Genomic DNA, 72,089 nt, shown 5'->3' with positions numbered 1-72,089 from the left:
TATGCAAAAAAAATCTTTTCCGATACTTTTTATGAAAACCATGTTTGGTGGGCACCGCGGACTCTGAAGGCTGCACCGATGTAAATACGGCCCATTATTAAAAACCCACCCCTGCTCTGAGGTGGGCTTTCGACGGATCCATGTGGAGCAAGAACTACTGACTCCCCTCTCAGCCCCTTCCAACGTCACGCCCCACATTTTACCATATATGCCCTTCTTCAATAATTTTAGCTATTATAAGGTAGAACAGTGGAACACCACTCAATCAACTCAAGGTTAGGCTTGAGATAGACTGAAGGCTAAATGAGCACTGTCGCCCTTCTCAAAGCCTTGCCTCACCCACGACGCTGACCGACCTTCGAACACCGGACACATTGCAATGCAATGTGGACCGGCTGATCATCAGCCATCAGGGCGGCTCTTTTTAACCGCTTTCCCTTACGAACTGTGGCAAATATGACTGATGCATAATTTATATAAATATATATATATATATATATATATATATATATATATATATATATATATATATATTTAGAAAGGGGAGAGGTACGCGTGATGTCATTGCAGTAATGAGATTATTAATCGAGAGACATAGAATACAACCAAGAAGTATTTGCCTGTTTCGTGGATTTCGAAAAAGCGTTTGATAGAGTGAATTGGGAAAACCTAACGAGTATATTGCAGAAAATATGAATAGATTGGAGGGATAGGAGGCTAATCCGCAACCTTTACATGTCTCAGACTGCTCAGGTGCGAGTGGGGAACGGGGAGTCCGGATGGGCAGTGTTAGGAAGAGGTGTAAAGCAGGGTTGCCCATTATCACCGTTGCTGTTCAACCTGTATGTAGAGGAAATGATTAAAGAGGCATGGGAGGAACTGGAAGTAGGAATGAAAGTGCGCGGGGAATTCGTAAAATCAGTAAGGTTCGCTGATGACCAAGCTTTAGTTTGTCAGTCAGCCAAGGGGTTGCAAGCACTGCTTAGTGAATTGGAAATTCAGTGTGACAGATATGGAATGAGAATCAATATTAATAAAACAAAGGTTATGAGATTTTATTGAAAGAAATAGGCTAAGCTAAACATTAAAATAGGAGGGCAAAAACTAGAGTAGGTAAAACAGTTGACGTATCTCGGTAGTGTTTTGGACCAACACGGTCAAAGTAGTAGGGACGTGAGGAGAAGAATTGCGCTAGGAAAAGAGGCTTTCACAAGGAGGAGGGAGTTGATGACGGGGACTCTGAGTAAGGATGTTAAGAAAAGACTCGTAAAAACTTTGATATGGAGCGTAGCTATGTACGGCGCGGAAACGTGGTCATTGAAGCAGGAGGATAGACGTAGACTGGAGGCTTTTGAGATGTAGGTGTGGAGAAGAATACAGAAGGCGAAATGGACAGAGAAGAAAAAAAACGAGGAAGTACTTGTTATGGTGGGCGAAGAGAGGTGTTTGCTGGGAGCAATCCCCATGGTTTCCTATCCTTTCGTTCCTTAGCTTAGCCTTTTCATCTCTAGAAAATCGAATAACCTTTGTTTTATTAATATTGATTCTCATCCCATACCTTTCGCACTGAATTTCCAATTCACTCAGCAATGCTTGCAGCCCCTTGGCTATCTGACAAACTAAATCGTGGTCATCAGCAAACCTAACTGATTTTACGAATTCCCCGCCCACCTTCATTCCTACCTCCAGTTCTTCCCATGCCTCTTTAATCATTTCCTCTGCATACAGCTTGAACAGCAACGGTGATAATGGGCAACCCTGCCTTACACCTCTTCCTAACACTGCCCAACCGGACTCCCCGTTCCCCATCCGCACCTGCGCAGTCTGAGACATGTACAGGTTGCAAATTAGCCTCCTTTCCCTCCAATCTATTCCTATTTTCTGCCATATACTCATTAGTTTTTCCCAATTCACTCTATCAAACGCTTTTTCGAAATCTACGAAACAGGCAAATACCTCCTGGTTCTGTTCTATATTCCTCTCGATTAATAATCTCATTACTCCAATGGCATCACGCGTACCTCCCCCCTTCCTAAACCCAAACTGATCATGCCCTAAGTAATCATTTGCCCTACTCTCTATCCTTTTGTTTATGATCCTGAGAACAACTTTAGCTGCGTGGGACATCAAACTTATCGTCCTTTAGTCCTCACATGATGTAGCCTTTACCTTTTTCGGAATAGGAACTAAAACTGATCTCGCAAAGTCTTCCGGCCAGATTCCTTCCTCATAAATACTACGGATCAGCCCATATAGCCTCTTCCTCCCACATTTTCCTAAGCATTTTTAAAGTTCCGCGGGAATGTTATCCACCCCCACGGCCTTATTTAGTTTCATCTCCCTTAATGCCCTTTCTATCTCATTGTCTAGTATGCCGGGACCTAAGCTATCTTCCTCTGTGTCAAGTTCCTTTTCTATGTCTAACTTTGTTGGTCTAAGCTCTTTACTATACAGTTCTTCTATATATTCCTTCCGTCTCTCTTGGATATTTCCTGCGTCAACTATTGCCTTACCCGTCTTGTCTCTAACTGCTTTCGTTGATCTCCCTTTCTTACTTCCCGATAAAGATTTAACTTTTCTGTACAGCGCACCGATTTCACCCTTCCCCTGCAAACTTTCCATATCCTCGCACTGCGTCTTCCACCATGCTTCTTTTGCTTTATTTGTTGCCCACCTCAATTTATTGTTTAATTCTTTGTACTTCATTTTGCCAAATTCTGTATTTACATTCTTCCATTTTCGCCGCTCATCCATCTTTGAAATCATCTCATCCGTGATCCATGGTTTCCTAGTCCTTTTAGCGTTAACGTTTCCAATAGTATCCTTTGCGGCATTAGACAACCCTTTCTTGATCCTTTCCCATTTTCCTTCGATGGTACTTAGCTCTTTACCATGCTCCATGAGTTCCTCTACCGCCTATTTGTATTCCTTCCTTTTCAAACCATTTAATGCTTCTACATTCCATTTTCTAACTCGCCGTCCCTGCCTTATCTTTTTGAAACGGACTCTATATTTCATAGCAACTAAATTGTGGTCAGATTCCGCATCCGCTCCAGGGAAGCTGTGGGAATTTATCACACTGTTCTTAAACCTGTGGATAACCAGGATATAATCTAGCTGATATCTTCCTGAGTCACCTGGCATTTTCCATGTATACCTGCGTCTTTTGTGGTGTCTAAACCAAGTGTTGGTGATGACTAACCCCTGTCTCCTGCAGAACTCAACTGCTTTCTCCCGGCGGTCATTCCTTGTGCCTAAACCGTATTCCCCCACCTCATCACCATCTCTTCCTTCGCCTACCGTCTCGTTCCAATCCCCCATCACTATCAAATATTTCCCTGCAGGAACACACGCGATTATGCCTCTAACTGATCGTATATCCTATCGACCTCTTCTTCCTTGTGGTTGCTCGGTGGCATGTAAACCTGAATAATAACCAAGCTCGTCGGTTCTGCTTTTATCTCTACTAGTAGTATTCTATCCGTTACCTGCTATATGTTGACTACGTTTCTTCCTACCTCTTCATTTAATACTGTGGCAACCCCTCGTTGGCTCTCGTCCCCGCCGCTGTATATTATTCTATACTTATCACTCCAGTTATCCCCGCTTTCTGTCCATCTCACCTCACATAGACCTAAAATATCTATAGTATATTTCCCCTTTCCATCTCTCGCTTAATATTCTCCTAATACCCTGTCCTCAACATTATTCTAACGTTCCAAGTTCCTTTTCAAACTAATTTAGTCTTCTTCTTCTGCGTCTTCTTTCCTGCTGCCGCTGGTTTCGTGGGATAACGACCGCGGAAGCCTTGCCTCCCCCGCTGCCGGGCACGACACACGGCCGATTGGGCCGAGCCCCGTGGTTGCCAGGACTCAAAATATCTATATTGTCCATCACATTTTCTTGGGAATGATAATTGAGGTGGGTCCCCGTTGCCTTCCTCAATAGTGTTTTTAACGTGACACCATCACTTACTGGCCGCCCCACTGGGGTCAGACGCCATTGCAGCCGCCTCACTGAGGAACAGACGCTGCGTGGACTACCTTTCGTCTGGCTCCTAACCTTCGACCTACCTGGCATGAGTAACCCTACCAGGAGCAATTATTATTACTCCCGCCAGCACAGCTCTAGGGGTCATCGGAACGCACAAGCCCTTCCACCACGTCAAGGTTGTAGTCCAGGGAGGGTATGTATATATATGTATGTATGGTTATTTGTGTATGTTTGTATATGTGTATATATGTGTATATATACATATATGTATGTGTGTGTATATAATATATACTTTTTTCTTTTCGATGTGCAAATCTGTGCTAAATGAATTTATGTATGTCTATATGTACATATGAATGTAACTATAATTTTAATTCCTAATATAATATGTATTCGACGATGGGTTAAATGGAAGAAGGGGCCATTTGGTCTCAATTTCGCCCAAATAAAGACCTCTATCTATCCATCTCATTAATGGCAATTCTCCGGTTAATGCGCGCCATCTCGTCAATTGGAGCCACGGTTGATTCCGGCAAACTCGTCCGCCCCGACCGCTGTTCATCGTGGACCTTTTCCCGGCCATCAAAAAACCCCCTGCACCACTTCCGCACGTTTTTGATGTCCATACACTTCTCACCGTACACTTCCACTAAATGGCGATGAATTTACATCGGAGAAGCAGTCTTCAGTTGGCTTCGCGACGCAGCGGGAGAAAGGTACGACGCCGGTATTAAAAAGCTGCTAACAAGGATGCAAAAAGATATTGATCGTCAAGGCAACTATGATAGAGAATAGCTAAATCCCCAAGCTTTCCAACGATACACGCAAAGTTGAGAATAAATTTGATTTTTCATGAAAAAATAGAGGACCTTGGTTTTCGAATCACCCTCTGATAATAGGCACGTCCTCTCGACCACATCCTGTCGTGTATATCTCGGTCCCTCCCTTCCTCTCTTTCTCTCTCCAACCATTCGCTCTGCGAGTTCTCTCGTGCATGGATACATAACCAATGAAAACTTACCTATTTATTATCCGTAATTATTGTATTTACATCTTTTTTCTTTAGAGTCCCCCTTTGTATTCATCTCAATCCCATCGCGCCACTGAGTTTAACGTATCGATGTTTTACGAATCTAGCTCCTTTACGCCACAAGCGATCCAATTCGGCAATCAATCCGGAGAGGCGAGGATCCAATATACTTGCAGCATATTGAATAACTGATCGTAGCAGCACTTTTCAACTTGATATCTAGGGGAAAAGTGCTGCGATCGGTCATTCATTACGTTCGACTTCCGCCACATGACGCCTGCATTAAACCCAACCAGCGACATTTAACATTTCTCTTTGAATTTTTCATCACATTTACATGATACTTTTCTGATAAATCCCAATTTTTTAGCTTGTCCACACATTCCCCGCGTATGATTCGCCCGCGAGAGGTCGTGAGGGAGGGTAATAACGCCCAAGTATATTTAATCGAGTAAACACTTTCTATTTCGGAATTTTATATACACTCTTGTTGGTATAACCGTTTCCAAAACGATGCGCTCATATTCTTATTTCCATGCCATCACCAAGGTCAAAAATTAATTAAAGATTTTGACTCACGAAGTCTAACGACTCTTCCATTTTAAGAGCTCTTTCCACTTAAATTCCAAAAGAGAACAGATCATCCCAAAATCTGAGTAGTAAGATCCGACCTATCAAATAACGCTATGGAGAAAATTTTTATGAGAATGAAAAAACACAGGATCCATCCATCCATCCATCGTCATCAGTATTTCAATCCTAGGATTGGTTTACTGTAGCCCTCCATTCTACTCTATTTAATGTCAATGCCCTCAATCCTTGATACCTTCTCTGTTTTACGTCCTCCTTAATTTGTCCTATGTACATGTCTTTTGGTCTTCCTTGTGGAATCTTCCCTTCCATTTTTCCTTCTTTTATATTCCTAATCAATCCATTGTGCCTCAATGTGTGTCCAATCCAATTATTTCTTCTTTGCCGTAGAGTTCTCCATACGGTCTGATCCTCTTCTGCTCTTCTACATATATACTTCCTCGTTCCTCACTTCGTCTGCCCATTTAATATTCATCATTTTCTTCCAGCACCATGTTTCTATTCTTCGTTGGTCCACTTTTCCAATGCTCCAAGTCTGGGAACCATAGAGCGCCATGCTCCACACGAAAGTCGAGACGCATTGCTTCCTTGTTTCCAGCCTCAGATTCTTTGCCTCTTCTTCATGAATGCATTCTCAGCTTGGGATATTCTTCGATTCTTTGATGTCTGTCTAACTTCTTCCATCCCATGTCCAGGTAAATGGAGGATTCCACTTGCTCTATTTTCACCCCCCGAGTTGTTATATCTGCATTAGGCTTCTCTCTTCAACAAACAAGGATTTTAGTTTTCTTCTTGTTGATGCTCATATTATATACCCCCAGTTCTTGATCCATAGCACTTAGAGTTGCTTGCAGGTCCTCTCGCGTCTCTTCTAATACATATTGCGATGTCCATTGCAAACAGGAGCATTTTGATTTCTTCCCCATTCACCTTGACTCCTTTGATACACAATTCTTGTGCTTCTTTTATTGCCTCTTCCAGGTATACGTTGAATATTGCTGGCGAGAGGTTGCATCCTTGTCTTACGCCTTTGTTTATTTTGGCTTCTATTTTCTTCCATTTTTCGTTTGCATTGTTGTAACTTGGTTCTTGTAGAGGTTATGGATAACTCTTCTGTCGTTGTAGTCCAATCCCAAGCGCTTCTAGTATCTTGAACATCTTGTTCCATTCGAAGTTCCATTCGAAGGCCTTCTCCAAGTCCGCGAATGCCACATACAATGGCTTATTTACGTGTCTCATTTTTCGGCCTGAACTCTCAAGCTGGGAGTTGCTCTCTCTTTCCCCTCGGTTTTCCCTGAATCCGATTTGGTTTTCTGAGAAGTGTTCGTCTATCCTTTCTTCTATTCTTTGGCTAATTATCCGATTGGGGATTTTCGATGCTTGAGTCACCAGACTCAATTTTCTGTGCTCTTCGCATTTATCTGTTTTCGGTTTCTTCGGTATTGCAATTATTATACTTTTCTCGAAGTTTTCTGTTTTCTTTCCGCTGTCGTAGCTATCTCTGATTACTCGATAGAGGGCATCCTTCGCTTTGACCCCGAGTGCCCTGATTATTTCTCCGTTTATTTCGTCAACTCCTGGTGCCTTGCTGTTTCTCAGGTCTGCCTCGGCTCTCTCAAATTCGTTTCTTTATATCTGCCGACCCCGATCGTCTTCAACTACCATGCTTTTCATTTTTAATTAAGCCATCTTGTAGTAGTTTGGGAGCTTGATAGAGTACTTCTATGTTTTCCTTCCATCTGTACCCAATGCCGTCATCATCTATTAGTAATTTTCCATTAGCGGCTCGGATGTTTTGCGATTTTGTTTATCTTTCTCCGAATTGTCTCTTCACTAGTTTATAAGCCATCTCGCTATTTCCCTTTTTCATGTTGTCATTGATTTCATCGCTGCAGATTTCTCTCCATTCTTCCTTTGCCTTCTTGCACTCTCGTATGACCTGGTTCCGCAACTGTTTGCAGAGGTCTTCTTCACTCTCATTCCTTGGATTCTTGTGTGTTCTTCTTTTGTCTACGAGACCTCTTTATTTGAGCTGTTATCCATGGCTCCTTAGATATTTCCGCCTCACTCACAAAGAGCTTATCTGCCGCTTTGGTAATTATATTCTTCATTTCTTCCCATCGACCTCAGAGCTGGTATTTTCATAATCTCTATATTACCTGTATTATACATATTGACTTCAATTCACTTGAAACATACGCACTCCTTTTTGATAGTACGAGAATGTGGTCTCACGGTTACTATTTCTTTTCCACGACACCATTTTTTCAACTTACTCTGTATTTCCTAGATACTTGTATACTTTTGCTCAAGTAACGAAGTTATCACATTTCACATCCAATTTTAAAATATTTGCGTTCTTCCGAAACGTTTATTAGTTTTAATGTTTTGAGATTCCAAGCTCACTCTTTCAACAATCGGCTGCCAAGAACGTAATTTATGTAAAACGTATGTATTGACACTCTTCCTCGATTTTTCGCATTCGGGAAGTCATTTGTTGGAGTTTCTTCCTGCTTGAAATTCCACACTTTTCACAGAATCAATTTCTCAAATCAATGAAGACACACGGGTCGACTCGAAATTGAAACACCAAAATACACGAGCCATCGCTGACGTTGAACCAGACTTGCAGAATAATAAATTGACGAATGTCGAGAGCCAGCATGCAAACTCTAGTTCCAAACTAGGTTTTGTTTAGAAATTATAAAACCATGCAACTCATAATCGTCTCTATTAATCTCTAATCTCCCTCAAAAATATCGTGATTTTTATTTACCGTCATAAGAAAACGTCCACCGTAGCATTACTTCCCAAATGGACATTTTAGTGCGGTGCAGTTCCATATTGCCCCCGGTGTTGAATTACTCTCAGAAGGAGTTTTCACTATTTTTTACTTTCGTTTTATCAACTTCTCGTTGGAGGCAACATCCCCCTTATCAACGACTAAATCTACGGATCTTTAAACTTCGTGTCAATGGCTATTATTATGCTGAGTGCTGCAACTTTGGCGTGAAACAAATGCATGGAGTCGGCAACTCTTTCGCACCTCAACATCCCGAGGAGATGAAGCAAAGCTGGGATCAATTTTCGTTTTCCGCGTGAGTAAGACGTGGAGATACAATGGCGAAGTGCATTCGTCTGACCCTTATTGTTACGAGTAAATCGGAGTGCGATTGTGAGTGTTGGATAGCATGAGAACAGGTCGAAGGCAATTAGGTTGACCACAAATAGGTCGGAAACCTCAGATCGATGCTGAGAGGTGGACCTGCAGTAAGGTCGACAGTAAATAGGTCAGCATGTAGAAAGGTCGATATTAAATAGGTCACCTTGCGAAAAAGATCGGCAGTAATTACGCCGTCGCATGAAAGGGTCGGTAGTAGGTCGGAGGGTATAATGTTCATGTTTCACCATAGCTATTTATTTATTTTAGTACCCTGCAAGCCACCACCAGGGTGTGTGGCAGGGGGTGAATACACATTAGAATAATTTTACCCGAACGTGACCCTACCGCGGTCGAACAATGTTATTATGATCTCCTGTCATTCGTGGAAAAAATGTCATCTTAAATCAATCTGTTCCACACTTAATCTCTCTAATTTTATTAGCATCATCTCTCCGACCGTAGTACGATTGAGGTAATAATACATTTTCAGCATCATCACCGCTAAAGAGACCTCCTTCCAATTTGTGCAAGAGCTTCAATCTATAATTTAACCTTCGTTCATTGAGTGATTCCCAACCTAGCTGCTTTAATATTTTGGATATGCCATTAAGTTTATCATAAGAGCGTTTTACAAATCCAGCTCCTCTACGCTGCACGCGATCCCATTCGGCAATCAATCCAACTTCGAGAGGATCCCATTAATACTAGAAGCATATTCTAAATGAGGCCTAACCATCGACACATGACATTTCTCTTTGACTTTTTCATCACATTTATCAAGTACTCTTCTAATGAATCCTTATTTTTTGTTACCTTGTCCACATATTCCCCGTATTTATTTCACCCAGGAGATATCGTGAGTGAGAGTAACGCCTAGATATTTAATTGAGCCAACACATTCTATTACGGTGTTCTCAATGATATAGGCGTTCGGTTGGGAATTGCTCTTTTTCCAACAATTCATCACGATGCACTTTTTCAAGTTTAATTCTAATTGCCAAGTGTCGCACTAGCATTTTATATCATTGAGGTCATCTGATAAAGCAGCCGTGTCATCAGGATCACGGATATCACGGCAACCCACTGCATCGTCGACAAATCGCACCCCTCATCCTCTCTCCATCTCTCGCATTCTTTCTTCCATTCGATCCTCTCATCTCCATAACCCCACAACCGCAAACCCACACATTCACTGTTCTACCTATTCGACGTACCCACACTCATCCTGGCATTCCGTGAAGTTTCACGTCCATCACAATGAATGATTCTGGAAATATTGTACTTCTCTTATAAACGCTGCCAGGTTTCCTGCCTTAGGGAAACATGCATTTTGTAGAACACCACATACCCCCCGTCATCCTCCACCGCTATTTTACCAGGGCACTTACGGTCATTCAATGTTTCCACATATCGCCGATCACTTTCGCCTTTCTGCCCATTTCCCTTATCAAGCGTGTCCGTGTTTCGTTTCGGCCGCATTGCCCCATTACTCGTGGCTGCGATGGTGGGGGAAATGGCATCAGACCATGACCGGCCGACCCCGATCGCCTAATTTACATCCAGAGCGCGGATCTTGCAGTTGCAGTAGAGCGAATTACGTACATTGGAGGGCGCATGGAGAGAGGTCAGCTCGCGTCTTCTTCTACCAGAGCAGTCGGCGAGAGATCGTTCCAACTGCAAGGCATATTCTTGAGCGATAAGAAAGGCATCATGACATTTCTAGGGAATGACCTGTCAAAATCACACCCTCACGCCATACGCATTTTATATCTCGTGAACCACTCAATATAAACAAACGAAAAAAATAAGACCATTTTAGTAAAGCTTTAAACATGCCTAAATCACGCAGCAATAAAATTGGTCAAAACATGATTTATTCTTATTTTTTATTAAATATTCTCTTAACTTGTGTCTGACATTTCCTGAACTGTAAACTGACTTACAGGGTCGCTGATACTTGTACAGGCACGCTTCAATACTAGGCGTGCAACATCAAAAATAATTATTTTCTTCATATTGACCATCCTCGATACCAAGACGCCCTGCCGCACGAAACGAGCGAAAAACTGGGAGTAAAGGCACAGCAGAGTTGCCCTCAGAGACCGGAGGAAAACTTGGAAAAACCGGAAGAGAGGAGAGAGGGAGGGAGAAAGAGATGACCGTTCAACCAACTAGTCCGCCCGTGACGTTTTCCGTGAAACTCGTGATTGAGTGGCGCCCCACATCCCGCCTTTCACTCTCTCCCTTTTCCTCACGGGTCGACTGCTTCGTTCCTTTCGCTGCTGCGCTCACGCCCCCGAGAAGAAAGACTCTCTCTCCACCCGGGGCGCCCCCGAGCGCTCTTACGCCGACGCAACCTTGCCCCCCCCCCCCCCTGCGGGTACCCGCTCGCGTCATCGGATGACATTTGAGTGTCTTGCCTTTCATTCCTCGAGTCGTCACGCACCTACGCGCCTTACGTTGCATGGGGGACTGCCGAGGAAGAAGGGCCCCGATCTCCGCTCCCGGAGGAATTGACTCTCGCCGGAAGAAATCTTGCTCTCTCTGCTACTAATTCCTCCCGCGTACTCACTCAATGGCGCCTCTGCAGTCGGAATGCTATAATGGCGCCCTCCCCCTCCCCTCGCAAATTATCTTCTAATACGGTTTCAATTCTACGCACCAACCAACAATATTAGAATAGTCCCGTGTTATTGTCCAGAAAACTATCAATTATTGATTTTTAATAAAAAATTAAATATTGTGTTCAAACAAAATTAAAATTATTAATGTTGCTACCCAAGTTAATATATGTTTTTGGATGCGGATTATTAAATATTTATAATCAATGTCACAATGATTTGGACATTTTTTTTAATTTTAGCAACGAGCAAAACTCTAAGTATTCATTTTTCTCGAAGTTGTTAAATCTTTCGGGATGTCTTGGAAGTTTACCTTTTGCATCGTAACACAGAAGAGGGCCGGCCCGGTTAGAATGAGGATTTAGTAACACATACTACAGGGGGTAGTATACTGCAGGGGGAAGAGAGCCGGCGAGGGGTGTCAATGACGTTGAACAATAGATAGATAGTGGTCTTTATTTGGGCGAAATTGAGACCAAATGGTCCCTTCTTCCATTTAACCCATCCTCGTACACATATTACATTAGCCATCAAACTTATAGTTACATTAATATGTACACATAAATACATATAGACAGACATCAATTCATTAACACAGATTTGCACATCGAAAAGAAAACAGTATATACATATATATAGACACACACATACACATACATACACATACACACACATACATACCTATATTCATACACATACCTACACATATACATACATATCCACACACACATACACATACACACATAAACATACATACATGCATTCATACACATACATAAATACAAACATAAGTACGCACATACAACAATAGAGTAGGAAGAAGCGTTGTGGACGTGGAAGGAATAAGTGATAGAATATTATTAGCATAGGTTTTATAAAGAGCTGGTTAACCGGTAAGGAACAATGTTTGATCGCGGGGAGAAAGCAACAGTGTTCTGGCGGCCACAGATTGGTTTAGTCACCGCCAAAAGTGTTGGCATGCATGAAAAATTCCTGGGGAATCAGGAAGATGTTAAGATTAGAAGATTATTGGGGAAATGTGACGAGAAGATCAAAGAGCAATGCTATCTTTCGCTGGTTAGGACTCATTCAGAATATGTTGGCAGTATATGGGATCATCATGAAGCCGGATTTGATGACGAAATAGATCGCGTGCAGCGCTGAGGAGCCAGATTTGTAAAACGATGTTATGATAAACTGAGAAGCGTGTACTTGCAGGGTACCATGCACGTACAGTGTATGTAACATTATTTAGAGATGTAAGTGAGACCATGCTATCGTTAGGCATAGAGAACGGCGTAATTAATTCGCACAGTTTCTCGGGAGCGGATGAGTGGGTGTTAACGACGTGTAACGTCAAATGCAAAGAGGATAGAACAGTGAAGACCGATGAGGAAATGAAATTGATAATATTTAACTGGGGATGAAAAGATAGGAGTACCATGAGGCAGTCGAAAAGAATTATAGGCACCTCAGATGTATTCTTCTTTATTCCATTTCCTAATCCGTCTCCCCAGTGTTATAATCTTGAATCTGACGTTACGCTGAATAATAATTAATAAATCATCGTAGCATTCACAAGGGTAAGGTGAAATTTTCTCGGCCTGACACAGACATAGCGTCCCAATCATCGAAAATTTATAATTCCTGCCTGGGTGCACGTGTCATTAGTACATAAGACAAATTACAACTTGTTCCCTCAAGTAGTTTGTTTACACGTATTGCTCAAGAGACAAACGTCTTTCGTCTTTTTCGTTACAATGGAAAAACTTGAATTTTGTGCGGTCATAAAATTCTTCATGATGAGGGTAAAAGAGAAACTTTACATTTCCACAATAAATATTTAATATTTCACGATTTTTATTTTAAGATTTAAATAGTTAAACCTGAAACTGTTATTTTTGTAAAATTCTTCGTTTTGAATGGATTAAACTCTAAATAAAATGCATCCGAAGTTGAAAAAAGTGTAATGGGGGCTCTGCTCCTTCAATTTTAACCGTTAAAAAGTGAGTAGCGGAATTTAAAAGTGGTCGCACGTCCCTCGAAACCGTCGAAAAGGTGCACGATGTCATGTTGGACGATAGTCGAGTGAAGGTGAGTGATTTAGCTGAGGCCGTGTGGGGGATAATAATAATAATAATAATAATAAGGAAAGGTGGTGAAGGAGTTTCCTCAATCACAACTTTCCTTTTTTTATTGCGGAAGCAAATACAAAAAAAATAGCATACAGAAAAATAGCATGATATGTTGAGGGGGTTCCTGCTCTCGCTTAATCCCCCTTTTGTGTTCTGATATAATTAACATCAATTACACAATATGAGAAAAATAAATATCAAACAAGATGACACAGTAGCATTAAATTACAGAAGTAATGTACAACCCAAATTTAGTACAATTAGAGATAATAATTATTACAAGAAATAAATATATTATTCTATGATAACACTTCAGTTTACAGAGTCATACAAGTTTTTTTTCCTTTGATCGTACACGAGGGAAAATAGTACACATTAACTATCGGGAGAAAGGATGCGAAACATCTTGCACAAAGAATTAGGGATGCGAAATCTATGCGCGAAGTGGGTGCCGCCGCATTTGCTGAATGCCGATCGAAAGCAAATGTGCAGACGATTTTCGCAGAAATGTTTGGACGGATTCAAGAAGGAATGGACCAATTTTGTGCGGCAATTTGTCACCATGGATGAGACATGGGTCCACCACCACACGCCAGAAACGAGACAGCAGTCGAAGGAGCAGTGGGTGGGAGCCACAGTCACGGTCTTTCATTGCTTGGTTGAGAACTTTCCACCTTGCCCTCGTGGGATATAGCTCTGATATATGCGGTAACTGCTGCTCAGTGATTCGATTTCCAACCACTCGAAATTGACGATACCAGCGAAGCGCTACCCCATTATTTTATTCTCTTGTCAATGACCACTGTGCAGCCAGTTGACATTCTTCCATCTGACCCACACCTTGTTCCGTATTCAACCTATATCATTTTATTGTATTTAAAATTGCATAGTTCCCGGCAAGCGACCGCTGAGGTGTGTGGCAGGGTGAACACGCACCAAACCATTTCCATCCTCAAGCCACCACATAGATGGACACACTCTTCACGACATAAAGCCACCCACTGCTGACTTCTATGATCCTCAAATCGTATAGCTCTGCTCCCGCATGCGGACGCCAACATATGCGGGAAGGAGTACACTTTCATACACTGTATGCATGGCCAGTTTTGCTGCCGTAGGCAAACAGTCAAGTTTTGATAATTCCTCACGCGCTGCAACGAAAAACATATCCGCCAACATTCGCACTCCCTTTGCTCTCTTCCTCGACCTGATCATATTTCACTCATATTCTGCCAAGATCTCTGCCATCCAAATTATCTACATCTACATCAATACCCTGCAAGCCACCAAAAAGGTGTGTGGCAGGGGGTGCAGCACCAGGAGGAAAGGGTAAGGGATGAGGGGATTAGGGTTTTTCAAATGGATGGGGAAAGGTAAGGGGAACCTGCAAAAAATATATATATATATATATATATATATATATATATATATATATATATAAAATATAAATATAAGCGTATAACCCTGCGCAGTCGCTACCTTGTAGGTTAATACTTATTATGTCGAGCCGGATCATGGGCGATTTCGATTAAAAGAATTCTGGTCTCTTATTGTTCTCGGAAAAAATGACCATTTAAATCTGTCTGTCCTGCAGTCAATCTCTCTAATCTTACATTCGTGATCCCTCCGCCCGTAATACGTTGGGGTTCGTATTATGTTCTTGATGTCATCGGAAAAGGACCCATCTTTAAATGTTTTTAATAAGTTTAATCTATATTGTAAACGCCGCTGTGTAAGGGAATCCCAGCCTAAATTTTCTAGCAAAGTAGTTACGCTACTGCGTTGGTCATAGCAATTTTTGACAAATCTAGCCCCCCTCCGCTGAACTCGTTCCAATTCCGAAATTAAATTATCTCTTGCGGATCCCATATACTGGCAGCATACTCTTGGTGGGGCCTGACTAGGGCAATAAAACATCGCTCCTTCACTTTTTCGTCACATTTACCCAGCACTCTTTTTACAAATCCCAATTTTTTATTAGCGCGACCGCATATTTCCCGTATGTGCTTTCCCCAGGACAGATCGTGAGTAATTGTTACACCCAAGTATTTAAAGGAATCTACCCTCGCGATTTCTGTTTGCTTCACTTTGTAACTAAATGGTGGGGTGTTACTCTTTTCCCAAAAATGTATTACTACGCATTTCTTCAAATTTAATTCCAATTGCCATGTATCGCACCAAGTCTGGATTGCATTTAGGTCGTTAGCTAACGTGACTCTGTCATCGCGACTTCGAATGTCCCCATAAATCACCGCATCGTCAGCAAAAAGACGGAGCCTGCTATTAACCACGGTGCTGAGGTCATTTATGTAAATAAGAAAAAAGAGGGGGCCTATTACACGTCCTTGTGGTACACACGACGTGACCTTGGCAGTATCGGATGATACACCGTCCAGGACGACTGTTTGAACACGATTTTTTAAAAATTGTCTTATCCAGCATATAACACTCCCGTGTATTCCATAACTTTCCAACTTAGCGAGTAACTTGCAATGAGGGACTTTATCAAAAGCTTTTTTAAAATCTAGAAATATTGCATCAACTGGAATATTACTTTCACCGGAATGCATTATATCATGAACAAAGAGTGCGAGTTGAGTTTCGCAGGATCTACCTTTACGGAACCCGTGTTGGTTATTTATCAATAAATCTTGGCTATCGAGGTACCTCATTATGGAACTAACAATGATGTGCTCAAAAATCTTACAGGAGATGGAGGTGAGCGATATTGGCCTATAATTACTGGGGTCCTCCCGGTCTCCATTTTTAAAAATGGGCGTCACAGAAGCTATCTTCCAGCCACTTGGCACGCTTTCTTCTGCTAATGATTTCTTAAATATTATATTAAGATAAGGAGCAATTTCAGACGATAGTTCTTTATACACGCGAGCCGGTATCTCATCAGGTCCCGGAGATTTGTTGGGGTCGATATTTTTAAGGAGTAACTCTATTCCGCGGGTGGAAAAGTCGATTGCATGTATTGGTTGTAGAAATGCTTTCGGGAGGTTCTCTGGTGTATCCGGGGAGCATTTGTTGAAAACACTGTGGAAGAATGAGTTTAATATGTTGGCTTTGTCTAAACTACTTGTTACTTTATCCCCTTTTTCGTTGTTCAATGAGTTTACGGTGGACTTTTTTCCCTGCACTTCCCTGACGTAGGACCAAAACATCTTTGGGTTATCGTTTAAATGTTCACCTAATTTTTTCCTTTTGAATTCCGCTAGCGCCTTCCGGAATGCCTTCTTGGCAGTGGACCTAGATGCTTTGTAATTCTGTATGGTTTCGTTGATTTTATCAGGGGAGGAATCTTTAACCGCGTTTTTCATTCTGGCATGGCACGCCCTTTGCCGTCTTAGTGATTTCCGAACTTCAGAGTTGTACCAACGGGGTTCCTTATTCTCTCTTATATATTTACTAGGTATGAATCTCTGTATTGCTGAACGTGTTATTGCAAGAAAATTATTCCAGGTATCCTCGACACTCCTAGTTTTGCTTAATTCGTCAAATCTAAGAAAGGAACAGTTTAACTCACGTTTTAGGCCATCATGGTCAGCTTTATTGAATAAATAAATTTTTCTCTTAGGTTTGTTAACTTTTTCTACGCTTAGGGAAAATTTAGCGTTTACAGCCCTGTGATCACTGATTCCATCAATAACTCCTACATTTAAGACTCTTTCGGGTATATTAGTAGCTAATAGATCGAGAATGTTCTTTCCCCCTGTTGGTGAAGTGGCTAATTGATGTGGGGCATCTGAGGTGAACGTCAAAATGAGGGACTCGCATAAATCCTTGTCTTTACCTCCATTTATAAAACTGTACGAATCCCAATCTACTGTGGGAACATTAAAATCGCCACCGATAATTAGTCTATGCTCATTGCTGTGGAATGTACAGCTTTTTATCTGCATTTCTAGATCTAGTATTGAGTTAACGCCAGCATTGGGTGGTCTATAATACGCACAGACAAATATTCTTTTCGCACTGGGTATTTTTACTGAGCACCAGACACTTTCTATACAGTTATCAGGAAATAACTCAGCTCTACTGATGGTAGAGTTTTTAACCGCGATAAACACTCATGCACCAACACTCAAACATTATCATGTTGATTACTCATCCCCTTCTACACGATGCTCACAAAACGACTTTAATATATCCACAATATCATTTAAAACACACTATATTTTGCAATACTTGGCGTTATTCTCAATTGGTCACTTTTAAAATTGACTATGCCCCGCCAGATGACGCCTGACGACGTTTCATTTGGGCATCGCTGGTCATCATTCTCCCTTTGCATTATTTGGCGCAGCCCTCCGGTCAATTCTCATCCTGTCGGCTGGTCTCCGCGTCTTTTCTCTTTCCCACTCCTCCGCTCTTATTTGCTCCTGCTATGTGCTCCAGCTTACGTCTCCCTCCGCAGTTTCTCCCCTTTACTCTTTTTTTACGACCTTCAAAGCACCCTCGTGAAATCCACCCGATAATAAGTTGCCCAACCCCTTCTTAATTATACTTCTTTCTTTTCATACCATCCGTGGAGGCTGGTCGTTGGTAATTCGATCCTTCCAAATGATCTTCTTAATATGATATAATGATTTTTACACTCTGAAATTGTTGCATCCAATGTACGTGGAAAGAGATACCATTGTACGATTTGAAATATTCTACCACTTACAAGTCTATTTAGACATTATCGACTGCATGTTCACTCTATGCGTATGTATTCTGTTGTGCATTAAATACTAAATTATATATGCTATAATATATTTTTATTTCCTTTAGCTAGTTAGCTGCCAAAGAGTAGCAGTCATCGCTTACGGATTCAATGTGATTGGTATGGGATGAAAATTAATAATCGAATAACGAAGGTAATCAGGTTTGCAGGAAATATGAAGGCTAAGATAAACATTATAGTTCGGGGGCATACCAAAGTACCCACTTGTCCCTGATGGTCTCAGCAAATGACCTCAGCCGTCATGGTCATCCTTCGTGCTACTACTCTTGGGTATTTTCCTCCGCAGCCGCATTGAGATGAGTGTTGGTGTTCCGGCCGATGTGGTTTACCCCCCCCCTCCCTCATGAAGCAGGGCCGTCCCCTCCCTCCCTGTGGGTCATCCATAGGCGGCAGCCGCTCACCAAGCGACCGCACTCTCCGACGGGATTCTCAGTGCGTCAAGGTCTGGGGTCAGGCGAAAGCACAAAGATGGGCGGACAAAGATGGAGAGAGAGGAAGTGCATGGTGGAAGAGATTACTCAAGGTGAAATTCGTGGGATGCAGGAAAAGTGGATGGAGCGGAGATATTACTGAAGTGGAAAAGGTGAATGTTGACGAATTTGATATATATATATACATATACATATATTTATATATGAATACATATATTTATATATATATTTGATATATATACAGGGTTCGTCCGGAAAATAAGTGTACTGACTCCTGGGCTGGGCGCGCCGCTCCAGGCGCGCCCAGCACCGCTCTGACGGGCTGCGATTGGAGGGGGGTATGTTGACAAGCGACGCTGAAAAAGGCAGTCGGCTCTGAGCTGTGGTGTAGTGAGGAGCTCTTTTAACGCGAACCTCCACGCTCGACCCACGTCACGGAACGCGATGCCGAAGCAGCGTTATTCCATCAAATTTGCGGTAAAGCTTGGGAAATCGTCTACCGAAACTGTCGGTATGATTAACCAGGCTTACGGGGAGTCAGCCATGTCCAGAAACATGATCTTTCGGTGGCACAAGATGTTCGTGGAGGGCAGAGAAGAGGTCGACGACGAGTCTTCGAGAGGTTCCCGATGATGCCTTCGCGGGAGCGTTCCAGGAATGGGAACGCCGCTGGAACAAGTGTATCGACTCACAAGGGTCCTATTTTGAGGAATATTAGCTTAAGATATGTAAAAGTGTAATAAATTTTTTTCCTGAGCTCAGTACACTTATTTTCCGGACGAACCCTGTATATATATATATATATATATATATATATATATATATATATATATATATATATATATATATATATATATACATATATATATATATATATATATATATATATATATACTCATATATACAGAAATAGATATAAGGAAAAGGGATACGAACACACATATATATATATATATATTTTTTTTTAGGTAATCTACCGGTCAAGGTAGGTTTTTCGATGGACACAACTACCAAACAAATATTTTATTACTCCTAACAAAACACAAAATCCATCATCCTACTCTATATCAGGTCCCTCTTCATTTCTGAGTACTTTCTTCCTCCCTTCATCCCGTCCAACATCCCTATCCTGTTCCTTCCCTTTCCTCTTTTGCCCAACATTCTACCCTCTATCACAGTCTTCAACATCCCACTGCCGGTCAACACCCCCTTCATCCACTTTTCCTGCCTCCATAGGATTGCTCCCAACAAACCCCTCTCTTCGCCCACCATACCAAGTACTTCCTCATTTGTTTTCTTCTCTGTCCATTTCACCTTCTCCATTCTTCTCCACACCCACATTTCAAAAGCCTCCAGTCTTATATATATATATATATATATATATATATATATATATATATATATATATATATATGTGGTTAGGGAGGAACGTTTGATCAGGTTTAAGGAAATTGGGGAAAATTCTTTTCATACACATACGAATGTATTTCCAATTTTTGTGTGTTGACAACTATTTATTTTTTTGATTGCCTCAAAGATTGGAGCTGGATCGACTACCGTCGATTGAGTTTGGATTCATTGCCGAGTGTAGCGCGGAGGAGGTAGATTAGTAAAACGTTGCTATGATGAACTTCGTGGCGTATCCAAAATATAAGAGGAGCTAGGGTGGGAATTACTCACGGAGAGAAGGTTAAATTACAAATTTAATCTGTTGCATAAATTGGGAGGAGGGTTCTTTAGCAGTGATGTTGAAAATGTATTATTTTCCCCGTCGTACAACGGTAGGAGAGATAAAGTCAATTAAACTCAGAGTGCATAGCAGATAGATTTAAAGGTTTTCTTTTCTCCCACGAACGATCAAGGATCACGAAGATGCTTTTAGACGCAGTGATAACAATCCGACCAAAGTCTACAGAAAACGAAAGACATTTTCCAGCACCAAGTTGATTTGTTACAGAGCAAAGATCATGATTGCCTGATCGGACAATTAATGCCCTTATGCTTTTTGAAATTTAATTTTTAAAATGGCAAATAAAAATTATTTGAAGTACCTTCAAAAATTTCAAGCGAATAATATTTGTCTTTGTTTTCCAGTTACGCTTAAGTTAATAAATAAATGATTTAAATGGGTTTGGGAATAGAGATCCATTGAGTGATATACGTAAAACACACTGTATACTGAAAGGATTGATCAAATAATGTTTGTATCATTTAAATTGTTTATATTTTACGAATCCTAACCAAAATGATACTACAGTGACCTCTGTTTGCTCTGGGCAAAACATACACTGGTTATGAAATTCCGGTCGATGTTCATTTCCGAAATTTTATCTACTCAATTTTTCCGTTTACTGATTGCAAATAGGGGTGTTGACGGATCCATTCTGCTTCCGGGTAATTCCCGGAAGCAGCATGTATCCTTCATCAGATAGGCGTCGCCGAAGCCTCAGGATATAGGACTGTTTACAAACCTCTGATAGACTGCGCCGGGGGCCAGGAACCCGGTTGCCCCACCTTCTCTACGGCTGTTCTGTTTATTAGCATTCAATGTCACAGCCATTATTACAGATGATTAAACGAAAATTAAATAGAAAAGATAATTTCGGGAATTCTCGGGAGTTACGTTTTCCCGTTCTCGATTCCCGAAGGTTAGAAAATGATGTGGATTTGGAAATCCTAAATATGTAGGTGTATAAAATAATCCGTTCAGAGTTGCATTAAAAATAGCGGTTAAAATAGAACGTTTATAGCATTACTACGCTAGCTTGACGGATGGTAACATGTGGCAATCTCCTTGCGACAAATGGTTGAACATTTTCAACCTTAGTGTGAATTGTTTCGGGCAAAGTGTCCAGATCTATTTTTTGCGAGGCATTCTCCCGTTCTAAACATAATTTTTGTCCTGTTCAATGCAGCATGACATCTCCCCTATTTTCCTCCCCTGGGCCAAATGGGTTTCGCCCAATCCGTTAGCAGGCGCCGATACATTGGGACACCCACGGAGGAAGCAGAGCAGTAGCCCTTCCTCTTTCGATAATGCATAACGAAACGCGCACTCCAGTATAATGACAAACTCAGAATCCCGGAAAGATATCGACCGGAAGGGAAAAGACTGCGGCCGGCGGAGACTTATGGGAGTTGGATGAGCATCGTGGCGGACGAAAGACGAACTCCGCGAGAGTGAAGAGAGAGGAGCCTTTGCGAGGCAGGAGGCGATATTCGTAAGAAATTCAGAATAGGTGCGCCTTGAACTATTCGCACCTTTGTATTTCAGAGTGGGAACCACCGTGGCCTTGGCGCCATGTCAACATGTAAGCAACATCAGCGGTCGAAATCCCAAAAACATCGCAACCAACGTAGGACAATCGATATCTGGGAAGAATTTGAAGATATTAAGCGAATGATTCCATAAAAATCAATGAGTTATTAATTATATTGATGAAAAAAAAATAATTTTCTCGTTCTAGCAACAGTGTAGATGGCTTTCATTGCCACAAAACGAGGGGCAACATTGTTAGGATATTTTCAGTATAAGAATTTTTGGATCTCATGATTCATCGACATATCTACCTCGTTAGCTATGATTTTTTTATCATATATATCCACTGTAAGCCACCGCTAGAGCGTGTGGCAGGGGATGAATACACACTAGACTAATGTTTGCCCGAACATGACCCTAACGCGGTCGGACAATGTTCTCGTAATTACGATCCCCTATCGTTCGTGGAAAAATGACATCTTAAACCTATCTGTTCTACTTTTAATCTCTCTAATTTACAAGCATGATCTCTCCTGCCTTAGTACGATGGGGCTAATAATACATTTTCAACATCACTGCTAAAGAGACATCCTTCTAATATTAGGTTCCTGGTGCAGTAGGCGTTCGGGAGGGATTCTCTTTTTTTCCAAAAATGTATTACAACACACTTTTTTAATTTTAATTCTGATTGCCAAGTTTCACACCAGCGTTGCATAGCATTTAGGTCATCTTACAATGCTGCTCTGTCTTCAGGATCAAGGATATCACGGTAAACCAATGCATCGTCGGCAAACAGACGCATCTTACCCGTAACTACGGAGTTCATGTTATTAACGTAAAGTAGGAATAAAAGAGCTCCGATAACGCTTCCCTGGGGAACACCTGAAGTAACTTCTACTGCATTTGAGATAACTCCATCTATCACTACTCTTTCAATCCGACTGTTCAAAAAGTCTTTGATCCAACCCCGCATATTTTTATCTATGCCATATGCTTCTAGCTTTGCGAGTACTTTACTATGAGATACTTTGTCGAAGGCTTTCTTAAAATCTAGAAAAATCGCGTTCACTGGAACATTGCTCTCTCTCTAAATAAGAATCGTAAAATCACAAAAAGCGCAAGTTGTGTTTCGCAGGATCTACCTTTTTCGGAAACCGTGCTGATTTTTATTGATAACACCTGGTTACCGAGGAGTCTCACGATCGAACTAGCAACTATACGAGTCGTACAACTCGTACGTTCCATACCCATTCAAGAAAAGGATGTGAGGGGAATAGGTCTGTAATTACTCGGTTCCTCCCTGCCTCCGTTTTTAAATATTGGTGTTACGTTAGCCGTTTTCCAATCTCTGGGAACCTTTTGATCTACCAACGACTTCTTAAATATTATTGATAGATAAGGCACAATTTTCGAAGCTAGGTCCTTATATATACGAGCGCGTATTTTATCGGGCTCGGAGGAATAATTAGGCTAAATATTTTTCAGCAAATGTTCTATTCAATCATATAATATTTCAATTTTGGGCATTGGTTGACTGGCACGATTTGGTAAGCTATCGGAGGTATTCGGTGAAATATTGATGAAAACGCTTTGAAAGCAAATAGATTTTGTAGCACGCACTTTAGGCCATTATAGCCCCCTTAATTCCTTTTATAGCCTCTATATTTAAGACTTTTACGGGATCATTCGTTGCTTACAAGTCAAGAATATTATCGGCTATCGGCCCTATGTGGGGAAGTGGCAAGTTGATTCAATTAGGTCAACGTAAAAGAATTGGTTAGCGATTCGCAGATAGCTTTGTTTTTACACCCCGTTTTAAAACTATATGTGCTCCAGTCAATAGATGAGACATTGAAATCTCATAGTCTCATGGTGACATTGTGTTGGGATAAGAAACCTTTCATTTGCTTATACAATTCTAGTATTGAATTATCTTTGCCATCCGCCGGCCTGTAAAATGCGCCTACATAAATTCTTTTGAATTGAGGACTTTTAATTGAGCACCAAACGCTTTCCAAACCATTACACGGGATTACCTCAGCCTCGCTGACACAGGGGTTTTTAACTGCAATAGAGACACCGCCCCCGATTCTATTTGTTCTGTCGTTTCTCTGAATGAAAAAGGATTTTGGGAAAATTTCACCATCGGTAATGACAATGGATAACCACCTTTCTGTCCCAAAATTTATATCTGCGTCTGTGCTTTGAATAAGGAGATGATATTCCGCGACTTTGTTTTTTAAACTTTGGCAATTTGCTACCAATACAGATAATGTTCCCTTGGCATTACGGTTTTTTGAATTTTTGAGGAAAATCGTCTTCTTATTAATATTGAATTCCCTACAAAATGTTTCGTCCGATTCTTTTTTGTTTGAAGTTAAATGAACTATTGCTAGCACTGAACCTCACTTCGTTTAAATCTACATAATTTGGCAAAGAAGACTGCAGAGACCCACTAATTGACCTACACGCTGACCTACCCTTTAATCTGAAAAAGCCCTGCAGTACTCGAATATCCCACCCGCTACACACCTGGTGGCCTCAGCAGACGAGTAGTGAGCAGCAGAACGGTATAACATCGAACGAAGTATATATGCATTTGATTGTGAGCTCTTGATATTGGTGAATGTGTTAAGACAGACATTAAGCACAGCATACAAAGAGTTATGTGAATCACAGAATATGATATTTAATTATTCTTGGCCACAGTGTGCCGGTCAAGGATGCCATTGATGGACCCAGGGGGACCAAACAGTGCTTCGCTTCTCTAAAGCCCGCCTAACAAACGACACGAAAAAAAACCCTAACGCACCCAACGGATTACAAAAACCATTCAGCCACTCCACCTAATGTACACTCTCTTCTGCCTCCTTCTGCTATCCCATTGCCACTACGCCCACTTTATAATTACCTCCCTCCACCTCATCAAATACAAATTACATGATCGCCCTCTGCGACCTAATATCGCAGTCTTACCACCTTTCATCATTGTCATTCTTAAGAAAATCTTTTGCAATCACACTTCCTGCTTTCTTCGTATTTCTTCAAAGATACTTCTATCCATTCCCCTCCTATTACATCATAGCATTTCTTCGTTTGCTTCAATTTCAGCCCATTTCACTTCCACGTGCTGACTAAACTTGGATGTTGAAGTGCCCGTAAAAGTAGTAACTTCCGCTATTATGGATCGGAGCTATTGAGGGGCTCAGGAATTAACGGTAACTGTAATATCTGCTTGAATTGAGTATCTTCGGGCGAGATGTGGTGGAAGTCGAACATTATAAATAACTGATCGAAGCACTTTTCTACTATCAAGTGGAAATCCCCTCATCCCATATCTGTCGCACTGGATTTCCAATTCACTCAGCAAAGTTTGCAACCCCTTGGCTGACTGATAAACTAAAGCTTGGTCATCCGCGAACCTTACTGATTTTACGCATTCCCCGCCCACTTTCATTCCTACCTCCAGTTCTTCCCATGCCTCTTTAATAATTTCCTCTACATACAAGGTGAACAGCAACGGTTATAATGGGCAACCCTGCCTTACACCTCTTCCTAAACACTGCCCATCCTGACTCCCCGTTCCCCACTCGCACCTGAGCAGTCTGAGACATGTAAAGGTTGCGGATTAGCCTCCTATCCCTCCAATCTATTCATATTTTCTGCAATATACTCGTTAGGTTTTCCCAATTCACTCTATCAAACGCTTTTTCGAAATCTACGAAACAGGCAAATACCTCCTGGTTGTGTTCTATATTCCTCTCAATTAATAATCTCATTACTGCAATGGCATCACGCGTACCTCTCCCCTTCCTAAACCCAAACTGATCATCCCCTAAGTAATCATTTGCCCTACTCTCTATCCTTTTGTTTATGATCCTGAGAACAACTTTTGCTGCGTGGGATATCAAACTTATTGTCCTGTAGTCCTCACATGACGTAGCCTTTACCTTTTTTGGAATAGGAACTAAAACTAATCTCACAAAGTCTTCCGGCCAGAATCCTTCCTCATAGATCGTACGAATTAGTTCATATAACCTCTTCCTCCCACATTTGCCTAAACATTTCAATAATTCCGCAGAAATGTTATCCACCCCCACGGCCTTATTTAGTTTCATCTTCCGGACACTGCACAAAATAGGCTTGCAAGACAAGAATTAAGACTCACAGAGTGTTTGTTATGAATATAAAATGTTTCTGGGAAAGTGGAGACAACATTTTAAAATAAAAATGGTTGAGTCGTTCTTTAGGTATATTTGCGCGCGTGTGTGTGCAGAGATGGGACACGCGCCGTTAAAAGTGACGGGGTAAAGTTTAAGTTCCATTACCTAGTTAATTACCTTGTAGCAAGAATTAATTTTAATACTGTTTTAAAAGCGGGCATAGTCGTTAAGTTATCTGAGAAAAAAATTTCTTTATTATTTTTATGCATGAAGTTACTATTTTAACAGAGCTTAATACATTTAACAACGGAATAACAGAATATTTTCCAAATGATCAAGTAACCCACACCAATATGAAAAAATAAATCTTAAAAAGCATATCTTAGGTTATGGCACAACAGGGAATGGTGTCGAGAGTCTTGTATGCATATATATGTAAGCGTTCGTGTGCTTAATAATGTGTGCAAACATTATTCTCACGTATCTACTCGCGCTTAGTCATGCATGAATAATTAGTACCCGTCACACTTCCCGCACACGGCGGCGACTTGCAAGGTATTCTGTGAATGGGGAAAAGTTTGGGGGAAAGTTGATTGTGAAACTTCCGGCTTCGATATCAAAAATGTCCAACCTCCAAAAGCAGGGGAGCATTATGCCCAAACACATTCTCTATGTTTCGTGCGAGGGTGAAATAGAAAAGCATACGACAGCTTAAATGTTAGACTTAGGCGACCCAGTTGCCTTTACTCTGCTATTCCCATCACTTTAAGTGTGTGTACTAAAAAAATACTTATTTGTTTTTGACTAATAACATGTGGAAATAATTTTATACATTAGTATTCATTTAATGTATGTAACTTTGCCATGTCGTGGGACGAAGAGATCACTCACGATGGATGAATGACGACATTTGCCTTCAATTAGCTTTCGCTAGGATCCAAATTGGAATTTTCTGAATTATCAATAGAAGTAGGTGAAGTCAGTAATTGATTTGAAAGAGATTGGAGTTGTGATTGCCCGACGGGGCATGGTTGCCGATCGCTGCCTTACTGGATGGATGGATGCAGAGTGAATTATTACACCGCGTGATGCAAGTGGATCGTGCCTATCCCCCGCGCGGTTGGTATTACCAAGCTTGACCTTCTGTTTAGTTAAGCAAACTTTCCTTTTTAAGTTTTTTGGGAAGATTTGAAAAAATAGGAAAAGATGAGGACGACATAATTTATTCCGAGCTTCGAAGTTACACATGTCACATTAATATTATCACAAAATGTGAATGTGAAATTTGTTTTTGAATCGAAGCAACCAATGAACATTGGCTGACGTAGGTTGATAGTTACCTTTTTAACCAGCAGTGGCGTACCAAGCGAAGTAAGTTCCAGACGACAACCTTGAATGATCAGTAGGTGAATCAGCTGAGTACGTCGTGGGTAAGTGTGAGGAGAATTTTGTCAGGTTATAATTACTACTGCCTGTACTAGACAATTGGAGTGCTAGTTTGGAAGCAGAATATGGCACTGTTTAAGTTTTGTGCGAGGAGTAACATGTGATTAATCGTGTTCGGTACGTGAGTCTGTGGTGCTAACTCAGTTTTGTTTGCCGTTTTCCTGGATGTGTCGATTCACTCCGTAGTTATTTTTATTCAGTGTCAAGAAGAATGATTGAATATTAAATTCTGAGTTCTGTTTCACTGTGTGGCATTTATTTGCTTAGTGCAATAACAATACAGGCGCAGTCGTTTAAGTCTGTATACTTTTCGTGTTATCTATGACCCTGTGTTTTTTAGTTCATCTCATTAATTTCCCCAAGTAAGTTTTCATAATTCAGAAGAGTCTGCTGTGTTTAACTTGAAGTTATTTACCCTGTGGTTTCTAGGAGTTTTAGCAGAAGCTTTTGTTGAGAATGCGTTACAAGATGGCGTCAACTGGAAGCTAGATCTTCAATAAATTTTCGTTTAGCCATGGATTTTTGGTATGTGCTTGTAATAGTGAGTCAGTCTGTTCAGTTGGTTATACCAGTTCATACAGAGGGTAATTTCCAGAAATCATGGTAGTGTTTTATCTATGTTTCATCCATAGTAAAGCATTCTTGCATTGTTATATGTTCATTACATTTGGCAGTTGCTTTATTAATTACTGTTCAGTGCTCACGGAATTAAGTAATTAATTTAACTCTGCTAATATTTCATTGAATTGTGGGAAATTGTTTAAGACTTACCAAAAACTCTGGTATTACATTTTACGTGAAGGGCAAACGTACGAGTGAAGAGGTAATTAACTTGGGTGCTTACCGGGAACGATTCTTAATTTTGTTGGACGTGGGATGGCCAAAAATGTTGACTATTGTATTTGTATTTGTTTTGGTGATTTTGGTTTTGTGCTATGGGTATTACTAAAATGGGCGTAGCTTGATACGTGTGTAATTTATGTACTTGACTTGACGACGGATGTTCATTTTTTCAGATTTCTAAATGCAGGCGGCATCGAAGCACTTATTCTTCGGAATATAGCAAATGAGAATAGATTGGCTATAGTTGTTTTTTTCAAAATTCATCAATGATGAGCGATTTTGAAGATGCTGTGGAAAATTTGGACAGTGGGAAAGTTGATGGACTTCGGCATCGTGCCCCAAGCAGAGGACTGTCGTTCTCAAAATCCGCCGCTGAAGGACTGGGTGACATAAGTCCTGTTCCTGGAACATCGGGTTTAAACAGCGATGGGTACAAGACTACACCGTTCAGAAGTCTACGATCAATTCATTCTGCCTCATCTTATTCTTCACCTGAGCATTATCAACATGTTCATAGAAATGTAGACGACGACGATGATGATGATGAGGAAGAACTTCGAGAAGTTACGGAGCTTTTACAGTCTTCTGCGGTGGCTGCTGTTGAAGTAGTGGAAGGTTCAGCGAAGGAAGCTTTGGAAGATGACGAAGAGGAGGCTGCTGGCGGAGGTTGCCCGTTGCCAAGTACGCCCGAAGAAGACGACACGCTTCTTACACATGAGGTATGTTCAAAATTGATCTTGTCTATATCATGCCAGCGTATGCGTCTGTCCGAAAGTAGTTGAAAATAGATAAAATTGATGATACCAGTGAAGTTTTCATTTAAGTCCATTGCGTAATGGACAAAACCTAATGTGGTACTATTGTGCAAGGCTCATGGACTACAGATGTTCATATTCAACATTGAACCTCTTAAGATTGAAGAGAATTCCAGTAGGGTCATGTTTTGCCAAAGTACGAATTTGGATTTCATTTAATGATTTTTAACTACCAGTTTTTTTAAATCTTTTGGAAAATATAGCCCCTTAGTACTGTGGTCTTAGGGTTAACTCATTTTTATGTTTCCTGGTTTGCTTTTGAAAATGCTTAAGAGCGCCACCATGGTGCATGTTTGAATTTCTGTGTGTATGTTCATTTTAATGATATATTTGAGATGTCAGGGGATTAGTTTTATGAATGCAAGGAATTTCTGTGCATAATGCCATTGTGAATTGTCCCCGAGCCATCACCTACCAATGATCTTTTAACTTAACATTCAGTGCTTGATATTTCCTTCATTCCTCCTTGATATCTACATGCGCCCAAATTCGTGGCATGCCTGACGTTGCACTTTGAATATTGTGAATAACTGGTTTCTTATTATTCATTGAATTTTTTTAACATTGCATGGCTTTCTTGGTTATTTTGATCCTTAAATGAACGCAATACCTTTTTCAGATATGATAGGTGCGGTGGGTGGAGGAAATATTGTGAGTTAAGTGTCAAATCATGAGAACCTGTGACAGAAGGGGCAAATGGGGGGTGTGGTGTGGTGCAAATGAGGAAGTCCCTCTGTTAGTTCTTGGATGCTATCCAAAACCTACCTTTGGGCATGGGATGAGGTGGGATTGCCTTGATGCCCATCTCTTTCAGGAACAGTTCTGGATGCTTAAATGGTCATCATCTGTGCTTGATGCATGAACCTCTGGGTGGGAAGGTGTAGACGGAATGGTCTGTTATTTTCCCACAGTAATTATTTTTCAAGATTCAGCTGAAGATCATCTCCTACCAATAATGTAGTAGTGGTAGATCCTGGCTTTCCATTACCCTAATAGTTGAAATAGCCAGATTTTTTGTTAAAAATGCTCTTCTTTAATAGTGAATGGAATTGAATTTTAGGATGACATAAATCTTGCAATTCCACGCACTAAAATATCCCTGGAATGCACAAGCTTTTTATTTTACAAAAAAGCAGTAAGTAAACATTTGTAAACTGAACTGAATGTAAATTGAAAATAATGGAACTCATTGCACAACACACATAAGAAGGGAACTAGGATGTTGTCAGCACTGTCATTAACTCGGAGTAAATTCCATGGGCTGCCTGGAAAAAGCTCCAGTTTAATGTATAGACCTACAAATATTATAATTGTCAAGTAGAGCAAGGGAAAGGTGGGATATTGAATTGCCTAATTTTAGTCCATGAGCACAAACCAGTTGCTTAACCATATGATAGCCTTATCCGTACAATCTAATCGTCTTTGCAGAGTTTGTAGTGAGGTAATTTTTCACAGTCTTTCCTAATCCCAATTAGCATCATTAAGGAGTAAAAAGATGATAAAATTATGCATAGAAAAATGCCTCTTCATTTCCACTAGTTAAAATATCAGGTCAATTTCAAAGAACTGCGTTAGGTGCCGTGACAGTAACCTAATAGAGCACTCTTCTAATATGTATTAAAATGCAACAATTTTAGCATAAAATTATTTTCCTTGACCAGAATTCAAACTGGGAATACGGAAACATTTCAAGAACTTCAATCTATGTTTGAATCCCAGTCAAGGCGAATGATTTTTACACTTTGAACTTGTTGAATGTTATCAGGAAAATTGTCGGAAATGGAGGACTTGGCAGAATAGTCCAATTAATTTATTATTAGTAATCTATTCTAGCTCACCTGCAGCTGAATGATTGCATGCCGCAAAGTATCTTTTGCAGGGAAGGGACCATGGGGTCGACTAAGACATAACCCCCCCTCCCGCCCAGACTATTTCCTGGAGAACTGGGTTTTGATGGTTCTGTTGGTGTTAGGTGAGATTCAGGATGTGAAACATGCATACAGTATCCTCAAAATAAGAGTGAATCTAATTTGAGATTTTTCTTTGAAAAATACATTCAGTGAGCCCACATAACGAATCTGATATATGTATTTTGAAAGCAGAACAAATGATTAGCATATGTATTATGTAATAAGCCCATAAGAACAAACACCATTGAGGAACTTGCATTTCGAGTTATGTGATGAATCCCATATGTTGACTGGTACGTGGTGTATGGTTGATATGTTTATTCAGTCATATTCTCCCAAAACTGGCTACCATAATTGAAATTTGTTATGTCTCATCCAACTGAACCCCTACCTAAAAGCCTTGTTCATTGACTATTTGTAATGATATTGGCAGACTTGAATTCTCCTTTCCTTACTTAATTTGCAATGGAATTTAATGTGTGTATTATTATGATGACACCTTATAAATCTATTGTTTTGCAGAGTTCCCTTTTATGGAAATGCAGTCCGTGATTCTGAATTAATTTATTTACCAGTTCCATAATATGCATGGCAAACAAAGATAAGTTTTGTTGGGAGTCATTTTATTTGTTAAGGTTTGCAATCCCTCTGGCCTCAGTGTAATCACACTACTTTAAATAAAACAGCCGCCCCATTTTAATATAATATATTATTAAGTTTAGTAGTCTGTTGGTCAGTGTAGGTGTACGGTACAAACCCATGGGGACTAAACACTTCTTTTAACATCCATTCGCTATTGCCTATTGCACTTAATCTCCCTGGATCCACATATCCAAGCTTCTTGTTACAGGACTGCCACCCTGCTCCCCGTTAAAGGCTTACACCATATTTTCAGAGATGTCTTCAAGAGCACTAAAATTTGATTAAAATGACCTGAGAGCCAGGACCTGAAAAGACAAAGGTCTTCATAAGCCTAAAAATATCATTTAGGGACAGTGATGTATTGAGCTGTGATGTTGGCAGAGGAGTCAGTCAATAGACTGCTCTGTCCTTTCATTTGAACAGCTCTGTGGCCCACTCCAGACTCGTTGTGAATTACTACCATTCCCGCAGCAGCCAGAATTGTGTATTCCTCTCCTCCCCCCACTAGGTAGTAATCTACCGGTTGAGATAGGTTTTGGATGGGCATGACTACCAAATACGAGGGTACTTGCAAAACTTGATAGACGCGATAAATATCAAAGTAACTTCATGAAATTTATTTAAATTTAATTAATATTAACCCTCTATGTTCGAACACTTATCCCATCTCTTTACAAGTCCTTAATAAATGGCAGAAAAGAAGTATTCTGTTAGACTGTCGCAGCTACGAGTAACCTCTCGGACTTCTGCTGTATCATTTTCAAAACGTCGGCCACTCAAATGATTTTTTTGGGCCAGGACGGTTAAAAATCACTGGGGGCTAATTCAGAACTTAAAGGAGGATATTTCAAGCATTCCAAATGAAATGTTTGTGACAGCTTATAGCAGTTTGTAAGAGATGTTTGCGACTTATATACAGACTTAACCTCAATTATTTTGTTTCTCCTAACAAAATACAATTCAACATCCTACTCTGCAACAAGTCCCTCTTCATATCTGCGTCCTTCCTTCCTCCCTTCACCATGGCCAACATCCCTCTCATATTCCTTCCCCCCTTCTTTGTTTGCTTAACATTCTCCCCTCTATTACAGTCTCTAACATCCCACTGCCGATCATACGCTCTTTATCCATTTTGTCCATCACAATGCCCAGCACTTTCTCTCTTGTTTTCCTTTCTGTTGACTTCACCTTCTCCAAACCCATGTTTCAAAAACCTCCAATCTATGACTCAACTCCTGCCTCTATGATCAATGTTTGTTTCTATACTGTACCTTACCATGATCCATAAGTCTGTCAAAGTATGAATATCATTCCCTATCATAACTAATGTAAGCTCTGTATTTCCCGTGAGTTTTATGGGCCACAAGGCCCTTCACCCCTTTCCCTTAAGCATCATCCAACCCTGAGCTCTTCTTCCCCAATGCTGTCTCAGTGCCTCTACCCTCACCCTTTCCTCCCCCTCCTTGTTTGTCCCCCGCAGGGAACATCCCCCCTGCTTCTGCTGGCCTTGTGTACTCCCCTCTTCACCCATCCATTGGCAATACAACCATTTGACCCCTTAACTGTATTGGCCGAGTATTAATAACAAGTGATGTCATCACATTTCTGTGGAGGGCATGCTCGTAATGCCCCTGTGGTATGTAACGTTGTGCTAATTTAAGTGAGAGGGATAATTAAGAGGTCATTAAGAGGGAAAACTGAATTTATTTAACTAAGCAGCCAAAAATGGCCCAAAGGCTTTTACATTGACTGAAAGTAATGATTAATACAAAATATAAAGAAAGAGCGACAATAATAAATAAAAATGAAGAAAAAGGAAAAGGCAGGTGGAAATGCAAAGCAATACTTTGCACAATTGGGAGCATGAATTGAAAAGGAAGGAAGGAGGTCTTTGATGTGGAGAGATCTGTTGAAGATGCTGTAAGCATTTCGCATCAGATAGTACTTGACCATGGGAGCCACCGAGAGATGGAGGGAAGTGAGTGTTCCGTTGTCTTGAAGTTTCCCTTCCCTCCCCCGTGTGAAAAAGCTCATTTCCTCAATACATTCCCCCGATTGGTGAATAATTGATTGGAGATATATGCATGCCCGAAATCCTTTTATTCCATAGATCACTGAAGCGTTGCGTGAGGGGAAGCTTATAGGGGAACTGGAGCAACTGGGAGCCAATGGAACAGAAACGGCTGAGGAATTGCTGAGGAGGGTGTACATGGGAGCGTCGTGGGGCGTTTGCCACTTCCACCACCTCCCCAAGTGGCTGCAGGACAATGACTTCTTGAGGAAGGGTCACAGGCCACCCCTGCCATCGTTCCACGCCTGCTTTCGCTCCATATTCCGAGTGCACACTGAAACGGGGAATATATGGACACATTTATTGAGTAAGTATCAAGTAACCGGTTGAAGAATGTTCACGAGTGCCATGGCAACATCTGTGACATAAAAAAAATCCTGGAAATAAATATTTGCATATTTTATTGTAATTAGAGTAGACTGTGGCTGTGACATTAATCCAACCCAAGAAATAATTGTTTCATGTGCAATCTATCTTGTTAAATTTTTTTACTTCAATGCTGAATGCTATATTGTATAATAAAAGGATACCTAGGTCTAGTGTGTACCTTGCGTGAACATTTTTTGTTATTTAAATATATGTGAATTTGCAGTTATAAATTCTGGTTCAGTTTTACGATAATGTATTTCTGCTGTCAGGAACTCATTGTTGCCTTAGATTCCCAAGCAGACAGCATCATATACATATATAATCAGAAAGATGGGAAATGTGTGCTCTTCACGGCTTTATCTGAGAATGTTTGCCCTAACTAAATGAGAAGTCTTATGGATTCTGCATTTCCAATGGGAGGGCATTTCGGAGGTGCACTTGAAGGGCAAAGTGCAATCAACTTGAAATGAAATGAATGCCAAATCAGAGTTAATTTCTCCTTAGTTTGAAAATTACATTAAAAATACCACAGGTTGTATTGTTATACAAGGTTTGGTGACATAACTTCCTTTTTTCAAACTCAAAATGCTTTTAAAAAAGGAAGTCATGTTGCCGCACTCTGTATATTTAATTAGCATTGATATAGTAGATTTGGGTGAACAGATATATATTTTCACATCTCACACATTAGATAGTGCATTCCCAATTAGTATTTTGAAGTGAAATGAGGGTGGAGAAGGCTCACAAAAATTTGGGGAATGGAAACATTTTAGGTATTCATAACAGTCTGAACTGGGAAGAGTAAATCAATTTATTCCCCCTCCAAATATTATGTTAAATTGCACAGAAAAGATATCTGAAAATGGTAGTTAGCCCTTTCCTGTACCTTAGTACATGGTTCATGTATAGAATGTAGTTGTAGCTTTTGTTATGACAGAGTAAATGTCATCAAACATATCCAGATGTGTTGAGCAGAGAGGAAGACGTATGCTGAAGTTGTGAACAGGATGGGAGCAGAGAGATGAAGTTGCTGGAATGAATTGGGAAAAGACAAAAAAAGTGGATGGAGGAAATACTGTGAGGCAGGGGTTAGTTGAAGGCCTTGACAGAGATAAGAATGTTGGTTACGTGAGCTGTTGGGAGGATTTCAAAGTGGGCATAAACGGAGGGATGCAGGGGAGACTGAGAGGTGCTGGGAGGAGAGGGAAGAATGCTCTGGGAAAGTGGTTTCTATGGCGGGAAAGGCATTTATGATTGGGGTGGAAAGGATGCAGGCCTAAGGAATAAGTTAATGTGATGTGAAAGAGGGCATCCTAAGATATTTTGTGTCATAATAATCTACATCTACTTAAAACCCCGCAAGCCGCCGCAAGGGCGTGTGGCAGGGGGTGTTAGGACACCACCCGTAATTTAGAAAAGAAAAAAAAACCGCATGCAAGAACCACAAATTCATACATCCATAAAGAAACATGGCATACATTCATGCAAGAACACTTACACCCCACACACATGCAAACACTCAAATTACCAACTAGCATACACATGCACCTGAAAGTATACCTAACATCTTTGCCATGCTTAATTTTGTTCTGACTAGTAAATTCAATGTTTTTAATATTTCTAAAGTGACTTCGGTTTCTTACTATTATGATATCTGATTGTTCGGGAAAGAATGAGTATTTGTACCTATCTGTCCTGGAATCTATCTCCCTTATTTTATCTTTGTGGTCTGATCTACCTAGAGTATAGTGTGGGGTCATTATAATTCCTTCAGTGTCATAGTTAAACACGTTTGTTCTGAACCTTTCTAAAAGTCTAAGCCTCGCTTGTTCTCTCAGCACTTCAAGTGGCTCCCAGCATTAATCCCTTAAGAGACCTGTCACACTTGTATTCTTATCATAACAATTTTTAACGAATCTAGTGGATTTTCTCTGGACTTAATCTAATTCTTTTTGCCAAATTTTCTCCCAAGGATCCCAAATACTTGCGGCATATTCCAAATGAGGTCTAACTAAAGCAAAATAACACCTCTTTTTAACTTTTTCATTACCTTTCCGCACCACCAGTTGTATGAAGCCAAGTTTCTTTAAAGCTGATCCGCATATTGTCCTGATATAGTCGGGGCTTAGTAATGTGTTGTGCAATCAAAAACCCGAGTTGTTGAACTAAACCTGAAATAAATAGTGCTCCTCATCGGTCTTCTCCCAGGATGTCAGGAATGGTGCTGATGGTTATTTCATGAAGAGCAGTGGTTGGGGCTCTGGGTTTGATTTCCTTTCAAATTAATTGCCTCTCCTCTTGGAGTATTGAAAACAATCTTCTAGCTCTGATATAGAGAAGAACAGGGTTCTCCATAAGACTGCTGTGGCATTACGAATCCTTGGCTGAAGTCTTGTTTAGGCGTAAGTAAAACCTCAATGCAGCGTAGCGTATGGTTGTCACATGTTACCTGCATCATTGCCCTTGGAGAATGGAACATGTTTCAATTAGCGACTGCTGTATTACTGGATTCAAGTAGCTGAATCTTGTAACACATGTAACATAACATGTTATATACTAATCTAGCAATATGACAAAATTCCATTTTTGCCCATTAATTAATGCAAATAAAAAATGTATGATAGCACTTTTTAAACTACCCTCCTATTTCTCATGAAACAACCAGCACTTTCATGTTCAACTATTTTGATGATGAGTAATTTCTTTCTAGTGGACCTTTATTTTTCTGAAAGGTATTGAATAACAATTGCATCATTGCCAGGTAGAGGGGTCTATTTATTTGTTTCACATTAATCCAAAATGGCACTTTGGCTTTTACATTGGACTTTTAACAATGACATATGTATGCATAACAACAGAAACATTTAAAAACACCCTTATTTATTATTACAGTAATGTTTGTATCAAGGCTTTCTATTTACTTACAGGTTGTGTTGCTTTTATAGTGATGGAAATTTATGTTCTTACTAGACCAAGTATTTACCTGACGTTATGGGACAAACTTGCATTTGCCTGTTTTCTGAATGGTGCCATCTTATGTCTTGGGCTTTCATTTCTGTTCCATACTTTGCACTGCCATTCAGAGTTTGTTGGGAAACTATTTTCCAAGTAAGTATCGAGATATCTTTTTTTTATTAATGAATATAATATAGATGTGTATATATAAATAATATTGGTTGCTGTGGTCTATGGGGTAGAGTGTTGGACTACTGATAGGAGGGCCTGAGTTTGATTTCCGGGCAAACCTCTCTGGGCACCCTCAGCTCCACTCAAGCTATGTGATTTTGTGGGTACCAGATCTTTCTGAGAAGCCATGGCCACCTAGAAAGGGGGCCAGTTCCTTTCCATGTGCCCTGTTAGTTCCCAGCAAGGTCTGGTTCCTGAAAAATCACACAGCTTGCGTGAAGCTGGGGGTGCCCAGAGACATCACCGGAAATCGTACCCAGCAGTCCAATGCTCTACCCACTTGCCTTACGTCCCCAGCAATGACATAAGCAGTCTTAAATTGAGAAATGGGAAATCTGTTGATGCTATAGAAGTGATTTCTGACTGCTATTGACTGGTTACAGCACATGGCCAATGGGGATTGTGATGGACAGCAAATGATAGAAGTCAAGGGGAGAAGAGAGAGGGCATGGGGAAGGCATAGACCAGGGAGGGAGGGGTTGTACCCCATGAGGTGTCTCTTTAAGGGCGGGGAAAGTGGAAGGAGAGGAGGCGTGAGTCTACTCTCCACTTTTGAGACAAGAAGTATTTTGGAATCTCCTGTTTGTTTTCAGGAGAAATAAAAGTAGCCAATGCAACAGCATGATTAGATACCATATTTTAATATCGTAGTGTTAAATGCCCATTTCGATTAATTAGTTTCAAAGATGTTTGACCTCAAAATCTTGAAATGGCATGAATTAAGGAAATGTGGAAGTTTGCTTCAGTCTTTGTGCTTGAAGCCATGCCATCCTGAGAATAATCACTGCGTCTCCTGTGTTTGTTTTCATTTCTGTCCCCTTCACCATCCTTTTCCACACCCCACCCCCCTCCCTCTCAAGAGCCTTCACTGCTTCCCTCCCATCCTGCTTCAGTGACCATGTATCCACAGCATACATGACCATCTCAAAGTTTTGAGAAGCACTTTCGTAATCAATGTCACCCATCAATGCTCTCCTCCTCGTGAAAGCTTCTTCTTCTAATGTCCCTAGTACTTTGACTGCCTTGCTCCCATACTGCCAAGAATGGTACACAGTTGACACTGATCTAATTTTTATTCACGTATCTAATACATTAGCACACTCAAGGCTTTTTGCATTCCTGTCTCTTGAGAGTTGGACTCTCATCTTTCCAGTTGATTATCTTCCCTGGTTTGTATGGCATATCCATGATCACATTTAATTATGAGTCTCATCGTAAGGCCTTCAAATGAGCTTGGTAATTGAAGCTATCTCCCATTATTCTGTAGTGAGAAGCACACCATCAGAGTGCTTACAAATTGTGTGACAACATTGTTATGCTAAATTTATTATTCATCCTCGGACTTGAAAATTCTCAATGATCTCGATCAAACAATTAGTATTCATTATTTGAAATTATTCATTTGGATACTTCTTAAATTTCAGTGGTCTGTTCTGTTTGCCGGAACTTAATACTCCCTGAGACTCAACTATGTATATAACTTTACCTACCTCTTCTGTCTCCATTCTATTGTTCAGAAATAGAAAAAATGGGAGGAATAAGAAAAGTAATGAGAGGTTATCATCACTTGGTTTTATAATAATTAACACCATAATTATCAAGTTACAAAAATGACAAAATTGCGTATGCATCCCTAATTTCAATCTTCCAGGCCTCAAAATCGAATATTTATTGTAAATTAGTTTTTATGTGGGAATCTGTGAGGACTTGTCCTCCGAGAGGCCTGTGCTTCACTTGAAGGACTGAAGAGCTGAGAGTTTCCTTGATTCGCAAGGGGTATACGGATCATCTGAATAATTTCCAGTTCCTGACCCAATGTCCCCCACTTCTTGCATTAGTGTAAGTATTGTCTGCAGATGCAGCAGAATGCCAACCTGGAGAATGTTGACCTAGATGTCCCCCATCCTGGCCCCCTCCTTGAATTTCTAGTGAAGACTTCCTTTGAAGAATCCCTTTGGCTCGGGTGTCTCCCAACTGCTGTCGAAGCAATCCACGTGTTGATCATGAATAACCAGATGAAATAAGTGGCAAAATAACTCCCTCGGCCATTTTCAAGACTGCCTAGTGAGCGAGTAGCGATAAGTCATTCCGTCTTGTCCATCCGCTAACACAAGTGCTTGGCATGATCTTTTGTAATGGCAGGTTTTATTGCTTTCCTGTCCTCGCGTCGTCATGGCAGAAGTGCCCATCTGCGGGTGTGTCTTGCATATTTGCGAACATATGTAAGTCTCCTTTGTCTCTCCAAACAGTCGCTGTAATATCCGACCTGGTCCTCACCTTAATGTCCCCAAGTTTCTGTACCAGTATTTTATTCTGAAAGTTCTGGCACACCACCTTAATTTGATCTGACCATGCCCAGAGCAGTTTAATTTTCTTTTCTTTTGGTCAGCAAAAATTGAGTCAAAGAACAGAAATAGCCCACGATAAATGTATCCTCCTTCCCAGATGCCATTCCATGGGGTAATTCCCAGAAATGTACCCATTCATGAATCGGGGAGGAGAGATGACCTCTTGTCTTCTGGTTTCTTGAAAGAGCTATGAGTAGTGCCTGTTGACCCCTTGTGCTGCCAGGGAAGTGACCATTTTGATGTAGAAAAAATATGCTGCTGTGGGGGTGGATTATGGCAAGTTGATGTGAGAGCTCCTCCTGAGATCCTTGTACCTTGAGTGCATTGGAAAGCGTAGTTTCTTCACGTGCGGTTGCTCTTGCCACCCTATTCCCCAGGGGCCTCACTCATCAGTCTGATTTGCATCTGAACCATTGTTTGCCAGAATTTGATTTCTTGTAGGCACAATCAGTAAGAGGTCTTATTTTAGCTTCTGACAGAAAGCCCGTTTCGTCATCTTCCTCCATTCTGCATTACTCCACTCTGGCATCCTTCACTTCTGGCACAGTCTCACATGGCTTCATAAATGCCCTTCTGTTCTCGGGACTTGTAATATTTTCCGTCTTGATAGTTTCTCCAACCATATTCACTCATTCACCTCTGTTTTAGTTTGAATGTTGAATGCTGTGATAGAGGGGGGGAGGAAGTAGGCGGACATTTCAGGTGACATAAAAGGAGGTAGCATATAAATGATTTGAATTTAAAAATGATAATTGCAGTGTGTGCAATTGATGTAATACTAAATGCACTTAGACCAGGTTTAGTGATGCCTTGTTAAACTGGAGGCTAACTTTTAAGGTCAAAACTCTGTTTTATGATCGCTTGTTAAGTTCCAAACTTACCATTAAACTTTTCTAACTGACAGACCATGTGACTATGGTTGAGATATTCACATTCACTAAAATTGGATTTGTTGGTAATCTCTATATCAAGTTAATGTTTACATATAACTAATAATGGGATGTAATGAGACATTATAAAACTTTGTCAAATTGTATTTCCCGGAGACATGGCACATCCATGTTGAGTAAAAAGTTGTCTCTAGCATATCTCGCCATTGCAAAAGAGAACACAAGCATTTTCCATCTGTCCAGCTTCGGTTGGCGATTCTCCCCGATCAAAGAACTGCACGGCTGGATTCTCCTCATTACAATAAAAATTACTCTCCAGCATCCATTGTGGGTACAAGCCACCATAGCCGAGCGCCAACCAGAAGGTGTTTACCCATTGAGCACAAGTCTATTGATGCCACTGCTCACTCAAAGTGAAACTATCAAGATAGCCTGCTGAAAGGGAGGGCCTGCAGAGACCCATTGTCAACGTTCATACCGGATAGATAACATTATTAGCATAATGATTCAGTGTGTCCTATTCAAGTAATGTTTAAATCTTTCTTAAAAGAATCGTGAAGTGATAACTTCATTGTGCTGGAGATAATGTTGTCTAGCAAATTTTGTCTATGATTAAATAGCAAGTGCTGAAATGGAATGCATATATATGATCTTAACGTTGATATTCACAATTAATTAAGATTGCAAAGAGTATGTTCTAATGCCACCCTAATTTGTGACTTGTACAGTAAGTTATTGCCTAGGTATGGGTCTGTGCTATATTCCCCTGTCATATACATATAAGAAGCATCAATCATATTCATTCATTTGAATTGTTTCATTATAAACTTCTCACTCTTATTTACTGTAAGTTATTTGGTAGCGTAATATCTGCAGCCTTTCCTGATGCATTAGATGAAATAGTCTATTTAGGGTTATAGTAGTGATCTATTAATTATTTAATAGTCTATTAATATGCTCTTTCATTTCATGCTATTTAGTAACTTATATGAATTTTTTTCACATCATGTATATAAACAATGGAACAAAAAAAAACTTTTCTCTCTTTGTCAAAGTCAATTTATTTTCAAAGCTAATATTTTCATTTATAGATTCCAAGTAATTAGTTCTCAACCCTTTTTCCAGCTGAAATCTGCAAAGCATTCACTCTAAATTAATGGGTACAGCAATATTTTACTTGAGGTTACATTAAAATAGTACATAAATGCTTCATTTCAAATTTGTTAAATTAATTAGTTAAAGCAATTTTAGTTGTATTTCCATGAGTTATTGGCGTATTTTGTTGAGGTACTGCTCTGAACCAACCTTATTTATGTAAAAATTGATTTTCTTTCTCTCTAAAGGCTTGACTACTGTGGTATAGCCACTTTAATTATGGGCTCATATGTACCGTGGCTGTATTATGGCTTTTATTGCGAGTCCAAGCAAATGCTCATTTATTTGAGTGTCGTTTTATTTCTGGGCATATCATCATTTGTGGTATCCCTTTGGGATAGATTTAGCGAGCCAAGATTTCGACCACTTCGTGCAGGTAAGATGAAATTTTACATTAATATGATTTTCGCTAATTTAAAGGAAGTAGTTTGTATTGTCCTCTCCTTTTTTTTGGCGTTGGGCTTCTAAATCAATGTAACATTGCATTTATTGCCTTTGAAAGTAGAACGTCCCATTAGAGATGCCGGATGATGTAGATGGATGTCTAATCATTGAATATTTGTCCATCTTCGGGGAACATAATCTTTTCTCATTAACAAAAAGTGATCATTTAAACCTGCTTCTCCATGTTCACTTTCGTAACACCCACTACATGAGATGCAAAAATCATTGATGCCACGGGAAAGCGCAGCATTTCCTTGCAAAATTTCTTATGACCTAAGAGGTCTTAAATGGGGTAATATTTATTTATTGAAGGTAATATTCATTGAATATTTGTTTCCACCTTTTGGCATTGTGAATTGTAGTAATGGCATTTAAATGTAAGAATTAAATCATTTTTAGTTGTGGAGACATGACTGTTGAAGCTCAAATTTAGGGATGTTTCATCCTTATTTGAAGTTATGTTGCAGATGTAATTTAGTGAATATTTATGTTTAAGAATTGAGCCTAATCATTTAGCAATGAAAATTAGCAGTGAGTGAAAGGTGCTTAGGTAAGCTTGAATTGAAGGGCAGCAATGATCTTGAGTCACTTTTGTTATTGTGTATGCAAGCATGTGATTGTGTTGAGATACATTTTATTGGTGAATACTTGTGTGTGGTTATGGACAGTATAATTACCTTGCCCATATATGCATCTTTTTCTGAAATATTCATGTATATTTAAATGAATCCAAAGCATTGGCATTGGCTTTTGTATTATGATTCCATTCCTTCTTTGGGAGTTCTTTTGGACATTGGCTTGCCATTAACTTTTTCTCCAAACCTTGTTGTTAGTCTTCTTTTGAAGTTCCTTTTGTGTAAAGTTGCCATCCCTGGTGCTTTACTTCTGAAGGTATACCTTTGCAGATCAGGAATGTTGAGCATCCTGACCGTAAAATCAATATTACACGAGGATTTCTTGCCAGAAAGGCCCCTCTGACTTTTTTTTAGTTATTTTATTGTGTACCTAGGTGATGATGACTCTTCAGCAATTTCTGGTCCATAGAGCATGAAACACAAGGAATTAATTTGGTTATAAAGAACTAATAAATGACAAAAATGATTATCTATTCAAAATAAATAAATGCCAAAAAACAGCTAATAAATCTAAAATGGCAGCATGTGTAAGAAGCTTATAGCTGGCAGCGATAAGGTTTTACTTATTTTGCATACGTGTGTGTACTAAAGTAACACTATGTTGTTTTAGTTTTTTACTTAAGTGTGGGATACATTGACATGTCATAAAACAAAATGTGACTTATAAAATCACAGCTTCTCCGAGGAATTATGTAGTAATCAATTGGAGATAGAATAAGTTAAAAATAACGTATTGCTGTAGCTGAAATATGCAGTCTTATTGCCTCTTACGCTTATTTATTAAGATTACCTGGTGCCATGAAACATAACGGAGTTGTGTTGCCAAAGGAATAGTGTTATGCAAGAACATGTTTCAATTTAGTGTATAGCCTCATGATGTTGGGGAAGAATGCTTTGTGATTATCCAGATGCATTGAGCCGAAATAATTCACACACTGCATCTAGTGTCATGCTGTAATTATCCTTAGATGAATGTGTAATGTCAGACAATGAAAGTATGGATTGTGGCACATGGGGAAGTTGGGCCACAATGGAGACACTAACTGGGTGGAAAACCCAAGAGAAATGCTTTGGCCACAGCAAATGATTGCTTCCAAGGATTTTTTTTTAAATTCTTGCTGCACGTTTTCCTTTGGGGAAGAAGTTCTATGTGCGCTTTTAAGTTTCCTCTCCAAATGAGCTTTTGAGGTAGCCAATGCCATTTTAAAGGCTCATTGAGGTTCTTCTGATATTTACCGGAATGATTACTGTATTTTATTTCACACTTACAGGTAATTCTTTTGACTCTTCAGTAATTTTAATCAAAATATTCATATGACTTTGGAAAAAATACTAATTTAAGGGAGCATCAGTTAAATTAAGTGAGCTTATTTTCTATTTCTTGTGTTCAAAATAATTCTGATTGAAAGAGTGATCTGAAACAAATTATGTAATGAAGAATGAACGAGTACACATGATTTGACCTTCAAAAGCTGGAGTATGATAGAGATGATGATAGTATGTCGTGAGTCTGTGTAATGTTATTCACAATTGCATGGTGCGTCAGTGTTTTCTCATTATGAGAAAATACACCGCCAAAGATTTATCTTCATGTAGATGTGCATGCTTCCTTAAAAGTCCTCTTGAACTCCTCCTCTTTCAAATTATCTAATGAAGGCATGTTCTAGCAAGCCATTTGCTATGTTGCTGTAAGAAATGTGCAGATGCCTGCTTGTTAGTTATTTGACTCTTCATATACTTTATTTCCATTTTATTTTAAATTGGGTTATTTAAATAATTTCTTTGTTGCTTTAATTGGAACTGAATTTTATTTCCATTGTACAGTTAATTTCAATTTTTCCTTTTTGATTGTCAATGCATTTGAGTCTCTTTTCATGGCAAATTGAGGTAAATATTTTGAGCACATGGTTGAATTTTATTTTCAGGTGTGTTTATGGGTTTTGGTCTGTCAGGGGTTATACCAGCAGTGCATTATGCCGTGTCTCAAGGTTGGCTGAATGCGGTAAACCAAGCAGCTCTGGGTCCTCTCATATTAATGGGTGCTCTCTATATCCTTGGAGCTCTTTTCTACACCCTCAGGATACCAGAACGGTTCTTTCCGGGCAGTTGTGATATCGTTGTAAGTATTCTGTGACTCCATATGTAGTGCATAGTTCCTCATCAGACATGGTGATTGAATTCATTTCGAGAAAAGGCCATTCAAATTAAGAAAGGTTCAATTTTAAATGTGTATTGGCTCATTGCTCCCATTTCATTCTGGCCATTCTTGTGATTCAGGCTTTTATGGACAAATTTTTTTGGCATCTATGTGGTTATCAATCTGCATTTGAGTAAGGATTGAGATAATTTATTAAATAATTCAACGCTCATTTCCTTGGGTCCATCTTTTGAAAATTCAGTTCTCTCATATTTTTAATGTATATCATGAATGCCTCTTGCGTTCTGACCATACATATGAGTGTTGGGCACAAATCAGTTCATCTTTCTTTTAACGATAGTTAGGTGCAACAATTTCGGTGTGTAAAAATCATTCGCCCAGTCAAGGTGACCAGCCGTATGATTTTTACACTCTGAAATTGTTGCATTGAAATGCACATTAGTGGATGACTCCGTTAATAAGTTACTGCCGCGGCATCTCCCGCAGTTTCTTTGGAATTTGACAGTTAGGCTTGGAACGCATACTATGCACGGTAGAGGAGCTTAGAGCATGGTGTAGAGCTTAATTAGAAACCTGAGAATTTTATTGTGGGGACTTGCTCTATGGATTTACCATTAACACTTTATAATAAACTTTTATTGGTATATTAGTGGGGAAAGTTTATCATCTTACTTTTGGTATGTTGAGGTTAAATTGATAATTGCTGCACCTTCCCGTGCATTCGCTTTTATCAATTGGGCGGTATCTGTGATATCAGTATACGTGGTGATCATATGCAGTGTTCACAAAGTTGGTGCAAACCTTTTTCAAGTAGTAGCAAGTAGTGGAAAGTATTCAGAGAAGCTGCAATTGATGCGGAAGTTTCCAAATGCAAAACAATGGTCCACCACAGAATTAATTTTCTCTTTGCATCCAACAGTTACTCACTAAACATTCTTTCATTTATCATGTTTTGCCATCTGCATGTAAAGGTTTTGGTCCCGGTGATGCGTAGTTTTCTGTGCAACATTTTTGCTTGTTACACATCAGTACACTGATGTAAAGATTTAATTGCTGATTATTCCACTAGTTAACTATTTTTCCTTCGATAAAATCACTCCAAAGCAGCAGCCTTGGTACTTGATTCTGCTTGCTCAGTTGAATCATTAATTCCAAGATGTGATGCGTTTGCTCAAACTTTTGCACATTTATTAAGCATGTTTTCACCACTAGTATTCTTTGCACGGTAAAATTATTCTGGTATTGTCGACTGTGAGCAACTGAAACACTTTGAAAAGCCTGTCATGAATAATGAAAATTAAAGTCAAAAATGTTGGTTCATTTCTGGAAATAGTGAAACAACTTATGGAGCGATATTGAAATAGAAAATGCAAGAAGTTAAGGGATGCAGAGTGATGCAAGTTTTTATTTAGATGTACTATAAATTATATAATCTGTAGTATGCTTATTGTTTTCACATTTGATTGATACAAGCAAAATCTAAGAATGACATAAATTTCGTGATATACCGCATACAAAAATATTTTAAAATTTTTAGCTGTAAGCCAGGAAATTATCTAATAATTATTCATAAACCATTAATGAATCTGTGGAATAGTATTATCTGTAAGCTGAAAAAAATCAGCATGAATATAAAATGATAATCTTTTATCAAATGCTGTGAATATACTTTCTAGCTATCAGATTATGGTGATAGTTTAATCAAGTGTCAAGTGTGCCCTAAATGTCTCCTTGGATATTGTTGTGTATCACAGTTGAATGCAAGGTCTGATCCACTTTGATTTAGTTATTAACCCTTCCCCTGAAGTTTCATGGTCTTGTTCGGACCTAGATTTGTCTGAACAAGTGTGTTGAATTTACCCTTTAAATCTAAGCGTGTTTGCATTCCTGAAGGCACAAAAATTCAGTGTTTACATAACACATAATTAATATTATGTATATCTCTTGGTATTATTTCTAAAACTCTCTATGGCTTACTTATGGTGACATACGTGGCCATCATAGCTTCAAGTCCAGTGATATAGTCTGAAATTAAACGGAACTGGTGTGGCCAGAACCGTATGGTATCATTTCACTATTGTCCCTTCAGCAGTATAGTTGACTCCTTGAATTGTAAATGTAGAAGTTATTTTTCTTGTAAATTCATTGCATTAACTTGATCACGTAGGGGAGAATTTTCTACACAATATCTAAGAAAAGTGGGTCGCGGTAGTCCAGTGGGTAGAGCATTGGACTGCTGACCGGAGGGTCCCGGGTTCGATTCCCGGGCAAGGCACTCTGGGCACCTGCAGCTCCACCCAAGCTTAAGTGATTTTTCGGGTACCAGGACTTCCTGGGAAACCATAACTGGTACAGGGAAAGGAACTGGCCCCCCTACCCTGAAGTGTGAATTTTCACACACCGTATAGGGCTTAGTACCGAATGAACTCTGCCATCACCTACCAAACCGACCTTCTGATTGATTACAGTGTTTATGGTTTTTTTTATCTAAGAAAAAGGAATGTGTGGGTGGCCTCGTCTTTTATTTTTTAAGGTTGTTGAATGCCTTGTATAGTTTTGAATATACTGATTGTGAATACAGGGAGTTTCCACACCCTCATTTATATTTATCTTAGTCTATTGAGTATTCATTCATTCATTCTTTCTATTTTTAGCCTTTCACTAATGTCGTAAACTTTTAGGAGCATGAATGCACAAAGATTGGTTTTGTTCTATATTTTGTGCATGTAGGCCAATGGTGCGTCTCCAAAACATATGTAGGAATGAAGAATGTAGGGTAACTACTGCTAGCATACTCCCCGAGGGAGCTTATCTTAATATTAAGAGTTGCACCATTCACATCGAAATGGAATATATGATATTATCAGCTTATTCCTAATTAAATATCATAATGTTATCAGAACATACGATGTCAATGAATCAGAAATCATTTCACTTGAATGGTCTCTCTTTCTGAGTGAACCAAAAAATATATCGCAAAACTTGTTTTTTTAACAGAACAGAAAAAAAATTTGGAAAGATTTATTTGAAACTATTCTTTTTTGAAACAAAATGTAATAAAATACTTAAAAACGTTATTAATGTGAACCATAAGTTTCAGAAAGAAATTTTACTTATTTTGATTACCACACGCAAGAAACTCCACAGATAGGGGCATTCGTCACACCCCATATTGTAGCCATGTATAAAGGGGGAAAAGGTGCATCCCATTCAGCAGTAGGTACAGTAAACATCATGATGATTGCTTTTTCCAAATCCATTCCTGGTATAAATGGTTGGTCTCTTTCCATTTGGGGTTGCTTTATTTCACCACCAAAAAACTGTAATTAAAGAGGAAAGATAAAGGACAACGTGCTAGGAAATTCCAAAAGTTTTGGCAAATTTTTGCATTGTGTGGCTGTTTGACTTTGTTTGGTTTTCTCCTTACAGTGGGTCATGCAACTGCTTGCATCCTGCATTAAGATAATTTATTGTTTTTATGTCCTCTCTCTTAAATATTGGTTGTTTGCATCTCATTACTGGAGATGCAATGGACACCTTGGCTCCTCTCGCTGACCGCAAAACTGGATTTGACGTGTGTCTGATACTCCCGATTCAATTTTATTTCATTGTCACCCTGTAGCTCCGTTGTTGGAGTAAAGTTCACCGATGCAAAATTATGGGCTAATAATTTGTTTGAAATTACCAAAGGGTATGATAATTGTGACTTCCTTTGACACCTCCTGTTAGACTAGTAGATACTAAGTACAGCATATATCAAGCAGCATTTTATGTAATCCTGTATGCATTTTATGAAAAGTACACTGTAATACAAAGCAGTGTAGTTTTACTGGGGTTCGTGATGAATTCTGCAGTCAATACACCTGATGAAACTGTACCTACCCAGACTGCAGACTGAATTATGTGTCCATTTCATGTCATGGAGAATGTTGATCATGTATTCGTCTCTGTACTTTCAGGGGCAAAGCCATCAAATATTCCACATTTTGGTGTTTCTGGCCGCTGTAGTTCACTTCTATGGCATATCCGAGATGGCAATGTACCGCATGGCCGTGGGTGAGTGTGCCGATCCACCCCCTGGAAGTGCAACATCTTCTTTTTGATCCGAGGCCGTTGGGGTGGGAGAGTGTGATGTGGGCCCGACCAGCAATGGACCAAATTTGGGAAATGCAATGGATGAGGAGGAGTCGGAGGGAGTCGCCAAGGATGGCTCGACTGGGTGCGACAAGTATGGAGGCCACTGGATGTGGTGCCGAAATCTGTTGGAGGCGGAGGTGATGAATGGCTACCATGCCCTGGGAGGCAAGTTGGCGTGTGGCGGCAACATTGGTGGGGAGAGGCTGGCCCTTGAGCTGTGTGATAAGCATGAAGTGGGTCCCGGGGAAGTGGCCAAGTCGAGGTGGGAGTGGTGGTCGTGGTGGCGGTGGAGCAGCTGTGACGAGAGCACCGTTGGTACCACTCAAGTACGGGGTGGTGTTAGGCTGTCGAGCTGTGGCTTGGGCGAAAAACACGGATCCGTCTCCAGCGGGAGCGTGAGCGATTGTGACAAAGTGGAAGTGAATGAGCACAATAACTTGCCTTAGCTGGTCTAATGTGTATTCTCTTTGGTACGGTTTGTTCCCACTGCATCGGGCTGCGCTAGTTGCATTGCTCCAGGATTTATCGGTGCCGAGGGAACGATGGGGAGTCGTTTTGAACGTTTTTTACACGGTACAGATTGATCTCTGAGAGGATTGACTCGATAGTACTTCATCTATTTTCCATAATCTTTTGCAATTTTGAAATGGCAGATCTGAGTGATTTTAATGATCTGACCTGTGGTGGTCAAACCTGACTTTTTGAATGGCAGTGCCATTGTGGATTGATCATTATTGAAATAAAAATTTTCTGTTTCTATAATTGGTGTGATGCTTTAGGGAGATGCAAACAATACATTGTGTGTATGCTTGCTTGGGCAATGGCTTGGGTGAGAAATTCGCTTCCTCACCCATTCCATTCCTCCTTTTTGTGTACACTCATAGTCCTAAGTTAAATCGAAGAGAGCGTGTATGGTGCCCATCTTCACTGAACTTCAGTCATCTGCTGTGAAGTGTTTAGAGGTATATGGTTCTTCTTCTCAAAGTTTCCCAATTTGAGAGGAATTAGGACTGCAAGACTGAATTCTATGGTCTTTGTTGAATAGTCAGTAATGGTAAATTGAAAGAATGAAGATATGTAATAAGTATTCTAAACAGTTCTATGGTGACTGATACTTGTTAATTAATTGTTATTATTCCTGGTGTTAGGTCCACTGGTTCCATTCCAGGTCATTTCATTCCTGAGTTGGCAGGATTGAAAATATTTGGAATGCTAATTCCTGGTGTTTGATTAGTGAGAATAAGCTTTTAAAAAGCTGTTATTTTTTGTATTGGTTGAATTTTGCATTTTGTATACGTAATATTTTGAAGTGTTTAATTTATATGGTGATAATCAGAATTGTTTGAATGATAAAAAAAGTTGATTTGTTTTTAGTATTCCTTACTACTCTGTAGAAGATTCACTATGGTTTTCCAAGTTGCACAGATTGTTTGTTTCAACATTAGGAGCACTCCACTGCTGATTTCTCAGCCAGTACCAATTTACCAGCTAGCTTCAAGCTCTCATTTATTTTATGTAAACACATTTTTTGTAGATAGTTTTGGGGCTGTGATAAAACATTTTGTTAAATTTTTGTTTATAAATGATGAAATCTCAAACTGGATTGTAAAGGGTGGCTACAAAGTATTCTGGGAAGAAAAATTAATAAATGCTTTATTCTTGTAAAACCGAGTGAATGCTACTGGGAAATGAAAATGTCTTCATGTGCTATCCCAGGTGGGTTGATGGCAAGAGCGTGTTGGTAATGAATGGGAGAAGAGAAAAGTTTGATCCAAAAATGTCATGTGCCACTGTGTATTACATCGTTTGGATACATGTGGGTTGTCCAACAATGGTTTGTTTTCCTCATACCACCATGATTTTTGTGAATATAATGTAAATGGGTATAATAGTTGAAATGTGTGAAAGATTAGAATAAATTGACCGAATTTTCTATGTTACGATGAGTTTTTCTCTCGTAAACAAGTCCATTCCTTCCGAGCGCGTTTGGAAACCGCCGGGAAAAGGAGCCACTGCTGCAAAACAAAAAAGCAACGATCGTCACAGGGCCGCAGGAGCATGTCTAGGTAGCACGTCTGCTAGTACAGGTCTATTAACCGTGGTGCGAGAACTAAAGGATCGTGTTGTGGAGAATGGCGCGATATCCGATCGAGGAGTCTCCTTAAAGGTAAGATAACCAACTTTCATCAGAATAAAGCCGGTGGTTTTCAATTCTTTCTAGACTTAAGGTTAGGCGGGAAGTTGTAGGTCAGTTCTTTTTGACAGTGCATGATGGAACTTAAAACGTTCGAAGTACTTCACACGTTCGTACTTTTAACCTGAAAGTATGCTAGTACTTAGGATGTTTGGAATGGCATAATTTTTTATTTCGAAAAACTCAAAGAAATGTTTCCTCGATCAACGTTCCACTACGGTGAACCTGAGTTTTACCTCCTCGGGGGATTTTGTGACATTATGATATCGTTACATCTGATCTTTGTCGTACGTACCAATTCATGATTAGGAATATTCAGCCAGCCTTGTTAAATTTGACCGTGTTTAATTTTGTAATGGAGGGTTCTGTTTTAAGGAGATGTTGAATTGGATTAGTTCAAACATTTTTAGTTCTGGCGTTGTATTTTAAGACTTAATTATTAATTTGATTGGGTTTTAACGAATATTTGCGGAATTGATATAGTCATCTTATTTTGTTTGGCCGTTTGATTTGTAAATGTTAAAATTTGATTAGCTATGTTTGATCTAGCGCCAACGCGCTGCGCGAGTCAAGTTGTGAGATTCAAATTATTCTTTAACTTATCTGTCAAAATAAATTGATGATTAGAACGCAAAAGAGCGTCAAAAGTTAACAAATAAAAGTATTGTTGTAATTTTAATCTGGTTTTGATTCAGCTTGAACGTGATTATTGAACATTGAATAACGTTTAGTCGCTAACTTGACTAACAATAGGTACTGCATGAATCTTTGTGGATATGAAATTAAGCTCTTGGTCTGGTGAAAACAATTCTTCCAAAGACGGCGAGTTGGTTCGACGTTGATGGTGAAATCCTTGATTTGAATGTTATTCTTTAAGGCGATTTAACTGGAGCATTCCAGAGTCACCTAATCAATACAGTTCTGGTGTGAAATTCCGCCGATTTCTCCTCGCCGACAAATGTTACGCAACACGTATGCCGTTGAACGATCTCTCTCTCTGATAGAGCACGGGAATCTTAGACTGACTCTACACATAGGAGTGAACATTGGAATCGACAGTAGTCCATGTGAGTTCGATCAAAGCGATAGTCGTTTTTAAGGTCGATGGTTAGGGAAAACTCGTGGGGATAATTGGCATTTCGTACCGTGCCTGGAACGTTCTTGCCAACATTTTTAATGTCTCCTATTTACTACCCCCTCGACTGCCTGTTCCGTAGGCGAAGTACCCAGACGCACCCATGCCCTCATATATTTGTCGAGAACAGCGATGCAGGTTCTCGCTATTGTTTCGCCGCTTGTTAACATCGCCGTCATGCCTTCCATTAAATATATTTCTTGCGCTTTAAATTTGTGCATCAAGAACTTAATAGCCGATAAATTAAAAGTGGGTCCATCAAAGAAGCCGTTACGCACTCTTCAAGACGAAGTTATGCGCGAAGGACGGAGTTGATTATCGTCCTCGATAAATACATTTCGGTGCATCTACAGAGCAGTCGGCTCGAGGCACCCGGTGTTCATGTGCGTTGGGTGCCGCGGTCGTGGTATCCGCCCTTTAATTTGGATCCCTTGATTGAAGATCAGGGCAAGCGACGGCGGCGATTATATGCCTATGCGGCCGTGCAAAACGAGCGTGCCGCGACAGTGAGTGTCTGTGTGGGAAAGAGAGAGAGAGAAGTTGTCATCGATCTCGCTGCAAAGCTGACGCGATGCTACTACGCAAAGCTCGCATTAAAATACTATTTGACAGTGCACTTGGATGGATTTGAACTTGATAATATTATTGCCGTAACAATTTAACGGCAATCTTTTGTGAGTCCTTTCGTGATTTGCGTCCTTTTACTGGTTCCCATGTAATCGCGTGCGTACTGACATCATCGACGTGTGAGTTTCTAAGATATTATTACTTCTGCAGTGATACATTTCCCCTAACTAACCTGGACCTGGATACCGACACAAAGACAAATGCTTATTCAATTTCGAATAGTTACTCCATTCCGTCCAACATTCCTACTCTATTCCTGTCCCTTCCTCGTTTGCCGAACGTGTTCTCCATAGAATGGCAGCATCCCATTGCCACTTAAAATGCTCGGCATCCATCTTTCCTGTCTCCTTTTATTTCCACCGAAAATCCATTCTCCATCCACAAAATGCCTATCACTTCCTCGCTTGTTTTTCATTTCTGTTCATTTCACCTCTTCCTCATCCTCTTCTCCGCACCCACATTTCGGAAATCTCAAAATTTATGCCAATCGTTTAGCTTCATTGACCAAGTTTCCGAGCTGTAAAATGTCAAGCTTCATTTCAAAGTTTTTGCAGATCCTTTCAAAGTATCATTACTAAACGCCCATATCATCAATTTCCCCTGTGCGGAAGCTTCTTTCCCTTATGCAATTCTTCTTCTTAGTCCATATTTCTTTCACCATTTTGGTCCAAAACACTTCCGCGATGTGCAAACTGTACCACCTGCTCTAGATAATGACATCCTAAATCGATGTTAAACTTAGCTTTCCTCTATTATGAAAACCACTTTTATCATTGTTTTCTTTACATTGATTCTCATCCCATGTCTATCCCTCTGGTTTTCCAATACCCTCAGTAGTGCTGGAAATCAATGATAGAATAACAAGAATAGGCTGACTAACAAGTTAAAGCTTGGTCATCCGTAAATCTAACTGATTTTATGGGTTCTCCAACTAATTTCATCCCCATCTCCAGTTCTTCCCATGCCTCACTAACCATCTCCTCTAGAAACGCGTAGGAAAGCACCAGAAACGATGGACCCCCGGGGGACAGGAGGCTAATCCGCCATATGCACACGTCTCAGACTGCCCAGGTGCGAGTGGGGAACGGGAAGTCCGGTTGGGCAGTGTTAGGAAGAGGTGTAAGGCAGGGTTGCCCATTATCACCGTTGCTGTTCAACCTGTATGCAGCGGAAATGATTAAAGAGGCATGGGAAGAACTGGAGGTAGGAATGAAAGTGGGCGTGGAATTCGTAAAATCATTTAGGTTTGCTGATGACCAAGCTTTAGTTAGTCAGTCAGCCAAGGGGTTGCAAGCATTACTGAGTGATTTGGAAATTCCGTGCGATAAATACTCGTATACTTAGGTTGAGAATAATAATAAATAAATCAAAGGTTTTCGAGACAGGAGAAGGCTGTGAAAACGTTAAAATGTGAAGACAAAAGCAAGATCAAGAGGGAGTTTACGTATCTTAGAAGGGTCTTGGACCAAGGTGGGAACAGTAGTAAGTAGAAGATTTACGTCAGATAAGAAAGCTTTCGCAAAAATGAGGTAATCGATGAAAGGGACGTTAAGTAAGGAGGTTGAGAAAAGACTGATGAAAATGTTTGAATGGAGCATGGTGTCGTTTGGCTGAGGAACTTGGTCGTTGATGCTAGATGATTTCTCGCAGACAGGCTTTTGGAATGCGCAAGTCTTGCGCATTTTCAGGCGTTATATGGTGGAATTCGAGCATAGTAATGAAGAAATAGCAGTGTCAATACCTAGTGTAAAAGTGCTGCTATTTTGTTTATTTTGAAATGCCGGTGTGAAAAAGGATGGAAATGGTGAAAATGTTCGGATAGGAAATCAGGCATTAGCGTAGGAGAGAGAAAAATCAAAGGAAGTAGGAAAGATCGATGCTTGGTGATGATATGTTGATGACTGATGTAGGACGTTTTGCTGGCGAGTTGGTGATGGGGAAAAGATTGGCATGTTGGGCGGAATGAAGGGAGATTCTTGAATGTGTGCGGAATTGAAGAATAGCATTGCAGAGTGGGGTGTCAGGTTTTGTCTTGCTGCGCGAGGCTAAGAAATGTTGGAGTGTACCGTCCGTATCCATTAAAAACCTACCTAAACGATGCGGTCTACGTTTCTTAATTCTCCATTGACAGTTTGTTGTCGCCTCGGAGAAACTGAAATTAAATTCGTTCGAAACTCGAGCTGGCGTCCGGCGCTTAAAATCAACGGTCCGAATACCATTTCTTGTTAATTGTCATCATATGTGTTAGCACATTCCCTGTCAGTAAGAGTGGGATATTCTCAAATGTCTGCGGAGACGTATTTAATGTACCGCAACATTTGTGTAAGGTATTGTATACATTAAAAATCACAGCTAACTCATTTAGTAAGATGAAAACTTGATGTGAATCATTTTGGACTTGGTAGGGATTGGGCGGCTTAAAGAACACGTGAAGATCTTGTGTCGATAATTGAAAACCTCATTTAATTGACTTTTCGCGTTGGAATTCACCTTTTAAACTAATGTCTCCAGCAGTCTCGTCCTTCTTGGAGGCGATTCCTATTTTTTCCACTTAACAATCTTTCTGATGGTATTTCCGGTCCCTAGAAGTTTGTTGCCTCGTAAATTACCCAGGAACATCCCATCGCTGTTTGACTAATTATTGGTTGATTATCGGCAAAGTTGCAAAAGCTGCAAATAAATCAGCCAGTCGTTCACTTTTATTGCGTACCCAAACCTTTCCATGCCACCTTTCCTCAGGTCATTGTTGGAAAGTACCAGTGATGAAAGGTAACCCTGTCTCATTCCTGTCACTGCCCATTCAGATTCTGGTCCTGATACGCATACCTGCACAATATGATCCCTCCAGTCCACTCCCATTATCCACAATACGTCCATCGATTTTGTCCACTCAACTCGGTCGATCGCCTTCTCAAAATCCAAGATCTACACAAAGACATCCCAAGAAGCATATCTATTATTCCTCTTAAGAATGTTTTCCTATGTTCCCTCCGACAGGTACGTTTTGGTTGACTCATTAATTCCCATGAGTAAGGCATAGCTCTGAAGTTTCATTCCAAGGCTTGGTGGGAATACAGGATGCGGCGCTTGAATCCGGACAAATTTCAATTTGAATTTCCCGTCATATCGTACGTAGTCCCACTGGAGGTCACGGTTGGCGTTCTTGAAAGCTATAGGCATCTAGTATACAGTCATAACCTCGAAATGGCCGAGATGTTACGCACAAGTGCAGATATATTCTACTGTTTCAGGCTTCACTCCGTGGAAGTCTTTAATATCGATGCTAAAAAGGCTTTGTACTTTTCCACAGATTTTTATCATATGGCACAACGCATTTCACCGACTTGCGGCATCATCAGGTACAAATACTCTAGTACAAACAGTGCGAGAATATAGCATACGCTCAGGACAGAGTGGGGGGCGGGGAGGGGGGGTGGAAGGAGGAGGCTGAGAGGGGAGGGGGCGATCGAGTGCGTTGAGGGGTTGATTTGACCATTTCCTGGCTAGTTTCTCGGAAAGGAGTGGGGAGGGGGACGGGAACAGTTGCTCGTTACAAAGTGTCAAGTTGGGGTTTGCTGGGTGCCTTCTTGTCTTCATTTGTTTGAGAGCGTCCATTATTAATCCTTTTGGGAGTGTATGTAATATTTCTGGAACAAAGTGACTACTGTGGTCGAATTCTAGTCGGTGCTTAGCAAAGAGAGAGCTGGTATTCTTATTTTGGTGATACCGTGCGTGTTCTTTGGCTCGTAAGTTGACATTCCTCCCTGCCTGACCGACACGGCTTGGTGGGAAATTAATATTCGTGTTGAGGGCTGGTTGAGACCGATACTTTGTGGAAATCCATTTGTAACGCACGAAGAAAGAATCAAAGATTTAATATTCGTATCATACAGACCGCTGTTTGATTGATTTCATAATCCGTCATCTAAAATTTAATGCGCCGGGTATCCATCACAAAGTTTTACGACTGCTTCGTTTGTTTGTTTTATGTAATATTCGATGACAATGCGTGAACAGCATATGCCTCTCCTCTTTTTTAGTTAAAGCATTGTGTAAGTGACTTTAATTTTTAATGTTGCCTCTTATATGAGTTTTCCTTCATTTTCGTTGGGTCTAACGATTTCATTGATGTACTCTTCTGAAAGTTCGAGAAAGTTTAGTGTTTGTGATGACATCGGTAAAATTTCCGTAGTATTAGGCCGCATGAACTCCGCACTCTTTCTCTTATTAATTGATAAGGATTTGGAAAGTAAGCGTAACTTTTAAAGTGAATTTATATGTGCAGGGCCATTCATATTCGTGAGGTACAGAGATTTACAAATAATTTCTTCCTTCCTCCCGGAATGTGCATTCAGAAACAAATCTCCAAAATATAATTTACTTCTAATATTGTGCGATTATATTTGCCTTATCATTCTACACTCCCTTCATTTTGCCGTTCGCCCCTTCACTGCAATGGGGTTACGAGTTCCCATCCACGTTTCAGACTGATCTCCGCCTAGGGAGGAAATCGTTTGCGCTATCACGCAACCTTTTATTGATTATTCTCAGTGCCAAAGTTTTTTTAATGTTAAGTTAAACTTTCGCTGCCTCTACAAACTTCAAATTCAAACGCTTGGCCCATCTTCAACCCTGATGTGTGAATTTCACGCGCCGTACAGGGCTTAGTACTGGGTGAACTCTACCGCCACCTACCAATCCTACCTTAGGGTTGATTATTGTGTTTATGGTTTATTTACCGATTCTACGGGGATCTGAGCTGTCCCAACTGGCGTGTTCATCTTCGTTTATCTTATTATTTTTTCGTTTCGCTTTCTAGTCACGATCATGACCAGTCTTCATTCACGTCATATCCATTTTCAATGTGAAAGCCAATTGGCCGAATCTCTCTTTTCCATGGATTTCTTGTTCCGACCACAATTTCCACCGTCTATGAATGTCTTGTCTCCTGTCTTAGCTCTCGTGTTTTCCTCCTTCACATCGTAACTTTAAATGTACCATCTTATTTTTTAGACGAATTTTTTTATTTTATAGTTTCAGAACAATGGTGATTAATTAAGAAATTATTGTGGCAATTGGGAATCGTAAGGCTCTAAAATTGCATTCACTAGCAAATGAATGTCTGCGTGTTGGCGTCATTCTCGCTGTCTATCGAGGGACCAAGGTGTTGAGTGATGGGTGAGGGTATTCCATAATTAACGAGAAGGAATTCACTCAGAGATGTCGCTTTATTTTCCAACATATTATTTTGGAAAACAAAACCTCGTTGAGGAAATTCTGCGGGCAATTAGGCAGTGGGGAAGGGAGATATAAATTCTTCTCGCATTTATAAAATATACAGAGGGCTTTGGAGGCACTGTTAATAGCAATTTACTACTCGTCACCTTGCCGTAATATGCTCGTGCCCAGTTAGCAACTTATCATTTTGACTACCTAGTGTTAGTTCTTAAAATGGGAATATCGTTTCAAAAGGCCGGTCCACGGTCAATGTGGGATCATTACTTTTGTATTGGGCATGCGAAACGGAAATTGGGTTGTTTCGCTCTATGAGAGCACAATTTACGGAAAAATATTCATCTTATCATATTTAATATAGCTTCGCAAGATGTACTCTTATATAAATGGAAGAAATTTCATTTGCCTTTGTTGAATTAATCAAACACGGTATAAAGCAAGGGCTAAAGTTGGCTAATTGCGATCGATAAAGTAAATTAATATAAGGTGCAGAAATTAAAATGTGTACAAATCATTCGCCTTGACTAAAGGATCAAGAGGTTGTGGCGAAATTCGCTGAATACAATGTCACAGGCAATCGTAGTCGTGTGCGTAGCACCACAGTCCACGAGGTTATGGACAACGCTTTTTTTAAAGCAAACGTGTTTATTTGAGACAAATTCCAAGAACTGCGGGAGATGCCGCGACAGTAACTTTTAACGGATTCATCCGCTAAGATGAAGTATTTATATATATATATATATATATATATATATATATATATATATATATCCTGTAAGCCACCGCCAGGGTGTGTGGCAGGGGGTGAATACACACCATCATAATTTTACCCAAACATGGCCCTACCGCGGTCGAGCAATGTTATAATGATCCCCTATCGTTCGTGGAAAAAATGACATCTTAAATCTATCTGTTCTACACTTAATCTCTCTAATTTTATTAGCATGATTTCTCCTACCGTAGTACGATGGGGGTTATAATACATTTCCAACATCACTGCTAAAGAGACCTCCCTCCAATTTATGCCGTAGTCTTAATCTGTAATTTAACCTTCACTCCGAGAGTGATTCTCTGCCTGGCTACTCTAATATTTTGGATGCACTACTAAGTTTATAAAAACAGCATTTTACAAATCCTACGCCTCTACGCTGCACGCGATCCAATTCTGCAATCAATAAAACTTCGTGAGGATCCCATATGCTTACAAAATATTCTAAATAAGGCCTAACCAGCGAAAAATGACTTTTCTCTTCGACCTTTTTATCACATTTACCCAGCACTCTTCTAATAAATCCCAATTTTTTGTTAGCTTGTTCACATATTCCCCGTTTATGTTTCACCCAGGAGAGATCGTGAATGAGGGTAACGCCCAGGTATTTAATTGAGTACACATTCCATTTCGGTGTTCCCAATGCAGTAGGCGTTCGGGTGGGAATAGCTCTTTTTCCAAAAATGTATTACTACGCACTCCTTTAAGTTTAATTCTAATTTCCAAGTGTGGCACAAGCGTTGTATGACATTGAGGCCATCTGACAAAGCTGCCCTGTCCTCTGAATCACGGTAAACCACTGCATCGTCGGCAAATGAACGTATCTTACTAGCGACTACAGAGCCAATGTCGTTAACGTAAAGTTGGAATAAAAGGGGTCCGATAACACTACCCTGGGAAACACCTAAAGTAACTTTTGCTGCATTTGAGCTTACTCCATCTATGACTACTCTTTGTACCCGACCATTCAAAGCATGTTTAATATAAGTGTTTAAAGTTGGCTTTAACCTCGTGGACTGTGGCGCCTCGCGCACGACTACGAATGCCTGTGACATTGTATGTACGGTATTTCGTCACAACATCTTGTTCCTTTAAAAGCCCCAAAATTTCAGAGTTTAAGAGGACGCCTCGGTAGCTTAAGTGGCTAAAGCACTCGACCGGATATTGAGGGATCTGGGTTCGAATCCCAGTCAAGGCGAATGATTTTTACACTCTGAAATTGTTGCATTGAAATGCACATTAGCGGATGACTCCGTTAAAAGTTACTGTTGCGGCATCTCCCGCAGTTTCTTTGGAATTTGCCAACCCCGGATATTTTTATCTATGGCATATACTTCTAGCTTTGCGAGTGGTTTACTATGAGGTACTTTGTCGAAGGCTTTCTCTATCGAGTAAAATCGCGTCCACTGGAACATTGCTCCCTCACGAAATAAGGATATCATGAACCAATGATACCATAAACACAGTAATCAATCCGAAGATCGGTTTGGTAGGTGATGGTAGAGTTCACCCATATAATATGCAATTGTATGCAGAAGTTTCAAAGTGTGAAGATCGTGCGCTTATTAAACAAGGGATCCGGTTTCGGATCCCATATTAGACATTGCTATGCATGCTTCAGGATTTTGGACGTGAGTTAGAGAGAGAGGGTGGCAAGTGGAATTTTTGCTATCTATAAACCTACAGTTGCTATCCTTACTTCATACAGCCTTCTACTATATATACCTCATTTCCCCCTTCATTCCATCCACATGCCTATACTATTCCTTCCCATTCCGTACTTTCCGGAAATTCTCCCCTCCATCACAACCTTCAATATCCTATTTCCAATCAAAACATTGAATCCACAAGTCCAATCTCCTTAAAATTTCTCCCAGCAATTTCCTCTCCTCCCCCATCATCCCTAGCACTTGCTCATTTGTTTTCCTTTCGTTCCATTTCACCTTCTCCACACCCACATTTCGAAAGCCTCATCGTCCTGATTACAAAAAGTCAAATTACCATAGCCCATTCTTTCCGAATGACCTCATTAGTGTTCTGTTTATCTGTTTTTAATTTTCCCTTTCAATCCCTTGTCCCTCTCCGCGGGGGGTAATTCCTGCTACGTGCAACGTTGGGTCGCATTTCCTGCCTTTTACAGTCTCCTCGGGGGGTAGAATGTTTTGTGGTGCATGTTCATGTGGTGGTGGAGTTTCGCATTCTTGCTTGTTGTGTCCTGGCTTGCACGTTGTTGCATGGCTTTTGTGCTGCATCCTGGGGTGCAGTTTTTTGTTGGTTTGCGATATGTGTTTGCATGAGTGTTGGATGAAGGGATTGTTGCATGAGTGTGTGTGCTGCTGTGGGTGTAATTTTCCATGTTGTTGTTTTGCATGTGGTATTGTTCCTTTTTACGGTAGGTGACCTAACACCCCCCGCCACACGCCCTTGCGGCGGCTTGCGGGGTATTATGTAGATGTAGATAGATATCTCATAAATCTTCCCTGGATCAATTATAATTTTCGTGACATGCCTTTGACTGTTTGCTCTGATTTTTCCTTCATACTTCTTGTGTTGCGCACCAATTTCACCCTTTCCCGAGTAAACGTTCCATATCCTCGCACTGCATCTTCCACCGCGCTTTTTTCGCCCTATTACTTTCCTGCCTCGGTGTATTATTCAACTCTTCGCATTTCCTCCTAAACAACTATTGTGTTTGCACTCTTTCATTTCCTTCTCTCGTATATCTTTTTAAATATTCAATGCTCTATGTCCTTTTTCTCTTTACTGTCCATATATTTTCTGTGTTGGTTTTTGAAATCTCTTTTTTGATACGCTCCTATTGTTTCCGTCTACATGTCATTGCGCATAATTATTTCTTCAGCCTTCTGCCTCTCCTTTCTCACCCTGCTTAATGCGCTCGAAAACAATCCATGTGTTGGAAATATCACCGGCCATATTTGCTTCGTATGCCGATGCATCGATATGGTGCCCGTCCCTACTTCAAGGGGGGGCTGAGAGAGAGCACACGTGCATTCGCGTTTTCCCCTTTCGGCTCACGTATCGCCGCGTCCCTGGCCTTGCGACTGCACTTGGTCACCGGCGCGGCGCCATGCCAGGCCTTTTATCACCGAAGGTCACGGACGCGTTTGTTTTTCTCCCTCGCAATCATCGATCTGCTTTCCCCCGACTTAAAGGGAGTTTCCAGCTCCGGAGCAAAAATTGTGAACATTTCGTGAATGCGTGACTATGTCGTGTGTGGGTGAAAAGGTGATACAGGTGTTTGCTGATTTATTTATTACCCTGCGAGCCACCGCTAGGGTCTGCGGCAGGGGGTGATCACACACCAGAATACTCTTGACCCAAAACACCTTTCACACGTAGTTGGCCAATGGGTGAGGGCCATTCCCATCACTTTTTAGCGGGGTTGGGAAACGTGAGGGTGATCCATTCCCGAAAAAATGACGACACGAGTACTCGTAAATCCATGTTCTCCTGAATTTTCCGGATCAAACCCGAGTCGTTCAAGGAAATGATATTTTAAATGCTGTCCAATATTGTGATCATCCTCATGACCTACAGCCGTTGAAGGGCTTGTGCGTTCCGATGACCCCTAGAGCTGTGCTGGCTGGAGCAAAGATAATTGCTCCTGGTAGGGTCACCCATGCCAGATAGGTCGAAGGTTAGGAGCCAGACGAAAGGTAATCCACGCAGCGTCTGTTCCACAGGGAGGCGGCTGCAATGGCGTCTGACCCCAGTGGGGCGGCCTTTGAGTGATGGTTTCACGTTAAAAACACCATTGAGGAAGACAACCGGAAACCACCTCAATTATTATTCCCAAGATTTCTATAATGGACGCTATAACGAAAATGAGTCCCGTCAAATCTCTTTGAACGAGACTCGGCCGAATCGGCCATCTGCTGTGCCCGGCAGCGGGGGGAGTCTTCCGCGGTCGTAATTTATTATTTTGATTTTTCACTCGGCCTTCCTCTTTCTGGAAAATCGCATAACCTTTGTTTTATTAATATTGATTCTCATCCCATACCTGTAGCACTGAATTTCCAATTCACTCGGCAATGCTTGCAACCCCTTGGCTGACTGACAAACTAAAGCTTGGTCATCAGCGAACCTAACTGATTTTACGAATTCCCCGCCCACTTTCATTCCTACCTCCAGTTCTTCCCATGCCTCTTTGATCATTTCCTCTACATACAGGTTGAACAGCAACGGTGATAATGGGCAACCCTGCCTTACACCTCTTCCTAACACTGCCCATCCGGACTCCCTGTTCTGAAATTTTTCTTCTCTGAAACTCCAAAATTTCGGTTTAAGAGGACACCTCGATAGCTTAACTGGCTAAAGCACTCGATCGGATTATGAGGGTTCTGGGTTCGAATCCCAGTCAAGGCGAATGATTTTTACACTCTGAAATTGCTGCATTGACATTGTTATCCCGGTTATTGCGTCGGCACATGATATGCGTATGTAGGTGTGCATGTTCATTTGAAAAATTGTAAGAATTGCATATATCAAACTTTCTAGCAAATCCTCGGGTTATCGATGATCGAGAAATATCGCTATGATAATTAGTACATGGGTTTTTATGTAATCTACCGGTTAAGGTAGGTTTTGGATGGACACAAGCACCAAATAAATATTTCTTAACGAAAGCCCCACATCCTGCTCTACAAAAAGTCCTTCTTCATCTCTGAGTACCTTCTTCCTCCCTTCCTCCCGCCCAACATCCCTGTCCGGTTCCTTCCCTTTCCTCGTTGGCCCAACATTCTCCCCTCTATCACAGACTTCAACCTCCCATTGCCGGTCAATACACCTTCATCCACTTTTCCTGCCTCCATAGGATTTCTCCCAACAAACCCCTCTCTTCGCCCACCATACCAAGTACTTCCTCTTTTGCTTTCCTTTCGGTCCATTTCGACTTCGCCATTCTTCTCCACACCCACATTTCAAAAGCCTCCAGTCTACGTCTATCCCCCTGCTTCAATGACCACGTTTCCGCGCCGTAAGTAGCTACGCTCCATATCAAAGTTTTAGTGAGTCTTTTCTTAATATCCATACTCAACGTCCCTGTCACCTACTCCCTCCTCCTTGTGAAAGCCTCTTTGCCTAGCGCAATTCTTCTCCTTACGTCCCTACTACTTTGACTGTGTTGGTCCAAAACACTACCGAGATACGTAAACTCTTCCACCTGCTCTATTTTGCTAGCCAGGATTAGTGATCTTGGATTAGGTGAACATGACCATTGGTGTGATATCAAACTTTCAAATTCTTAAACTGTGGAAGCGATCATGTGACAGGGGCTGCAGTCTTTGGTACGCAGTGTTGACGGAGTCTACACCCAAATGCAGACTCTGTCAATGTACAAATTGAGAGGACTTTAGTTGCTTTAATGAACCTAACTTTCTTCACGACCCACCTCGTCCTCATTCGCCTTCAGCAACCTCGAATTCTCTCCAACTTCCCCATTTTGTATCACTCGGGTTCCATTTTAGGATGTGTATTTCTCGTTTCGTCTCATTCCCGCTCGAGCATGTCTTCCCACTTCCAGGGACAAGTTAAATGCTGGGACCCGAAGTTAAATGCTGCTGCTGAATGTTATAGGAAAATGTAAATGTTTGGAGTTTGAAATGGGGTGTGTTTCAAGGGTGTTTAGTGTCGTGCGCCTGGCGTCATACTGTGTGAATTTTTAGCGATTGAGAGAAGTATAACAGGTGTGTATAGTCTAGTATATCTAGTGTTATATATCTAGTATATTCTCAATTCAAAATCCCCCCCACTTTCTCCCAGTGTTTACTTTTGAAGCTGCCCAATGGCACTCTATTGCCCTCCGGCAGCACATCCCAATGCCCTCGCAGAGACGCCCTGCCCTGCCTCCCTCATCGTAGTCAACGGTGATGCTCCCAGGCTCCGCCCTCAGCCACCCGCGCGGAGGGATAGATGTTTGCTCAGGCGATAAATCCAGTTCGCGCTCGGCAAGTGTCCCCCGTTATCTCTCGATTCAAACGACTGCATCGGTACTTCACCTCGAGGAGTCGTATCTAGGTACCTTTAGGCGGAGGTGAGGCATAAGCGCTTTCTTGGCTGGATGCAGACATTGCGGGGGGATTAAGATGGGAAGTTTGGGATGGAAAGAGAGGAGAGATGAGGTGAAAGCAATGAGCACTTCAGGGAATGACGGATTGGAGTGCTCATAAGATAATCCCTAACTCGGAGGGATTAAATCAAATAGGTGGTCCAGCTCTCTTCATTGTTGAGTTCGCACTGTTTTGTATTTTCGACGAAGGAAGGGCGTAGCTTCCATGGCCTTTGGTTGAACTGAAGAGCCACTTAGTAGGCTCCTCAGGAGAACGATTCTGTCGGTGAAAGGAGGTGGGAAAGTTTCGCGAAGGTTGGCGAAAGGGGAAGATTTTGCAAAGAGGAGGTAGTTGGTGGTCTGGGGTCGTTCAGAGAGAAAATAACGAATGGTGTCAAAATCTGGTCTTTGAGAAGAGGGGATGTGGGCGTGGAGATGGGAACAATGGCGTGGTGGGCGTTGGATTGGAGAATTTATAAATGCTATGGAGAAGAATGGAGGAGTTAGTGATTGGGTCGGACAGAGAGAGGAAGGCGAGCGGCGTATGAGTGCTCGGGTGCGGTGAAAGGGGAGAGGGTTGATGGGAGCGGCGCGGAAGAAAAGCAGGAAATGTTGGGGTGGAAGGGATTATATTCTGGGGAAGAGTGGGATGTTTGAGGTTGCATAGAAGGAGAGGATCGAAAGAAACGTTTATTTATATTTTTAGATGATAAATAATAAGATGATGGAGAATTGAAATGAGATGGGGTGGTGGGGAGGGGTGGGTGGGGGTGGCGGCAAGGGGCGGTAAGAATTGCCATTTAGTATGTAAAAGTCCTTGGCCCTCACCCGCGAAGTACAATATCATCGCAGAATTGCAGCCTAATGAAAATAAGAATTTCCAGTTCTAACGAGTAGGTTTCTCTTTACCTTTACTGCCAGCAACGAAGTTGAAGTTCACTTAATTATATCCAATCCAAACCAATAAACAGCGCGATGCATTGACAAAGTAGACTGTCGATGCCGTGGGGAGATCGAAGGTTCAACTTCATCCACGCAAGCCGTCGAAAGGGGCCGGACAGGGCGTTGTACTGGGGCGTTACCATCACCCCTAGTGCACACTATAGCCCTCCCAGCTATGCACGCACATCGGTGATCATGCATGGATTTAAGTATACCTTTGATCACATGCAAAAACTCTCACACAAATACGTATATCAAATGTTTGTCTCTAAGTAATTATCTGCGGGTGCTTGGATTTTGTTATGTTTACGATCCGTGCGAGGGAATGAGGGGTATTTGAATCTGTCCGTGGCAGTGTCTACCTCGGCCGTCGAATCTTTCGATATTATCAGTTGCCATGACGATTCCCTCGGTGTCACGAGTAAGCATGTGTGTCCTGCATCGTTCTGAACGTCACAAGTCTTGCCTGCTCTCTCTCTCTGCGTGAACCAAGGGCCTCCAAAACTACAGGCCCTACAACATACCCGTCACGCTTGCTCTCTTCTCGTAGCGATTTCTAACACATAAGACGGATTTTCTCTTAAACTAATCCAAATCCTCCCTTAATGTTTGCTCCCATTGATTCCAAATACTTGACTAAAAACCCGTTTAATGGAACAGAGCTTCTTTAAGGCTCCCACGTATTCTTCTGATGTTTGTACAGTTTGTTTGTCCACCGAAAACCCTGGACTTGTTTCCGAGAATATTAAATTTACAAGAATCGCTCACTTTTTAGCATAGGATGTTGTTTTATCCCCTCATTTCGATGGCCGATGTTTTGCCGAACCCCTGAGGTGTAAAATGTGGGAGTTTACTGAGAGAGGCTCCGGAGTAGCAGGGGACGCCTCGCAGAGCCTCCGACTGTAGGTCGGGTAATCAATGGCACGCGGTGCGGAGGGACACTACTATGGACGGCCACTTCAGTGGGCCTATGGTCATCTCACTAGAGGGTCTGGTCAACTCAGTTGAGGTGGTCGGCGGCGATATTGCGGTAAGTGGGCACGATTTAGCCATTAGAGTGATGAGGAGTTCTCATCTCATGGCATTAGGGGTGTGTCGTTGACGCGTGTCTCCCCATACCCAGACAGCTGCTCCTCCTTCCGTCTTGCAACGCTCTTCACTTGCGTACACGTCGTTCGTTTGATGGCTATTTGGCTTCCTACTCGAGGGGCTCTAATTTTACGCTCCTATTAAACATTCCTTTGCCTCATGATGTGTCCAATCCATCTCTGTTTCTTCTACATCCACATCGAATCCTGCAAGGTAGCGCTAGGGTGTGTGGAAGGGGGTGGAGTCAACACCCAGGCATTCAACTTTCAAATTAAGTGTTTCTGCCAATTGATTCGCTAAATAATGAAAATAATCATTACAACAACTGTACACACTGCGGTATTTAAGGGTTAAATATTTATGAACACGTACTGGACGAGCTGATTGCGGGAGACCACTAAAATAAAGAAATGAAGTCATTAATAATTAGTTTAACTTTTTTCCCGTAGCGCCGTGGTTTGCAGTTATTCTGATCCTTTATAGTTTGTGGGAAAAAAAGACATCTTAAATTCGTTTATTGTACACTTAATCTCTCTAATTTTATGGACATGATCTCTCCTACCGTAGTAGGATGGGAGTAATAATACATTTTAACATCACTGCTAAAGAGACTTCCAATTTATGCAAGAGTTTCAATCTGTAAGTTATTCTTCGGTGATTCGGATGATTATCAAGTAATTTCCTCTGTAAATCTAGATGCTCTGCTAAACTCAACATAACCTTGCAAATCTATCTCCTCCTCGCTGCTTCGCGATCTAATTCGGCCTTTAAAATCACAATCTTGATCATCCCATGCGAAATGTTCTTCTCTCCCTAATCAAAGTTCTCCTCATCGTGTCTTCCTCTTCGCAACCCCTCCGGATGCTTGGAGATGATGGATGTTATGCGATTCTAGTGATTCTTTGCTTCATCTGCTTCCGTTCCATCTCCAGAATCCGCCTCTCGCATCGCCAGGTCCTGTAGCCTTTCATTGCAATTCCCTCCGCTTTGTCTCCCTGCTCCTCACATATCCCCCATGTGTGCTTATCCTCTCACTGGCGTAGTGGTCATCTTTCGCTGGAAACACGCCCTGAACTGATCTCCGGGATATATATATATATATATATTATAAGTTAATCTACCGGTTAAGGTAGGTTTTTGGATAGCCACAGCTACTAAATAAAACATTTTGTGTCTCCTAACAAAACACAAAATCCAGTATCCTACTATATGTCATGTCCCTCTTCATCTCTGAGTACTTTCTGCCTCCCTTCATCCCTTCCAACATCCCTTTCCTCGTTTTCCTAACATTCTCCCCTCAATTACAGTCTTCAACATCTCACTGCCGGTCAATACCGCCTTCATCCACTTTTCCTGCCTCCATAGGATTTCTCCCAGCAAACCCCTCTCTTCGTCCACCATACCAAGTACTCCCTCATTTGTTTTCTTCTCGGTCCATTTCACCTTCTCCATTCTTCTCCCCACCCACATTTCAAAAGCCTCCATATCTACGTCTACCCCCCTGCTTCAATGACCACGCGTCCGCGCTGTACATATCTACGCCCCATATCAAAGTTTTTACGAGTCTTTTCTTAACATCCCTACTCAACGACCCTGTCATCAACTCCTTCCACCTTGTGAAAGCCTCTTTGCCTAGCGCAAATCTTCTGCCTACGTCCCTACTACTTTGACCGGGTTGGTCCAAAACACTTCCGAGATACGTAAACTGTTCTAGCTGCTCTAGTTTTTACCCTCCTATTTTAATGTTTAGCTTAGCCTTTCTCTTTCTAGAAAATCGCATAACCTTTGTTTTCTTTATATTGATTCTCATCCCGTATCTGAATTTCCAATTCACACAGAAATGTTTGAAACCCCTTGGCTGACTGACAAACTACAGCCTTGTCATCAGCAAACCTAATTGATTTTACAAATTCCCCGCCCGCTTTCATTCCTACCTCCAGTTCTTCCCATGCCTCTTTTAATCATTTTCTTCACATATACGTTGAACAGTACCGGTGTTTATGGATACCCCATGCCATGCACCTCTTCCTAACAATGCCCATTCGGACTCCCCGTTCCCCACTCGCACCAACACAGTCTGAGACATGTACAGATGGCAGATTACTCTCCTTTCCCTCCAATCTATTCCTAGTTTCTGCAGAATACTCATTAGTTTTCCCAATTTCACTCTGTCAAACGCTTTTTCGAAATCTACGAAACAGGCAAATACTTCCTGGTTGTATTCTATATTCCTCTCGATTATATATATATATATATATACTACCTTGATCAAAAAGTTCCCGGAATAACCACCGTGTGCCGCTCCCATCGTTCCGATTTGAGTTCTGTTTTTTTTGTTAAATTGGTACATCTGTTGTTGATATTCCCTTTAAATCTTAGTGTCATAACTTGACATTTGCAAAAGTTACGTAGCCAAGAGTACATCTATCTCTGTGTGTGTTGGCGATTTTTTACAATTGCAGAAATGGATTTAAATTTGCAACAACGAACTTGTATTAAATTTTGCGTAAAAAACGGATTTAGTGGCGCACGGACGTTGGAAATGTTGGAAAAGTGTTTCGGCAACGATTCTCTAAAAAAAACGGTCGTTTACCAGTGGCACGAGCGGTTCAGAAGTGGTCGTGAGTCAATCGAAGATGATGAACGCAGTGGCAGACCATCGACATCGAAAGTCGGTGAAAAAATTGATAAAGTAAAAGAAATGTTGGTCAATAACCGCAAATTAACCATCAGAGAAATAGCGGAGGACTTGAACATTGCCTATGGATCCGCCCAAGACATTGTGGTTAATGATTTGGGTTTCCGTCGTGTAGCAGCAAAGTTGGTGCCAAAAGACCTCAATTTCATGCAAAAAAGAGACCGTGTTGACGTCGCAAAAGACATGATTTGCGAAGCTGAATCCGATCCCACATTCATCAAAAGGATCATTACTGGAGACGAGACGTGGGTTTATGAGTACGACACGCAATCCAGACATCAGGCAAGTGAATGGCGTTCACCAAATGAGCCGAGACCAAAAAAACCACGTCGTTTTCAGTCAAAAAAGAAGGCAATGCTGACGGTTTTCATGGATTACAACGGTGTAGTGCATCATGAATTTTTGCCAGAAGGCCAGACAGTAAACAAAGAGTATTATTTGGGCGTTATGAGACGTTTGCGTGAAGCAATTCGCCGAAAGAGACCAGAAATGTGGGCAGAAAACTCGTGGATTTTGCACCATGATAACGCACCGTCGCACAGTGCTATCATTATTCGTAATTTTTTGACGAAAAATGCAACAAATACCATCCAACAGCCACCGAATTCACCTGATTTGGCTCCCTGTGACTTCTTTCTGTTCAATCGAGTTAAAAAACCATTACGGGGAACGCGTTTTAGCAGCCGAGAGGAAGTAATGGAAAAATCGCAGGAAGCACTGATGGACATACCGAAAACCGAATATAAAAAATGTTTCGAGGATTGGATCAAGCGCTGGCATAAGTGTGTTGCAGTCGCTGGGGATTACTTTGAAGGGGACAATATAGATTTAGATGAATGAACTTGTATTTTTAATTTTCTGAATAAATTCCGGGAAATTTTTGATCAAGGTAGTATATATATATATATATATATATATATATATATATATATATATATATATATATATATATACACACATACACACACACGTATGTTCCAGTTCCTCCCTTCGCCTTGTCGCGCGCCTCTTTCGCACCTCGTGCAGGAAGAAAGAATCTATTTGTTCTCATTTCTCTCCTGTCATATTGGGCTTTATCTGCTCCGAATTCCAGGAGTTTAGTTTTATCAATGTTTACTTTCACATTATATCTCGGGAGCACTTGTTCCATTTGTTCGACATTTACCGCAGGCTTTCTGTATTTCTCAATATAATTGAGAGAGGTCGCCAATAGGTGCGGATTGATCTCTTCCTCGCGCGCCTTGATTACTTCCATCCCTCCTACGACAGCTTCTTTTATTCTCTCTCTTCCGAAGGCAAGCATGGTGACTGCTTTACATTCTCGTCTCACCCTCCCTTTCTTTACAATCGCGCTTCTTCGATCGCATTCTCCGAGACTGCACTTCTTTCGTCGCCTGGCGAAGGTCCAGGGGGGAGCCAACCCCCTCGGGACTGCAGCCACTTTCGTTTTTTTTCTTCTTTCACTAAAATACTTTGCGAACGTTCTCCAGCCATCTGTCTGTACAGGCTACTTCATTTCAAACAATAAGAAGGACATTAAAGTAAATGATTGGGTTGATCGCAAGGAGTTAAGGTGGGGGAAATGGTTATAGAAAACTAAAAAAAAACCTAAATCATTTTGAATATTTTGTTAAGGAGTTCGCTTACTTATAAAGATTTTAACGGTAGCGATGTTGTGTTTGTGTTCTTGCGCGCGCCTGCCTGCGTTTGAATTTGTATAGTCCCGAGAAGCATAACAGTTTAAGGTGTAACTTTGTGGAATTCCTTCATTATCAGGGTAAAAAGGAACTTTATTTAAATAAGGCACTAATAATAAAAAAAGGCACTTCCACAATAAAGATTTAGTATTTATTGTGGAAGTGATAAGTTTCTTTTTACCCTCATAGTCTCGAGAATTAAAATAAAGAGTATTAATTATGGCAGGGCTAGGTAACACAAAAATGATAAAGAAAATGTTATTCGGTAGGAAGACTAGTCCAAGCAGGAAGTAGGTTCCCGATCCAGCAACTGAACCACGGAGGTGTTTGCCAGACCAATGCCTAGCGAATCTTCGGGGCTCCGCTCCCGCTGCTTATACCTAGTACCTTGTACCCATATTTTAATTTTCCAAGACTCTTTACCCACATTCGAGATGACTACGCTCTTGAAATAGTTGTTTTTAGT

General features: G+C 40.8%; 1 protein-coding gene across 4 annotated transcripts; it reads left to right on the top strand.

Annotated features, from left to right (window-relative positions):
• Nucleotides 1–27,476: 27,476 nt before the first annotated feature.
• AdipoR (adiponectin receptor) lies at nt 27,477–51,110 on the top strand. Of its 4 annotated transcripts, none has more exons than XM_071594364.1 (7): nt 27,477–27,551; nt 28,584–29,129; nt 33,888–34,155; nt 37,145–37,325; nt 41,985–42,172; nt 44,801–44,994; nt 48,993–51,110. In XM_071594364.1, the coding sequence occupies exons 2-7, from the start codon at nt 28,677–28,679 to the stop codon at nt 49,134–49,136; spliced, it is 1,428 nt and encodes a 475-aa protein (XP_071450465.1). In that variant the 5' UTR covers nt 27,477–27,551; nt 28,584–28,676; the 3' UTR covers nt 49,137–51,110. The 4 variants fall into 4 exon arrangements, with proteins under 4 accessions (XP_071450465.1, XP_071450467.1, XP_071450466.1 ...); XM_071594366.1 differs by lacking the exon at nt 27,477–27,551 and adding an exon at nt 27,558–27,684; XM_071594365.1 differs by lacking the exon at nt 27,477–27,551 and adding an exon at nt 27,558–27,929.
• The last annotated feature ends 20,979 nt before the right edge of the window (nt 51,111–72,089 follow it).

Source organism: Hetaerina americana, unplaced genomic scaffold, assembly GCF_022747635.1.
Source record: "Hetaerina americana unplaced genomic scaffold, ioHetAmer1.1.p SCAF_6, whole genome shotgun sequence".
Taxonomy (NCBI): Eukaryota; Metazoa; Arthropoda; class Insecta; order Odonata; family Calopterygidae; genus Hetaerina; species Hetaerina americana.
This window is presented reverse-complemented; position numbering and strand designations above follow the sequence as displayed.

Excerpts from the sequence above, each read along its gene's own strand:
- AdipoR (XM_071594364.1), top strand. The coding sequence starts at position 28,677 with ATGATGAGCGATTTTGAAGATGCTGTGGAAAATTTGGACAGTGGGAAA. Across the intron at positions 37,326-41,984 it reads GTTGGGAAACTATTTTCCAA|GCTTGACTACTGTGGTATAG; the intron begins GTAAGTATCGAG and ends TTCTCTCTAAAG. Across the intron at positions 42,173-44,800 it reads ATTTCGACCACTTCGTGCAG|GTGTGTTTATGGGTTTTGGT; the intron begins GTAAGATGAAAT and ends TTTTATTTTCAG.